Source organism: Lolium perenne, chromosome 4 (assembly GCF_019359855.2).
Source record: "Lolium perenne isolate Kyuss_39 chromosome 4, Kyuss_2.0, whole genome shotgun sequence".
Lineage (NCBI taxonomy): Eukaryota > Viridiplantae > Streptophyta > Magnoliopsida > Poales > Poaceae > Lolium > Lolium perenne.
Genome location: NC_067247.2, coordinates 368,639,041 through 368,711,129, shown reverse-complemented (window position 1 = coordinate 368,711,129; position 72,089 = coordinate 368,639,041). Strand labels below are relative to the sequence as shown.

The 72,089-nt window shown below is 45.0% G+C and overlaps 3 protein-coding genes and 1 pseudogene across 7 annotated transcripts; 3 read left to right on the top strand and 1 right to left on the bottom strand.

The window, feature by feature from the left end:
* The first annotated feature begins 20,921 nt into the window (after window positions 1–20,921).
* On the top strand, window positions 20,922–22,663 carry LOC127296648 (AAA-ATPase At3g28580-like; annotated as a pseudogene).
* A 517-nt stretch (window positions 22,664–23,180) lies between these two features.
* Window positions 23,181–52,891, top strand: LOC127349134 (uncharacterized). Its single transcript, XM_071818320.1, has 6 exons — window positions 23,181–23,213; window positions 23,669–24,013; window positions 51,659–51,728; window positions 51,922–52,278; window positions 52,374–52,589; window positions 52,671–52,891. Exons 1-6 carry the CDS (start codon window positions 23,181–23,183, stop codon window positions 52,718–52,720), a joined length of 1,071 nt encoding a protein of 356 aa, XP_071674421.1. The 3' UTR covers window positions 52,721–52,891.
* A 5,208-nt stretch (window positions 52,892–58,099) lies between these two features.
* On the bottom strand, window positions 58,100–64,259 carry LOC127296649 (heat shock 70 kDa protein BIP1). Of its 5 annotated transcripts, XM_051326821.2 has the most exons (6): window positions 64,108–64,259; window positions 63,834–63,898; window positions 59,721–61,024; window positions 59,334–59,649; window positions 58,755–59,218; window positions 58,100–58,671 (listed from the first exon to the last, which is right to left on the bottom strand). In XM_051326821.2, exons 3-6 carry the CDS (start codon window positions 59,770–59,772, stop codon window positions 58,142–58,144), a joined length of 1,362 nt encoding a protein of 453 aa, XP_051182781.1. In that variant the 5' UTR covers window positions 59,773–61,024; window positions 63,834–63,898; window positions 64,108–64,259; the 3' UTR covers window positions 58,100–58,141. The 5 variants fall into 5 exon arrangements, with proteins under 5 accessions (XP_051182781.1, XP_071675587.1, XP_071675589.1 ...); XM_071819486.1 differs by lacking the exon at window positions 59,721–61,024; XM_071819488.1 differs by lacking the exon at window positions 59,721–61,024 and having other exon boundaries at window positions 63,834–63,895.
* LOC127347923 (aspartyl protease family protein At5g10770-like) lies at window positions 60,271–62,698 on the top strand. The gene is made up of 3 exons (XM_051374058.1): window positions 60,271–60,376; window positions 60,799–60,975; window positions 61,479–62,698. The coding sequence occupies exons 1-3, from the start codon at window positions 60,271–60,273 to the stop codon at window positions 62,696–62,698; spliced, it is 1,503 nt and encodes a 500-aa protein (XP_051230018.1).
* Window positions 64,260–72,089: the final 7,830 nt, after the last annotated feature.

Below are 72,089 nucleotides of genomic sequence, written 5' to 3'. Positions count from 1 at the left end.
AACGGGCCTCTTGTATGTTGCCTGGAAATTGGCAACGAAGGCATCTACTAGGTCGTCCCATGATTTAACGGAACCTTTCGGCAGCCCCCTTAGCCAGGCTCGCGCTGAATCCTTCAAGTAGAGCTGTAAGCATTGCATTGCTGCTATCTGGTTTCCTTTGTGCAGGATCACAGTCTGCAGGTAGTCGTCTATCCAGGATCTTGGTTCTTGCTGCCCATCGTACTTGGCAGCGTCGGTAGGGGTAGGCTTGAACTTTTTGGGCGGCATCGTTTCACGGATTTTGTAACTTAGACAGTCGGCTCCCCTGAGCTCGCCGTCGTACTCCTGATCTTCATCCGAAGAATCGCTATCGTTGTCCTTCCTAGCGGCGCGTCGTCGCCTTGCTTTGTCGATCTTGCTCTGGGTAATTTCGTCCCGAGCATCTCTCGCATGATGTTTCGAACCACTGCCTTGTACCGTGGTCTTTTCCTTTTGCGGGACTAGGTTGTTCCCCAATATCGCGAGACTCTCCAGGGCACCTCGATGAGCTTGAGCCATGGATCCTTCGGGGCGCTGGTTGATGAGGTATGCGGCGAGGTTGGCCATTGCTCCTGCAACGGTTTTCGGCCGTGGCATGCCGGCGGTATCCATAGTCATAAAGGATTTAGTCAGATTCGACGTTATTTCTCTGGCGTCATCTTCCGAAAGCCTGGATAGTCTCGACCAGTGCTTGCCTGTTCCCTGAGTGTTTCGGGAGGCACTCCCTTGCGAGCCCCTTCGCCGTTCACTGGATCGATCTGCCGCAGATAGGCGTCTCTCGAGGGTGGCTTGCTCTTTCGAAAGGTGCTCCCGGTTTTTCTCTAGTATAGAGCGATAAGCATTGAGGGTTCCAACCGAAGTTCCTGCGGGGAGCGGTGTGTTGTTGAGTACTGCTGCCCTTGCTGCTGCCCACTCCTCATCTGCGATGGTGTAATCGCTATCGCGGTTGCTGGCACTGTTTTCAAAACTTGCCCTTCTACTGGAACGGGGAGTATGGTCCTCGTCTCCTCTGCGCCTTGTGTTTCCCGTGTTATTGGTGACATAAACCTGATGGTGTGCCATTCTTCGGGTGGTTCCCTGAATGATGTTGTCGATATTGTCCTCTCCCGATGAATACTGGGCGTTGCAGATGAACGGCGTGTCGCTCGATCCTAGCCCGTGCCTGGTGTCGCAGTTCAGGTAGTACGAAGTTAATTCCGAAGATGTGGGATCGTCAGACCCTACTGACATGGAGGACACCGAGCGGGGAGTCGAGGGCACGGGTGAGCACGTCGATCCTGTCAGACCAGCCGATAGGTCGTGTGACGATGACGCGCTTGAACTCGTCGATCCGGAAGTGGGAGATTCCAGCAATCGAAGGATTCCTTCTGCGTTGACGTTGTAGTGGACTCTGCCGAAGGTCATCTCCATGTTTCCTTGTAGATCTGAAAAGTTCGAGCGGGAGGAATCGCTGTGTGGAGTAAACTCGTAGGAGCCGAATCGAATCGGGCTTCCCAGGATTGGTGATAATGGTGTCGATGAAGTCGCTGATGAAGTCGCTGGCGAAGCCGCTGGTGTCATGATTGGATCTGCCGATGACCGATCTTGTGCCGACAGGGTTCCCACAGACGGCGCCAATTGTCGAGGGTGCTCCTCGGCAATGCCCTCCGATAGGGGCTTAGGGTTGATGGAATCCTACAAGCTGACACGAGACATCGGTTCACAGACAAGCGGGGAGAGCGATTTACCCAGGTTCGGGGCCCTCGATGAGGTAAAACCCTTACGTCATGCCTGTCTGTTCTTGATTATGATGAAAACAGGTTACAATGGGGTGCCGATGTAATATCCCAGGTATTGGGGTTACAAAAATAGAGGAAACAGATGTGTGCATTGCATTCATGCATAGAAAATCTGGGGAATTTTCGTGCTTTAAAGTAAAACAGTCACAGTAACTGAAGTTTCACTTGACCTTGGTGGAATTGAAATAGCTCATCAAGTCAAGCGCTATAAACCTCAATGTGACTCTGTTAAAACTTTGTTTTGGGTAGAGATGATTTGATCTAAGGGGTTAGATCAAATGGAAATACAATCAACACAAGAACTTATTAATCAAGGATCAACTACTTGATCTTATTAAAGATCACAACATGATATTCCTTGCCATACCATATGAACATCCATTTAATTGGAAATCAAGTAACAATAATTGGAGAAACTATTCTTCACTTATCTTTTCCATGTCTTAAACAAATCCATGATCCTACCATGTACCTCATGGTATTCATTATATTTCAATCTTGGAAACAAGACAAGGAGATCAACTCTAGAAATATATATCCTTCTCTATTCCATATTATTATACATCAAACCTAGAGAGGTGAGAGTCCTATTTCATTTAAGGAAGCAATGACAAACCTAGAGGCAAACCTTGGATATACATATCCATATGATCACAACATCATCCTCAAGAGGAATCCTAGGATGTTATTGAAGTCTTTCCCCAAGTGAGAGAGAGCACTCATACCAATCTTAGCTTTACCTATTTAAGAATAAAGGACAACCATTGAACTAGAGTATTAGGAGTACACCATAACCTAGAATAATCCATTCTTATATAAGAGAGATAAATTATGGTGTTACACTCAAGAAAGTTAAACCAACAATTGAATGTGAGGAAGAGAACTATCCATATAACCATATAATAATATCAACATTGTTTAAATAGAACCCTAACAGAATATCTCAGGCATTCTCCTGCTGGGATATAAAAATATTGAGACAACCATGATCATGTCAACCCTAGAAAATAAACTAGAAGTGCTATACCTTGATTGATCAAGACAATACTTGATCATGGAAGAGAGACCTCATTTAATGAGAGATCCCTAGGAATCCAAACCTTGATCATTATAAATTGAGTGATAATCATAAACCCTAAGAACTTGAGGTAGAGATATTAATAACAGGTGGATCATGCCTAATCCATGACCATGCTTTGGAGAAATAGGAGAATAATTCAAATGCTAACACTTATATGATTAGTAGATATTATTCCCCACATGAAATCATAGGGAGGTAACTAGTAAACAAACCTAGACTTAGATCCCAACCTTAACTTGTGAACCACTTGGTGATCACAAGTAGAATTCTACCACATATACATTCCACTTATTCTTCATTTAAGAAACATAAGAAAAACCTTAGAGTAAAACTCCATACTTAAATGGTGAGAAATCATCCATTCATATGACCAAAGTTAACTATAAAAAGAACTATAACCAATATAGTTACCTTAATAATTAATTGAGGATAATAATAGAAATTAAGTGGTAGAAGATAAAACCAATTCCCAAATCCTAAGTAATTAGAGAGGCACATGACATATTAAGCAAGTAATCACTTTATCATGGTTAGGGGAGATTAAACCCTAGCACATGTAATATGGAGTCATCTCATCTCTATAACCTAGAAATAGAACTCAAACCAAAACCTGTGCATCACTTGGGTGATCACAACTAAAACCTAAGTCATAATTAAGATTCAAACCATGTGTCATTAGGTAATATCATTGGAACCCTAATGGCTCATTAATTAAATCCAATGTTTCAATTATAAAACATAAGAGCCACCTAATGCTAAGTTCTATAATTAAACCATATGTGTAGTGATCAACCATTTATCTTTGTAAACAAGATAAACCATGATGGAAACAATCCCTGCTGAGATACTTTCAAATGTAGTGATAGTATTAACCTTAACAAGGGGGTTATACTAGAAATGATAAAACCTTAATAAATATGTGCTCACATAAAATCATATGCAAGTGATTAATTCCCTAAATAGAAAATAAGACATAACCAAAACTTCTGAAATACTTTGAGAAGAAAGTAGTAACTTTTAGATTTCTAAATTGAATGGAATTAATAACAAAAAGGAAAATGAAGTGAAAATATCAATTCATGTCTAATTGCTATTTTGAATAAGACACCAATATGCAATATAATCTAATACCAAATAATTATTTCAAATGAAATAGTGGTGAGATAGTCATTGCATTACATCTTGATTGAATCAACATAATTGAAATATTTGCAAACAGTATTGAATTCAAATATGAATTCAAATAGGAAGTATAAAACAGAAAATAAAAACAGAAAAAAAAAGAAAAGCAGAGAAAAAAACCACCTGGACCTTACCTGGTCGTGTCAACCCACCAGCAGCCCAGCAACAAAGCCCCACCAGCAGCCCAGCAAGCACGGGCCAGCACAGCCCAGGATCGGCCCGAGATACCCCTTCGTCAAAAACAGAGGTGAGGAGCTCGTCCTCATCCTCTCCACCGTGCATGAGCGCCAGCACGACGGCGTGCTCGCCTTCGTCTCTCGCTGGCGGCTCCTCCTCGACCGAAGGCGTGACGAGGCGCGTCCGGGCGCCATATAAATCCCCACGGCAAACCCTAGCCTCAACTCTTTCCCCTCTGCTCGATTTTTCCCCTTCATACCGAAACCCTAGTCTCACAGACGTCGACCATTGCCGCCATTCGGAGCATCCCCGAGCTTTGCCGTGGATGCCATCGCGTTCGCCGTCCTCGACTTGCCCAACCTGCCCAAGGAATTGAGCCATCACGCTCGAAATCGACGCCGTTGAGCTCATCTTCCCCAACGCCGGGAATGACGAATTCCGGCGATGCCGACCTCCCCTCGCCTCGCCGACAAGCGCGTTGTGCTCCTGGTGAGCCACTGATCCCCCTCGTATGCGTATCTCGCTCGATTATGCCCCGTAACTTGCGTAGCATCATTGCTCCGGGATATCTGCCGCTCGGTCTCGCCGGCGTGCGAGCTCCGGCGACCATTAGATGGCGGCGCTGCCACCACTAGCCTCGCCTCGGCGTCCTCTTTCCAGTAAGCACCAGCACACCCTCGCGGGACCACGGGAACGCCGGTGATCGCCGTCACTGGTCGCCGGTGACACACAGGGTGGCCACCTAGACGCCACCGTGGCTGCCAGCGTGGCACTGGCCCACTTGTCTGTGTCTGTGGGTAGCACAGACACGTGTGCGTTTAGTATTTTCTGTTTAAATTTAAATCCAGTAAATTACTGCAACTTCAAATAAATTTAGAAAATCCAAATTAAGTCAGAAAAATATAAATGAGATATTAAAATTCCTAGAAAAGAAAACTCTATCCAATAAAAATATAAAAGGAAATTTTTATTTTTAATAAAAATTTACTTATTTAATACTTGTTAATTAAGCCTTTAATTTTAATTCCAAATCCAATTAAAATTCAATAATTAGTAAAAATCTCATAAAATAAATAAAAACCAGTAAGTAAATAAGGAAAACATTAAAATTAGTTTTCCTTTTCTATTAACTTATTAAATCCTTATTAGGAGGATTTAAAACCATGATTAATAAATACCTTAATTATTAATTATTTAAAAATAATAAAATATCAAATCTAATATTATTTTTATTTCAAATTTATTAATAACTTCAACTTTATCAATGAAGTTATTAATCCAATAATTATAGGGTAATTAGCAAACCCTAATTCCATATGGAATAATATTACAACCCTATCATTTCATGTTGAACTCTAAAACCCTAAATTAATTAGGAAACCCTAGTTCCATTAGAAACAAAGTGATAACCTCATCATTTCATGTGTAATCCTAAACCCTAAGTTCATTTAGAAACCTAGCTTTATTATTACATGAGAACCTTAATTTGCCTCCAACCTAAAACCTAGGTTGGAACTTATGATCACAATACTTATTTTGTATCCAGAGATACATAGTAGCAACTAAATACTTGCCTTGCCACATAAAATGTCGAAGACCTAACACTAATATATGGGTATCCCATGTGTTCATCAGACCTAAATAATCAAATAGGGTTAACCAAGTGAAAACCCTAGATCCTGTTACCAAAGCCATCATCATCATTTATCCCTATTTATCATCACATCCTTGTGATGAACCATAATAGCAACTATACCTGCTATTTTGTATTACATACCATATTCCACTAAACCCTACTAGTGTTGGATACTTATCCACCATCCTATTTAGGAGCCAATTATTCTTTACTTAATAGAACCAACAGTAAAACCTAGACCACCTCAACCCAAATTGAAATACTTCTTATTCCTTAAGAAGTATGTTCTTCAAAAGTTATTCTTTTGAAGCAAATAAGGAATCATTATCAACCCTGCTTATAAAGACCTATAAACCCTAGCTAGCAATCACCAGCAAGATGAATCAACCTTGATGGCAACCATGTATAATTAATTGCTTAGGATGCCAGGCTTAACTCAACCTTACAAGCCCTTGGTGTTGATGAATCCAACTAGATTGTAATCCATCTACTACTTACTCCAGAAACCAATTAGAACCAAAGAAAGCCATAGAACTCCACAAACCTAATTATCATACTTGTTCTTCATTAAAGAACATGTTCTTCAAAAGTTATTCTTTTGAAGTATATGATAATCAATCATTAACCATGACATATAGTACTAAAACCAACCACTATTAATTCATTACATGTTAGGATTACACCAAATCTTATCGTTGTGTGCTATTAATGCTATTGTTATGATATATTGCAGCACATGTTTATAATACCAAGTAATCACACCTGAATAAGAACCTTGTATGTGAATCACTCTAAAAGTGCAACACACCCTAAACCAATCATTACCACCCACTAATCCTAAATCATCGGGGTTAGGACACGCTTAGAGCGATTGCATCTCATACTTATGCATTATTGCATCTTTGCCAATCTTTTAAACATCGTCCTTACCGGACGATGATGCTATTTCAGAATTTGGAGTTATTACGCATCGAAGACCTTGTCTGCATAATCTTGCAGCCAAGAAAGGCAAGTTCATCGCTTGCTCATGTCATTTGAGTATTTTTACCAAATTACTTGCAAAGTACTATATTTATCACTACTGCATAAAAAGCAAAACCACTATTTTCATAACTATGAATATGACTATGTGGTGGGCAATGGAACCATGGATTGTGTTGATATGGTGGAGGTTCCATTGCACGGGCTTATATCCATCTAGGATTAACAACAAATGTCGTCCAGTGATTCTTGTGCCGTAATACCCGTGTTAACCATAAGATCTGGAGTGGGACGGAATAGTCAATTGTATTTCCACCTCTTGTACATCAACGGATGCGCTTACCGTAGCAGTTGTATCTTGCGGAGCAACTTGTGGGTGGGGAACCCATTCTAAGTCCCCACGGTTATGCTGTGCATACCGTAGCGGTTGCGGCTTGCGGAACAACTTGTGGGTGGGGAACCCATTCTAAGTCCCCATGGTAATGTGGTCTATGATGGGTTGCAGCTACCGGCGAAGGAGTTTGGTTCAATCCCAGACTGTTGTCGTGGTCGGGGTCCGTCCTTAAATGGTGTAAGTGGACCGACGAGGACCCAGGGTCGGGGTTTGCAACAAAGGGTGGGTGTGCGAGGTAGCGGAGGAATATGGTTGGCTATGACCTTATACCGGGCCTCACACCATAGGAAGTGTGGACGGGGAAATTGCCCGGTTGGCACCAAGGTTAAGATCTCTTATGGGTAAAGCAACACACCTCTGCAGAGTGTAAAGAACCGTGACCTGTCACTCCCTGTTCCGGGATATGGAACTGCGAACGCGGCCGGAAAGGAGCTCCATGAAGTTCTAGTAAACCGGTGAAGGCTGACGGACATAGTTCTTCTGAATAAAAGCAACCTTTTGAAGAAATGGTTATGAAAACTTGCATTGGTATTAGACTTTCTGGTCTAATGCCGTAGCTAGTGCATTAAACACCTCTTTCCTATAATGAACTTGTTGAGTACGCTCGTACTCATCCCACTATTAAATCCCCTGCTTAGATATGGAGGCATCGAAGGAGGATCTACAGTGCAACTCGAAGACCGAGGAGTCAACAACTACTTCAAGAGACAGGACCCTGTCAGAGGAGTCAGATACACATCCAACAAGGAGAAAACCTAGTTTAGCCATAGAAGGGAACTAGCTTCCGATACCTAGCTCCTACTTAGCTAGAATCTATTCATAGCCTCTATAGCTAGTCAAATACTCTACAAATAGAGTTCGTGATAAGATTAGACTACGAGTCGTTCTTCTGGAGTTTATTTGCAGATTTACCTCATTGTAAAGTAGGAGGCTGTGATGATCTTATGTAAAAGAGTCAATGTTGTAATTCTATAGACATACCTTGGACCCGCATATGTTTCTGTTGTACCACTCTGAGCGATATAATACTAGTGGAACGGTGTTTCATTGGTGTTATATCAGACTTGCATACTACACCATGCAGTGGTATGCCGGGTCACCACAGTTGGTATCAGAGCAAATGCTTTGACCCCAGGATTAAAACCCTTTAAAGGAGACCTGTAGGATTGGTAGTGTCTATAGGAAGTTGTCTTAGTCAAACCAAATAATTTTATGACTTGAGATGGGTATTCACTTGAGAATAATCCTGACACACTTAAGTCAACATTTCTTCCTTATCTTTCCTAAGTTAGTTAGCTAATCCCAAACATATAGCACACAATTAAGTTCCTAAACAATAGATGGGTAGATCACAGTTGGTATACAATACCTGGTAGTCCAAAGAGAGGATACAACCATAAGGAAGATATCCTATTGGAAGATGTGTACCAACACATGTTATGGTTAAGTAAGAGTTATCCAGACCTGTAATAGAAGTAATATCAAGTGATATGAGGTAGTATAGACCATGATGAGCCAATCATGGGAAATAAGGAAGAGTGATAGGAATAATATATGCCTACTTACATGGTAGAGATAGAAATCATATATGATTCACTTGAGAATCGTTATGTGATGGACTAGAATATCATAAAAATTTAGGAGGAGAACAATAAGAAGTTAGGTTTTCAACAACAAAGCAAGATTTGTGTTCCAAAACCATAGGAACTGTGTCAAGTACATCAGAACCCTAGTTATTTGGTAAGAACATATGGAAGTATATGAGCTATATTTCCATAGTTAGGTGTTTAGAGTAGCAATGTTAGAACCTAAACATATCATGTGAGATAGTCTTCAATAAAATGAAAGTTAAGTAGTACATCCAAAGAAAATTAGGTTAACCTTAACCATCCCAAGCCACTTTGTTTCAAGTTTATCTCATTGCAATTGTGCAATTAAGGTAAAAGTTGAGACAAATAGCAGAATTCCAAATATTCGTGCTAAGTATCACAATATAAACCTATCTTACGTGGTGTTATATACTACACATCAGAGCCTGATGTTTCGAGATGTCTTACTCAACAAGTATATTCAGGCTTATGATGGTGTGTATTATATGCACAAACCTGAATCTTCTTGGATTTTATTGGATTTTCATTGTTTGTCTAGATCCATACATGAAGTCTGACTTTGATATGCAAATGCATGTTGCAATATCAAGTCTTTACTTGATGCTATAGATCTAGAGGGTAATAGTATTCGTGTGAGGAAGCGACGAACTCTGGAAGATTCCGAAGAAAAAGATGAAGGTTCATCAGAGAAAGGAAGCAAAGTTGTGGGAAGTAACCACAATACTCTGAAGATAGTACCAATCAGAAACTCATGCTTACCTCATCAGAGGAGTACTTTAGTACGGAAGAAGCATGAAGGTGAGAAATCTTGTGATTATGGTGAAGCTCAAGCAGATCCATAGTCAACATAGGAGAGGGAATGCATGGGAAATCACTTAGGATACTATAATCATAGTGTCACCTAGTGGTTTTCTAGCAACAATAAACCTCGAAGAAAGGAAAATGACCGATGAAACCATAGCAGAAATAAGAAGACCATAGTTGATATCAAAATGCCACAATTGGTATAGGATCAACACTGCGAGATAGTGTAGAAGAGGTCTCGTCTAGTTGATCAGAACCTATAAAAGAATCCATTTTTTAGATAACATATAGCCACGATTGGTATCAAGTAGTCCACCATTGGATTATTTGTACCAAGAAGTGGTGAGCAAATAAAATTTTGTTAGCCAAATAACAATGACCTATAATCATTTAGTCGAAGGATTCACATTGGATGTCCACAATTGAGTGGATACACCACAGATATTCTTCGCGAGAACTTAGAAGAATATAAACCATAAGCTACACCTATACCAATATTTTAACCATAAGTTCTATGGTTGGAAGAAAAGGAGTTGAAGACCATAAGAAAACTCAAAGGGGTAGAGTAAAGATTGAGTTGGATGTACAAAGACTCAATATTTTGAGCAAGATAGATGAAGAAGGTCTGAACTGAGAGAAGTTCGATCTTATTTTCATAAGATTATCGAACACTACCTTCAGAAGTATGTCAGACCAGAAGCCGAGGTTTATACCTCGAGGAAGTAAGAAGTGGTCTATCACTTGAGAAAGTGAGTAGTATTTACTCAGAAGTATGAAAGCTCAAGTAAGTTAAGCATAAAGAAGTTGGACGAAGAAAATACCATAGACCAAATACATCTCAAGAAAGCCAAAGGCCGAAGGAAATTGACCATACCAGAAACACAGATTAATAGAATGATTCCTTTCATGGAACCTAAATAACCCAAAATAGTTATAGGTATAAATTATAAACCATGATTGGATAGGCTAAATGAGTCTAACATTCTTAGTAAAGAAACTGTCAAAATCATTTCCATGGTAAGTACCTTACTAAGTACCATTATTGCACTTTTGGTAGTAAGGGAAAACAAAGACCTATGTAGCAATTAGGAGTTTATTATCAAATTAACCTTCAAATCAGACCAGCAGCACCAGAAGAAGTCTCAATCAGTGAATCTTCAATGAGAAAGGAAACAAGCTTATAAAGTTGGAAGAAATCAAAGAATCAAAGTAAGAACCATGGTTCAGAGACAAACCCTAATGGATTCCAGGAAGAATCTGGACAAGGGATATATTCAATTATATCCAGTAAAATCACCATGGAGTTTGAGAAAAGATTTAGTCTATACAAGTCAGATCCACACTCCGAAATGTGAGAGATATCAAACTTCGAGGACGAAGTTTAGTTTAAGGGGTAGAGACTGTAATATCCCAGGTATTGGGGTTACAAAAATAGAGGAAACGGATGTGTGCATTGCATTCATGCATAGAAAATCTGGGGAATTTTCGCGCTTTAAAGTAAAACAGTCACAGTAACTGAAGTTTCACTTGACCTTGGTGGAATTGAAATAGCTCATCAAGTCAAGCGCTATAAACCTCAATGTGACTCTGTTAAAACTTTGTTTTGGGTAGAGATGATTTGATCTAAGGGGTTAGATCAAATGGAAATACAATCAACACAAGAACTTATTAATCAAGGATCAACTACTTGATCTTATTAAAGATCGCAACATGATATTCCTTGCCATACCATATGAACATCCATTTAATTGGAAATCAAGTAACAATAATTGGAGAAACTATTCTTCACTTATCTTTTCCATGTCTTAAACAAATCCATGATCCTACCATGTACCTCATGGTATTCATTATATTTCAATCTTGGAAACAAGACAAGGAGATCAACTCTAGAAATATATATCCTTCTCTATTCCATATTATTATACATCAAACCTAGAGAGGTGAGAGTCCTATTTCATTTAAGGAAGCAATGACAAACCTAGAGGCAAACCTTGGATATACATATCCATATGATCACAACATCATCCTCAAGAGGAATCCTAGGATGTTATTGAAGTCTTTCCCCAAGTGAGAGAGAGCACTCATACCAATCTTAGCTTTACCTATTTAAGAATAAAGGACAACCATTGAACTAGAGTATTAGGAGTACACCATAACCTAGAATAATCCATTCTTATATAAGAGAGATAAATTATGGTGTTACACTCAAGAAATTTAAACCAACAATTGAATGTGAGGAAGAGAACTATCCATATAACCAGATAATAATATCAACATTGTTTAAATAGAACCCTAACAGAATATCTCAGGCATTCTCCTGCTGGGATATAAAAATATTGAGACAACCATGATCATGTCAACCCTAGAAAATAAGCTAGAAGTGCTATACCTTGATTGATCAAGACAATACTTGATCATGGAAGAGAGACCTCATTTAATGAGAGATCCCTAGGAATCCAAACCTTGATCATTATAAATTGAGTGATGATCATAAACCCTAAGAACTTGAGGTAGAGATATTAATAACAGGTGGATCATGCCTAATCCATGACCATGCTTTGGAGAAATAGGAGAATAATTCAAATGCTAACACTTATATGATTAGTAGATATTATTCCCCACATGAAATCATAGGGAGGTAACTAGTAAACAAACCTAGACTTAGATCCCAACCTTAACTTGTGAACCACTTGGTGATCACAAGTAGAATTCTACCACATATACATTCCACTTATTCTTCATTTAAGAAACATAAGAAAAACCTTAGAGTAAATCTCCATACTTAAATGGTGAGAAATCATCCATTCATATGACCAAAGTTAACTATAAAAAGAACTATAACCAATATAGTTACCTTAATAATTAATTGAGGATAATAATAGAAATTAAGTGGTAGAAGATAAAACCAATTCCCAAATCCTAAGTAATTAGAGAGGCACATGACATATTAAGCAAGTAATCAATTTATCATGGTTAGGGGAGATTAAACCCTAGCACATGCAATATGGAGTCATCTCATCTCTATAACCTAGAAATAGAACTCAAACCAAAACCTGTGCATCACTTGGGTGATCACAACTAAAACCTAAGTCATAATTAAGATTCAAACCATGTGTCATTAGGTAATATCATTGGAACCCTAATGGCTCATTAATTAAATCCAATGTTTCAATTATAAAACATAAGAGCCACCTAATGCTAAGTTCTATAATTAAACCATATGTGTAGTGATCAACCATTTATCTTTGTAAACAAGATAAACCATGATGGAAACAATCCCTGCTGAGATACTTTCAAATGTAGTGATAGTATTAACCTTAACAAGGGGGTTATACTAGAAATGATAAAACCTTAATAAATATGTGCTCACATAAAATCATATGCAAGTGATTAATTCCCTAAATAGAAAATAAGACATAACCAAAACTTCTGAAATACTTTGAGAAGAAAGTAGTAACTTTTAGATTTCTAAATTGAATGGAATTAATAACAAAAAGGAAAATGAAGTGAAAATATCAATTCATGTCTAATTGCTATTTTGAATAAGACACCAATATGCAATATAATCTAATACCAAATAATTATTTCAAATGAAATAGTGGTGAGATAGTCATTGCATTACATCTTGATTGAATCAACATAATTGAAATATTTGCAAACAGTATTGAATTCAAATATGAATTCAAATAGGAAGTATAAAACAGAAAATAAAAACAGAAAAAAAGAAAAGCAGAGAAAAAAACCACCTGGACCTTACCTGGTCGTGTCAACCCACCAGCAGCCCAGCAACAAAGCCCCACCAGCAGCCCAGCAAGCACGGGCCAGCACAGCCCAGGATCGGCCCGAGATACCCCTTCGTCAAAAACAGAGGTGAGGAGCTCGTCCTCATCCTCTCCACCGTGCATGAGCGCCAGCACGACGGCGTGCTCGCCTTCGTCTCTCGCTGGCGGCTCCTCCTCGACCGAAGGCGTGACGAGGCGCGTCCGGGCGCCATATAAATCCCCACGACAAACCCTAGCCTCAACTCTTTCCCCTCTGCTCGATTTTTCCCCTTCATATCGAAACCCTAGTCTCACAGACGTCGACCATTGCCGCCATTCGGAGCATCCCCGAGCTTTGCCGTGGATGCCATCGCGTTCGCCGTCCTCGACTTGCCCAACCTGCCCAAGGAATTGAGCCATCACGCTCGAAATCGACGCCGTTGAGCTCATCTTCCCCAACGCCGGGAATGACGAATTCCGGCGATGCCGACCTCCCCTCGCCTCGCCGACAAGCGCGTTGTGCTCCTGGTGAGCCACTGATCCCCCTCGTATGTGTATCTCGCTCGATTACGCCCCGTAACTTGCGTAGCATCGTTGCTCCGGGATATCTGCCGCTCGGCCTCGCCGGGGTGCGAGCTCCGGCGACCAATAGATGGCGGCGCTGCCACCACTAGCCTCGCCTCGGCGTCCTCTTTCCAGTAAGCACCAGCACACCCTCGCGGGACCACGGGAACGCCGGCGATCGCCGTCACTGGTCGCCGGTGACACACAGGGTGGCCACCTAGACGCCAGCGTGGCTGCCAGCGTGGCACTGGCCCACTTGTCTGTGTCTGTAGGTAGCACAGACACGTGTGCGTTTAGTATTTTCTGTTTAAATTTAAATCCAGTAAATTACTGCAACTTCAAATAAATTTAGAAAATCCAAATTAAGTCAGAAAAATATAAATGAGATATTAAAATTCCTAGAAAAGAAAACTCTATCCAATAAAAATATAAAAGGAAATTTTTATTTTTAATAAAAATTTACTTATTTAATACTTGTTAATTAAGCCTTTAATTTTAATTCCAAATCCAATTAAAATTCAATAATTAGTAAAAATCTCATAAAATAAATAAAAACCAGTAAGTAAATAAGGAAAACATTAAAATTAGTTTTCCTTTTCTATTAACTTATTAAATCCTTATTAGGAGGATTTAAAACCATGATTAATAAATACCTTAATTATTAATTATTTAAAAATAATAAAATATCAAATCTAATATTATTTTTATTTCAAATTTATTAATAACTTCAACTTTATCAATGAAGTTATTAATCCAATAATTATAGGGTAATTAGCAAACCCTAATTCCATATGGAATAATATTACAACCCTATCATTTCATGTTGAACTCTAAAACCCTAAATTAATTAGGAAACCCTAGTTCCATTAGAAACAAAGTGATAACCTCATCATTTCATGTGTAATCCTAAACCCTAAGTTCATTTAGAAACCTAGCTTTATTATTACATGAGAACCTTAATTTGCCTCCAACCTAAAACCTAGGTTGGAACTTATGATCACAATACTTATTTTGTATCCAGAGATACATAGTAGCAACTAAATACTTGCCTTGCCACATAAAATGTCGAAGACCTAACACTAATATATGGGTATCCCATGTGTTCATCAGACCTAAATAATCAAATAGGGTTAACCAAGTGAAAACCCTAGATCCTGTTACCAAAGCCATCATCATCATTTATCCCTATTTATCATCACATCCTTGTGATGAACCATAATAGCAACTATACCTGCTATTTTGTATTACATACCATATTCCACTAAACCCTACTAGTGTTGGATACTTATCCACCATCCTATTTAGGAGCCAATTATTCTTTACTTAATAGAACCAACAGTAAAACCTAGACCACCTCAACCCAAATTGAAATACTTCTTATTCCTTAAGAAGTATGTTCTTCAAGAGTTATTCTTTTGAAGCAAATAAGGAATCATTATCAACCCTGCTTATAAGGACCTATAAACCCTAGCTAGCAATCACCAGCAAGATGAATCAACCTTGATGGCAACCATGTATAATTAATTGCTTAGGATGCCAGGCTTAACTCAACCTTACAAGCCCTTGGTGTTGAGAATCCAACTAGATTGTAATCCATCTACTACTTACTCCAGAAACCAATTAGAACCAAAGAAAGCCATAAAACTCCACAAACCTAATTATCATACTTGTTCTTCATTAAAGAACATGTTCTTCAAAAGTTATTCTTTTGAAGTATATGATAATCAATCATTAACCATGACATATAGTACTAAAACCAACCACTATTAATTCATTACATGTTAGGATTACACCAAATCTTATCGTTGTGTGCTATTAATGCTATTGTTATGATATATTGCAGCACATGTTTATAATACCAAGTAATCACACCTGAATAAGAACCTTGTATGTGAATCACTCTAAAAGTGCAACACACCCTAAACCAATCATTACCACCCACTAATCCTAAATCATCGGGGTTAGGACACGCTTAGAGCGATTGCATCTCATACATATGCATTATTGCATCTTTGCCAATCTTTTAAACATCGTCCTTATCGGACGATGATGCTATTTCAGAATTTGGAGTTATTACGCATCGAAGACCTTGTCTGCATAATCTTGCAGCCAAGAAAGGCAAGTTCATCGCTTGCTCATGTCATTTGAGTATTTTTACCAAATTACTTGCAAAGTACTATATTTATCACTACTGCATAAAAAGCAAAACCACTATTTTCATAACTATGAATATGACTATGTGGTGGGCAATGGAACCATGGATTGTGTTGATATGGTGGAGGTTCCATTGCACGGGCTTATATCCATCTAGGATTAACAACAAATGTCGTCCAGTGATTCTTGTGCCGTAATACCCGTGTTAACCATAAGATCTGGAGTGGGACGGAATAGTCAATTGTATTTCCACCTCTTGTACATCAACGGATGCGCTTACCATAGCAGTTGTATCTTGCGGAGCAACTTGTGGGTGGGGAACCCATTCTAAGTCCCCACGGTTATGCTGTGCATACCGTAGCGGTTGCGGCTTGCGGAACAACTTGTGGGTGGGGAACCCATTCTAAGTCCCCACGGTAATGTGGTATATGATGGGTTGCAGCTACCGGCGAAGGAGTTTGGTTCGATCCCAGACTGTTGTCGTGGTCGGGGTCCGTCCTTAAATGGTGTAAGTGGACCGACGAGGACCCAGGGTCGGGGTTTGCAACAAAGGGTGATTGGCTATGACCTTATACCGGGCCTCACACCATAGGAAGTGTGGACGGGGAAATTGCCCGGTTGGCACCAAGGTTAAGATCTCTTATGGGTAAAGCAACACACCTCTGCAGAGTGTAAAGAACCGTGACCTGTCACTCCCTGTTCCGGGATATGGAACTGCGAACGCGGCCGGAAAGGAGCTCCATGAAGTTCTAGTAAACCGGTGAAGGCTGACGGACATAGTTCTTCTGAATAAAAGCAACCTTTTGAAGAAATGGTTATGAAAACTTGCATTGGTATTAGACTTTCTGGTCTAATGCCGTAGCTAGTGCATTAAACACCTCTTTCCTATAATGAACTTGTTGAGTACGCTCGTACTCATCCCACTCTTAAATCTCCTGCTTAGATATGGAGGCATCGAAGGAGGATCTACAGTGCAACTCGAAGACCGAGGAGTCAACAACTACTTCAAGAGACAGGACCCTGTCAGAGGAGTCAGATACACATCCAACAAGGAGAAAACCTAGTTTAGCCATAGAAGGGAACTAGCTTCCGATACCTAGCTCCTACTTAGCTAGAATCTATTCATAGCCTCTATAGCTAGTCAAATACTCTACAAATAGAGTTCGTGATAAGATTAGACTACGAGTCGTTCTTCTGGAGTTTATTTGCAGATTTACCTCATTGTAAAGTAGGAGGCTGTGATGATCTTATGTAAAAGAGTCAATGTTGTAATTCTATAGACATACCTTGGACCCTCATATGTTTCTGTTGTACCACTCTGAGCGATATAATACTAGTGGAACGGTGTTTCATTGGTGTTATATCAGACTTGCATACTACACCATGCAGTGGTATGCCGGGTCACCACAGCCGAATAGTTCGGTTGTGATCTCTTCGAGATGCTAGTTGCTAGGGTAACCTAGTTCTAAGCTTCTGTTGGTTAATATTGCTAAGATTGATTGTGTCCCTCGATAGCCCCTCTCCTGGTCTTTATATAGGTGGCCAGGTCTCGAGAGGTCTAGTCGAGTACGAGTAGGTTTACAGTAGATCTATCTCTAAACTTTCCTTGTTCGGCTTCTTCTGTTTCTTGTACTTCAAGTAATCTTCTGCCGCACCGTCCTAGTGGCCCATCTTGCCATCGAGTTCCTTCATGGGCCTCCAGCTGGACCGCATAGGGTAGAGCAACATTGGTTACCCGAAGGGTAATGCCCACGTCACTTGTCCTGACACTCCTCCGCGAGTGGAAAATACCACATATGGATCCAATGCGAAACCATAACCTGCAGGAATGATGGAATAGTTCTCTTGTTAAAGATAAAATCATTGAACATAGTCCATACATCCCATACTAAAGTGCGCACACCAGCTAATGTGTCCTATATCTTTCTTTGTCACACTATTTGACCAATTCTCAAACAAGTTTGTGATGTTACCCGAAGGAGGTAATTAAAAAGGATTTTCCATTTTACCACGCTTGCGCGTACTTACTCTGCTTGTTTCACCAGGATCCTAGAAATAAGAAGGTTACAAATAAATTAAAGAGATCTAATATGGTGATTGGAAGCAATAATTACCTTCCATATATGCACCCACACACCTGGGGTCAAGCCAAGGAGAGAAATTGCGAACAAACGTCAAGAGAAGACTTAGTGACCACTGGTACAATCATGCCATCCTGTGAGGAATGACCGTATGATATCTCGGTGGCTCCATCTCTTCAAATATGTTTACTCTGTGCAATCAGATCAGAGACCCAAGACTGAGAGACACATAAGAAACCATGAAACCTCACCTTCGGAAGGGATCTAGAGGGGGACTCGCAGAGGAAATCCACCGCCACCGCTGCTTGTATCACTAGAGACTTGGGCATCGATCTTTGTCATCACAAATATCTTCACTATCTCCATTCATCTCGTTGTCATTTAAAATCCTAGTGAGGATACACACTTGTATTCATTCGATCCCTCATACTCCATTCATATAAATCATGATGATGTTATTATCCTCCATGTATGAGTAGTTCCATCTATTATTCGGGTGATTGAGGAACCATAGAAATACCATGAACTGAAATAAATATTTGTGTTGTTTTCATTTGTAATATGTGTGTAGAGTTCTTCTTCAATGATGTTGTGTGTTATGCACCACACAGTATTTGCCTTCGTGACATTGGAGGAAATCATCTTTGTATGTACTTGGAGGAACATCAGCTTTAATTATGTGACAACATCTACCACCTCCACTGCATATGTGTTAACGAGGGGGGATCCAAGAGGTGATGCCCATAACCATGGAAACCCTTAATTACTTAGGAATCCAACCACTGGCTTGAGGGACTTGTGGTGTTTATGAGGGGTGTATGTTAGTACTAATAAGTGCACCTTTATGTGGGTTCCCGCCATACGCACATACCTCAAAGACTTCATAATATCCTAATCAAATAATAATTACTCTAGTGGTGAATCATCAACTCCTTGAGAACTCTTTATCTCATTGAGTTTCAAGTACCTTACATCGCTTACTTTGTCTCTTTCCTCTTTTCGCTTTGTTTAGAACCTCTTTATTTGCAAGTAAATCAATCACACTCATTTCAATTTTCTTTGGATAAATAATAACTCGCAGATAGATTTAAGTACAAGTGGCAAGAGGCAATTAAACCTTTACCAAATAACTCCACTGTGGTTCGATACTTTTACTTTTCGAAAGTAGCTACATATGTCTTGTGCACTTGCACACATGAAGCTATTTTCTTGTACCGTTAGGGAGCTAAGAGCTTTTTATTTTTTGTTTCAAGTTATTATATTTACTATTTATACCAAGTTGTTTGCGGGTTATGGGTAGACACCATGGATTCATATGATCACATTTACAAGCTAGCCTCTCTCTCAAGGCACCTTGAGGACGTTTCTCTGATGCTTTTAGAAAGATATATCTTGCATGAGATGATGATACGGAAGATCCATATTCACACATCGATTTCTTTGAAGATGGATGTGGAACTTTTAAGTTGAATGATTTTGTCCGTGAAGAAGTGAAATGAAAAAACCAGCCAATTTCTTACCAGAAATGCACTCTACTAAATGGCTGTGTGCATCCTAGTTATGCAGAGGCTGGGTGTAATGCGTAAAACCATTTTGAGTAATAAAGCGCCCCTTATCGAAAAAATCAAGGATTCCCACCATGGTTAGTATTACAAACTTTTTACGGAGGTCTTATTGATATGGTAATAAAAAGGAAAGAGATATGATTTATCAAGGGGCTATGATGGAACTTCCCCTTAAAGTTGCTTGGGAATTATTAGATGAAGTCCGTCGTAATAGTGAAACTTGGGTAGTAGAGATGGATAGTGAATAAAGAATAGAAGCAGACTCTGAATGCATAAAACCTTTCTTAGAAATTGGTAGGCTAGAAGATTTAGTTGGAAACTTCCAAGTTAATTCAGCTGTTGTTGCGCGAAATACATGAAAATAATAATAATAATAATAATAATAATAATAATAATAATAATAATAATAATAATAATAATAAGAGGAGGAGGAGGACGAGGAGGGGGAAGAGGAAGAAGAAGAGGAGAAGGAGGAAGATGAAGAAGAAGAGGAAGAGGAGGAGGAGGAGGACGAGGAGGAGGAGGATGAGGACGAGGAGAATGAGGAAGACGAAGAGGAGGAAGACGAGGAGGAGGAGGAGGAGGAGGAGATTCGAGGAGACCAATGAGATGAGGCGACGAGCTGCAGGCAACGAGGCATGCAGTTTGGCCAACGGTTTATGCAAGCTCATATTGGATCTCGATGGCGGCGGTCTCCCCCCTCCTCCTCTTCTTCTTCCTCTTCCATGTTTCGATAGACCTGGTCGGAATTGACCGTAGGCATGGGTGCCCGTAAGCTATCACCCCTTCGCCCCTCGTCGCTGCGTGCTCCTTTGATTTTTCATGATCAATTTATCACATGTTATTTCTGGATTGTGAGGGAACTTGGCAGGCAATTTCTTATGTTGCTTCATTCCTAATCACCGGTCTAGCTAGTCAAAAAGTTTTACCAATTTCTTCACGATGGATGGTTCTGGGCAACAACATTTGTTATAAATTATTGGCTAATTTTACACTTTACACGAGTAATTCAAAAGCTGGCAACAACGTGTGTGTTGTTTATTTTTTTTGAGAGAAAGCGGGAAATTTATTGCTGCTATAAATCAAGTCATCAGAAAGACGCCTGAGCTATGTTTAGTGAAATGCAGAACAGCCTAACGGTACCGGATACGGACTTACACGGCACCGCGCGTATATATGGAGACGATCGGCGGCGACGCTCACGTCCACGGCTACGGCTGGGCCGGGTTGTGGTCGGCGGTGGCCAGCCTCATCTTCCTCTGGTCCATGGTGAAGCAGTACGTCCCCGCTCAGCTCCAGGACTACCTAACCACCCTCGCCCGCCGTTTGCACACGGCTATGTCGCCCTATGTCACCATCTCCATCGATGAGCACATCCCCGATTCCTTCAGCCGCAGCGAGGCCTACATCTCCACGGAGGCAATACCTCAGCGCCACCTGCGCCTCCAGCGCCCGCCGCCTCCGAGCAGACCACGCTCCTGGCAGCGATCGCTTGCGCGTGGCCGTCGACGACCACGAGGAGGTGGTCGACCAGTTCCGCGGCGCCAAGCTCTGGTGGCGCAAGACCAAGATGCTCCCCCGCAGCAACATCATCAGCTGGTCCGCCAGGGAAGAGGCTCGCCGCATGTACTGCCTCACCTTCCACCACCGCCACCGCGGTCTCGTCGACGCTCTCTACCTACCGCACGTCCTCGCCGAGGGCCGAGCCGCCATCATGCGGAACCGCCAGCGCCGCCTCTTCACCAACAACCCCAGCAGCCTCTGGTCCGGCTACTATGGCCGCACGTGGAGCCACGTCAAGCTCGAGCATCCCTCCACCTTCGCAACGCTCGGCATGGACCCCGGCAAAAAGCAGAGCATAATCGACGACCTCGAGATGTTCCGCGACGGGAAGGACTACTACGCCTCCATCGGCAAGGCGTGGAAGCGCGGCTACCTGCTGTTCGGGCCACCCGGCACGGGCAAGTCCACCATGATCGCCGCCATGGCCAACTATCTCGATTACGATATCTACGACCTCGAGCTGACGGCGGTGAAGAACAACACCGAGCTACGCAGGATCTTCATAGAGACGACAGGAAAGTCCATCATCGTGGTCGAGGACATCGACTGCTCCATCGATCTCACCGGCAAACGCAAAACCAAGGAGAAGAAGGACAAGGGCAGGAAGAAAAAGAAGACGACCCTGCCGACGCCAGCAGGCGGCCGTGAGGATGAAGATAGCAAGGTGACGCTGTCGGGGCTGCTCAACTTCATCGATGGGCTTTGGTCCACCTGCGGCGGCGAGCGGATCATCGTGTTCACAACCAACCACAAGGACAAGCTTGACCCAGCGCTCATTCGACGGGGCAGGATGGATTCACACATCGAGATGTCATACGCTTGCTTCGAGTCCTTCAAAGTGCTCGCCAAGAACTACCTGCACATCGCCGACCACGAGCTTTTCCACGAAATCCGGCAGCTTCTTGGGGAGGTCGACATGTCACCTGCCGACGTGGCCGAGAACCTCATGCCCAAGTCGAAAAACAGAGATGTAGACGCCTGCCTACGTAAGCTGATCAAGGCACTCAAACAAGCAAAGGAGGAAGCTTTGGCCAAAGCACTTGTTGGGACGGACGACAAAGCGGAAACACAAGACGACGATAACAGCAATGCGTCTGCGTTTGTACTGCGTTTCTCAAAAAAAAAAAACTCCAGCGAAGAGGAGGGAAATAAAAACAAATAAAAAGGACTAGATTGATATGCGCGCTCTACTACGTCGGTTATTGCTGTGATGATCTATCAACTACTCTGCTGAATTCTATTTATAAAACTTTTAAATGGTTCAATATAGTGAACCGGCAACAGTGTTGGCTTAAAACCCTGTCTCTCTCTTGATCTCCGTAGTTTTTTTCTGAATTTTCACCAAGTGTCACATGTTTTCGACACTTTTCGTCCGTTTTCGGTTGGAATTTTTAGCTCGTTGGAGGTTACCACTTGTTCCCCGCAGACTTAGAGTATCTCCAGTCGCGTCCCCCAAACGGCGCCGGATTAAGCGTTTGGGGACGTGTTTTGTTCGTGCCGTGTTTGGGGACGTCTCTCCCCATTCGCGTCCCCCAAATAAAATTTTGGAAATTTTAAACTTGAGCGAGATTCGATTAAATTCGTCCAAACTTGCTATATATTACGTAGGTTCGAACGAAATTCGATTAAATTTAAACTAAACCTAATCTAGAAGTACTTGTGGCCGGAGGCGTCGTAGTACTGGTGGAAGTTGTACATGTCGTCGGTGACGACCTCCTGCTTGACGCGCTCGTCGGGCTCGTCGACGGACTCGTCCTTCACCAGGCCGCTTGGTCCTGCCTCGCCGTCGTCGGTGAGGTCCACGAGTGGCTTTCCGGTGTTGCGGATGGACATGGCGACCGCCGTGTCGAGGTCACCCCTCCAGGCGTCCTTGTCGTTCAACGACGCCAAGAACGCCGCTCGCAGCCCTGGGCAGTCCTCGGGGTCGTCGCTGCTGGGGATGAGCCGCTGCTGCCGCTCGTACTCCGCCAGCCGCGCCGCCTTCGCCGCTTCCTCGTCGTCCTGATCCTCCTTCACCTCCGGCTTTGGGATGAGGAGGGCGCCGCCGCGCCTCTCTTGCTGCCACCGGCTGCCGCTGCCGCCGCGCCTCGGATTGACGGGCGTCGCCGGCTCCTCCTTCACCACGCGATTGGGGACGTTGTAGGGCGCGGAGCGGTACGACGAGGACGGCGTCGATCGGGCCGGTCCTGAGGAGGACGAGTTGGAGGAGGACGATTACGTCCTCCTCGGCTGCCATTGCGCTGCGTGAGACGGTGGCGGTGAGGACGGCGCCTCCAACCTTGGAGCGCCATTCTGGATGCCGTGGATGACGTTCTGCAGGGTGCGCCCCGGAACGCCCCAGAACAGGGCGCGGCCGTCCCTGTTCCAGCTGTTCGGCCTACCGACGAGGCCGGTGGTGCTGCACATTTCCATGTCGTATTGCGCCTTGAAGTAGGCGCCCCACCAGGCGTCGTTGTCTTTGGCCGCCCGGGTCGGATCGACCCGCTCCTCAGCGTCGAGTGCAGCCCGCCGGGCCTGATGGCGTCCTTCCAGCGCTCCGTGCCCGGCGTCGGCGGCGGGACGCCAATGCCGTTCACAGCCATCTTCCAGCCACCGCTGCTTGGCAGGCGCATGTCCGCCGGGACGGGATATCCCGTGCGGTACAACGCCCACGCCTCCTTCACGGTGAGGCTGCCGCGGCCGAAGCCGTTCGTCGCGGCGATCTTGCGGGAGGACGACGATATTGCTTGGAACGGTGAGGAGAAGATCTGGGGGCGGCGAGGAGAAGATTTGGGAGCGGCGAGAGAGTGGTATGTACCACAGGGCCTCTTAATGTACAGCGGCGACAGGCGAAGCGGCAGCGGTTGGTTGCACGCAATAACGCCTGCGCGGATGGCCACACGGCCATGCACAACGTCCCCGCGTCTGGGAAAACTGGGACGCCATTAACATCGCTTGACCAAAGGTAGGCGACGGGGTCTTAGGCTTCCGAGCCGCTGACGTGTCGGTCCCGTCACGCCTCGCCTCGCTTTTCGTTGTGTTCGGCGTGCCCGGAGTGTCCCATGTGTAGCGGGGACGGGCTCGGGGCGCCGGACACCGTTTCGAGCCGCGCCAGACAAAAAACGGGTTTGGGGGACGGGGCTGGTGAATGGATCGTAGCGAACAAGAGGGGGGGGGGGGTGAATGGGCGCTACGTCAAGTTTTAGCCTTTTTCAATTTTTAGTGCAACGGAAGATAAAGGTGATAGCTTTAGCAATGGGGGTGATCCTACAATGATCCTAGACAAGTACAACAAGCAAAGGAACAACACAAGATAGTAAGAGTAAGGAGCGGGACAACCGGAGGGCGCGGAGACGAGGCGAGGTTTGTTTTCGCAGTTCCTCCCACAAAAGGGAGTACGTCTGCATTGAGGAGGTGCTAGCCTCACACAAGAGGCTAGACGGCCACACCACGAAGGAAGGCCTCACCTTCTTCCTCGAGAGAGCTCCACAAAGGTGCTCCCCCTTCTCCACTAAGGCACCGGTCGAGGCGGTGATTCCTTCACAAGGTTGGGGCGAGCTCCACACCACAAGGAGGCTCCCAACAACCCATGGGGTTAGTACAACACCAAGCTAGCCTTCATGGATGCACTTCTTCCAAGATTCCACTATAGGAACTCTACCACCAAGATCCACTAAGGAGTACCACGAATTGGTGAAATTTCTCTCGGTAGAACGATAGATCGGGGTCTCCTCCACCACTCCTCAAAGTATGGGCAAGATTTATTGGGTAGGGAGGGAGATCCACTAAGTTTGAGCTCAGCAACAATGGAGGAGAGGGAGAGAGAAGAGCTGAAAACGAGCTGGGGAAGAAGGGGCCTTTATATAGGTCCCTCCAAAATCCAACCGTTATGTGCTGTTTTTGCCTAAGCGGTACTACCGCTTCCGGGAAGCGGTACTACCGCTCTGAGTTCGAATCCCCACAGAACTTGTCCACGTGGACACATTGCGGTACTACCGCTCGCGGTACCGCAATAGGGTCCAGACCTTACTGGATCCAAAGCGGTACCGAAGCGGTACCAGGAGCGGTACTGCCGTAACATGTTACGGTACTTGAGCGGTACCGTGGGCGGTACTACCGCTGGCAAGCGGTACTACCGCTCATGGTACCGTAAAGGTACCGTAACTTGTTCTGTGCGACAATCTCGTGTGCAATCCTCAGAGCGGTAGCTCAAAGCGGCACCAGTAGGGTAGCGCTACTACCGCTCCTGGTACCGGTAGTACCGCTATGGCTAAAACAGCTTTTTCCTCTTTTCCTCTCCTACCATGTTACCTCATGACATAGGCATACCCAATGGGCCTGCCGAATATGGTACCCGGGGTTTACTGAAGGCCCATGACCCGAAGAATAAGAAGATTCGGAAGCCCAAGATACTATTAAGGAAAGCTAGAGTTGTAATAGGAGTCATCGTTTGTAATCTTGCGGGATGGGTTAGAAACCCTCCCGGACTCTGTAAACTTGTATATCACGAATCCCTCGGCTCCGCCTCCTATATAAGGGGGAGTCGAGGGATAAAGAAAGGATCGAATCATTGTCTCACAAACCCTAGTTTTTACATCGTCGAGTACTTTTCGGCTGAAACCTTCGAGATCTACTTGCCCTCTACATCCAACGAAACCCTAGTCTACTATTTGTAGGCATTGAAAAGTTAATACCTTGTCAATTGGCGCCGTCTGTGGGATCTAGAGGCGACAAGGAGCTGATCTCGATGGCACGTTCAAGATCGTCGACTTCATCGGTGGCAAGCAACATCATGGATAGAGGTAAACAGATCGAAACTGGTCTAGTTGATTTTATACCTCACCCGCCCTCCCGTTTGGATGCATATGCATATCTGGAGGAGCCCATGGAGATGACGTTTGGAAAGTTCCACTTCCGTGTCGAGAAAGAAGGAGCGTATCGTCTCGAAGTTCCGATCTCATCAGGATTATCGGCGGTTGATCCTGACTTCTCAAGCTCAGCATCATCCATCGAGTCAAGCGACGAGGAGATTTCATCGCCACGCTTCATTGGCACCAAGGCAAGCGAAAAAATCGCCAAGATATTCAGCGACATGTCCTTCGAGTCATCCGCGGACTCCTATATAAGCGATGATTCGAGCGACACCGACAGCTTCGACTTCATCGACAAGTCCATCTCTATTGGAAAGGTCTTCACCAATCTTTATGATGGTGTCACCAAACCAAGCGAAGTTCAGAACTCAAAATATCATCAGATCTATGCCATCGGAGAAACAAGTCGCAATCAGGAGGAGACATCAGAGGCTTTCGACGAATTGGGAAATCCATATGTCGATCCCTCTGACCTAAGGCGTGGTTTGGGCACTAAATATGTCGGGCCTACACCACGCGTTAGGATTCAACTTCCACAAGCAGCGTGGGATAGAGCAGCAAGAGCTATGGATGGTTCTGAACCAATGGAGACAACTGCTACGGTCGAAGAATTGCAGGCTTACCAATATAGGCTTGCTCGAGCTGGAAGAGAATTGGAAAAAGAGACAGCTGCTCTGAATAGAAGAAGGGAGGCAGCTTCCGCGTCAAGCAGGCGAAGAGCGGAGTTAAGTCGACAGTCAGGAACTTCGGGAGATAGTCACAGAGAATCTCGGAGGAGAGCAAGATCTCGGCTCCAAAATATACCGGAGGCTGAAAGAGAGACTCTAATCCAAAACCTAGACATGTCCTTCATGTCAATCGACACGAGGGGGAATATCATCCCAAAAACACCGGAAGCAGTGTACATGGCGACACAAGCTTTCATCCTGGCGTCCAGACCACCTCCCGGAGATCCAAGAGAAGCGTTGTATAACATGGCCATGGCAGGATGTGGCGCCATGGGAGCAGCGTTCGCAGCTACACCTCCCGAAGGAACTGCAAGGCAAAATAGTCCGAGTGTTGGAGATATGCCCAAGAGGCAATAATAAAAGTGGTTATTATATATCTTTATGTTTATGATAAATGTTTATATACCATGCTATAATTGTATTAACCGAAACATTGATACATGTGTGTTATGTAAACAACAAAGAATCCCTAGTAAGCCTCTTAACTAGCTTGTTGATTAATACATGATTAGTTTCATAATCATGAACATTGGATGTTATTAATAACAAGGTTATATCATTATATGAATGATGTAATGGACACACCCAATTAAGCGTAGCATAAGATCACGTCATTAAGTTATTTGCTATAAGCTTTCGATACATAGTTACCTAGTCCTTTCGACCATGAGATCATGTAAATCACTTATACCGGAAAGGTACTTTGATTACATCAAACGCCACTGCGTAAATGGGTGGTTATAAAGGTGGGATTAAGTATCCAGAAAGTATGAGTTGAGGCATATGGATCAACAGTGGGATTTGTCCATCCCGATGACAGATAGATATACTCTGGGCCCTCTCGGTGGAATGTCGTCTAAATGTCTTGCAAGCATATGAATAAGTTCATAAGAGACCACATACCACGGTACGAGTAAAGAGTACTTGTCAGGAGACGAGGTTGAACAAGGTATAGAGTGATACCGATGATCAAACCTCGGACAAGTAAAATATCGCGTGACAAAGGGAATTGGTATCGTATGTGAATGGTTCATTCGATCACTAAGTCATCGTTGAATATGTGGGAGCCATTATGGATCTCCAGATCCCGCTATTGGTTATTGGTCGGAGAGAGATCTCAACCATGTCTACATAGTTCACGAACCGTAGGGTGACACACTTAAGGTTTGATGTTGTAATAGTAGAACTTGAATATGGAATGGAGTTCGAATATTTGTTCGAAGTCCCGGATGAGATCCCGGACATCACGAGGAGTTCCGGAATGGTCCGGAGAATAAGATTCATATATAGGAAGTCATTTTATGTGTTTGAAAATGGTCCGATGCATTTATGGAAGGTTCTAGAAGGTTCTAGAATATTCCGAAAGAAAGTCACTTTGGAAGGCGGAGTCCCGAAGGGACTCCACCACCATGGCCGGCCAACCCTAAGGGGTGGAGTCCCAGGTGGACTCCACCTAAGGTGGCCGGCCACCCCCTCCCAAGGGAAGGTGGGAATCCCACCTCTAGTGGGAGTCCTAGCTTGGGTAGGTTTCATGTCATATGGAAGGTTTTGGTTTGGGGTCTTATTCGAAGACTTGTAGACCAACTCTTGGGTGTTCCACCTATATAATGAGGGCCAAGGGGAGGGGGCCGGCCACCCCAACACTACAAGGTGGCCGCACCCCATAGATGGCCGGCGCCCCCCTCTCCCCAAACCCTAGCCGCCCCACTCCTCCTTCTTCCCCGCACGCTTAGCGAAGCTCCGCCGGGATTCTCCACCGCCACCGACACCACGCCGTCATGCTGTCGGATTCAAGAGGAGCTACTACTTCCGCTGCCCGCTGGAACGGGGAGGTGGACGTCGTCTTCATCAACAACTGAACGTGTGACCGAGTACGGAGGTGCTGCCCGTTCGTGGCGCCGTGATCAAGATCTTCTACGCGCTTTTGCAAGCGGCAAGTGAACGTCTACCGCAGCAACAAGAGCCTCATCTTGTAGGCTTTGGAAATCTTCAAGGGTGAGTCTCGACCATCCCCTCGTTGCTACCGTCTTCTAGATTGCATCTTGGCTTGGATTGCGTGTTCGCGGTAGGAAATTTTTTGTTTTCTATGCAACGTTATCCTTCAGTGGTATCAGAGCCGTGTCTATGCATAGATGGTTGCACGAGTAGAACACAATGGTTTTGTGGGGGTTGATGCTTTTGTTATCTTTAGTTTGAGTACTTTGCATCTTTGTGGCATAGTGGGATGAAGCGGCTCGGGCTAACTTTACATGACCGCGTTCATGAGATTTGCTCCACGCTCGACATGCAACTTGTATTGCATAAGTGGCTTTGCGGGTGTCTGTCTCTCCTACTATAGTGAAGATTCAATTTACTCTTCTATTGACAACACTAGTATCACCGTTGTGGTTCATGTTCGTAGGTAGATTAGATCTTACTCGAAAACCCTAAACCACGTAAAATATGCAAACCAAATTAGAGAACGTCTAACTTGTTTTTGCAGGGTTTGGTGATGTGATATGGCCATAATGTGATGATGACTATGTATGAGATGATCATTATTGTATTGTGGCAACCGGCAGGAGCCTTATGGTTGTTTTTAAATTTCATGTTGAGTAGTATTTCAAAGTAGTTGTAATAGTTGCTACATGGAGGACAATCATGAAGACGGCGCCATTGACCTTGGTGCTTCGCCGACGATGATGGAGATCATGCCCGTTGATGATGGAGATCATGTCCGTGCTTTGGAGATGAAGATCAAAGGCGCAAAGACAAAAGGGCCATATCATATCACATATGAACTGCATGTGATGTTAATCCTTTATGCATCTTATTTTGCTTAGATCGCGACGGTAGCATTATAAGATGATCCCTCTCACTAAAATATCAAGATAATAAAGTGTTCATCCTTAGTAGCACCGTTGCCAAGACTTGTCGTTTCGAAGCATCTCGTGATGATCGGGTGTGATAGACTCAACAAGTGCATACAACGGGTGCAAGACAGTTTTGCACATGCGGATACTAAGGTGACCTTGACGAGCCTAGCATGTACAGACATGGTCTCGGAACACGTGATACCGAAAGGTAGAGCATGAATCATATGATTAATATGATGAACACTTTGAGTGTTCGCCATTGAAGTTACATCTTGACTCGTGATGATCGGACTTGGTGTGGTGGATTTGGTTCGTGTGATCACTAAAACAATGCGAAGGATATTGTTTTGAGTGGGAGTTCACCTAGTTTTTAATTATGTTGAATTAAAATTTGAACTCAATTTGTCATAAACATTAGTCTAAACTATTGCAAATATATGTTGTAGATATGGCGTCCCCAATCAATTTTAACCAGTTCCTAGAGAAAGAAAAGCTTAAGAGCAACGGTAGCAACTTCACCGACTGGTTCCGTCATGTGAGGATCTTCCTCAATGGCGGAAATCTGCAATATGTGCTTGATGCACCGCTAGGTGACCCTCCTGCAGAAACTGAACCCGATGAAGTAAAGAATGTTTACGCTACTCGGAAAACTCGGTACTCTCAAATTCAGTGTGCCATCCTGTGCAGTCTGGAAGCCGATCTTCAAAAACGTTTTGAGCACCACGATCCACATGAGTTAGTCAATGAGTTGAAAACTATCTTTGAAACTCATGCGGCCGTGGAATGCTATGAAGCATCGAAACACTTCTTCAGTTGGATGATGGAAGAAGGCAGCTCTGTTAGTGAGCACATGCTCGCCATGACCGGGCATGCGAAGAAACTCAGTGATTTGGGAATAGTGATTCCTAATCGACTGGGGATTAATCGTGTCCTTCAATCACTGCCACCTAGTTACAAGAACTTTGTGATGAACTACAATATGCAGAACATGAACAAAGAGTTACCTGAACTCTTCTCCATGCTGAAATCTGCTGAGATTGAGATCAAGAAAGAGCACCAAGTGTTGATGGTCAACAAGACCACCAGTTTCAAGAAACAGGGCAAGTCTAAAGGAAAATTCAAGAAGGTGGCAAGAAAGCTGCCACGTCTCCTGTGAAACCTAAGACTGGCCCTAAGCCTGATGCTGAGTGTTATTACTGCAAGGAGAAGGGACACTGGAAGCGTAATTGCTCCAAGTATTTGGCGGATCTGAAGAGCGGCCTTGTTAAGAAGAAGAAAGAAGGTATATCTGATATACATGTTATAGATGTTTATCTTACTGGTTCTCGCACTAGTACCTGGGTATTTGATACTGGTTCGGTTGCTCATATTTGTAACTCGAAACAGGAACTAAAGAATAAACGAAGACTACTAAAGGATGAAGTGACGATGCGCATTGGAAATGGATCCAAAGTCGATGTGATCGCTGTCGGCACACTTCCTCTACATCTACCTTCGGGATTAGTTTTAAGCCTCAATAATTGTTATTTTGTACCCGCGTTGAGCATGAACATTATATCTGGATCTTGTTTAATGCAAGACGGTTATTCATTCAAGTCTGAGAATAATGGTTGTTCTATTTTTATGAATAATATCTTTTATGGTCGAGCACCTGAAAAGAATGGCTTATTTCTATTAAATCTCGATAGTAGTGATACACATATACATAACATTGATGCTAAGCGAATTAAATTAAATGATAATTATACTTATATGTGGCACTGTCGTCTTGGTCATATTGGAGTGAAACGCATGAAGAAACTCCATAACGATGGATTACTTGAATCACTTGACTTTGAGTCACTTGATAGATGTGAAGCATGTCTAATGGGAAAAATGACTAAGACTCCATTTTCTGGTATTATGGAGCGAGCTACTAACTTATTGGAAATCATACATACCGATGTGTGCGGACCAATGAGTGTAGCATCGCGTGGTGGTTATCGTTATGTTCTAACCTTCACAGATGATCTGAGTAGATATGGGTATATCTATTTCATGAAACATAAATCCGAAACTTTTGAGAAGTTTAAGGAATTCCAAAGTGAAGTAGAAAATCAACGTAACAAGAAGATTAAATTTCTACGATCTGATCGCGGAGGTGAATATCTGAGTTATGAGTTTGGCATGCATTTAAAGAAATGCGGAATACTTTCACAATTGACACCGCCGGGAACACCTCAATGAAACGGTGTGTCCGAACGTCGTAATCGAACTCTCTTAGATATGGTTCGTTCTATGATGTCTCTTACTGATTTGCCGTTATCATTTTGGAGTTATGCATTAGAGACAGCCGCATTCACTTCAAATAGAGCACCCTCAAAATCCGTTGAAACGACGCCGTATGAATTATGGTTTAATAAGAAACCTAAGCTGTCGTTCCTAAAAGTTTGGGGTTGCGAAGCCTATGTAAAAAAGTTACAACCGGACAAGCTAGAACCCAAAGCGGAGAAATGCGTCTTCATAGGATACCCTAAGGAAACTATAGGGTATACTTTCTATCACAGATCCGAAGGCAAGATCTTTGTTGCTAAGAACGGAACCTTTCTTGAGAAAGAATTTCTCACTAAAGAAGTGACTGGAAGAAAAGTAGAACTCGATGAGATTGAAGAATCTTTGCTCGTTGATCAGAGTAGCGCAGTACCGGAAGAAGTTCCTGTGCCGCCTACACCGGCAACAGAGGAAGCTAATGATAATGATCATGAAACTTCAAATGAGATAGCTACTGAACCTCGCAGATCGACAAGGGAACGTGTCACTCCTGATTGGTATGATCCTTGTCTAAATGTCATGATTGTGGACAACAATGATGAAGACCCTGCGACGTATGAAGAAGCGATGATGAGCCCAGATTCCAACAAATGGCAAGAAGCCATGAAATCCGAAATGGGATCCATATATGATAACAAAGTGTGGACTTTGGTAGACTTACCTGATAGCCTAAAGGCTGTCGAGAATAAATGGATCTTCAAGAGAAAAACAGATGCTGATGGTAATATTACTGTCTATAAAGCTCGACTTGTCGCAAAGGGTTTCCGACAAATTCAAGGTGTTGACTACGATGAGACTTTCTCACCTGTAGCGAAGCTAAAATCTGTGAGGATTTTGTTAGCAATAGCTACATTTTTCGATTATGAGATTTGGCAGATGGATGTCAAAACGGCGTTCCTTAATGGAGACATTGAGGAAAAGTTGTATATGGTACAACCCAAAGGTTTTGTCGATCCTAAAAATGCTGACAAAGTATGCAAACTTCAGCGTTCAATTTATGGACTGAAGCAAGCATCAAGAAGTTGGAACCGACGTTTTGATAAGGTGATCAAAGACTTCGGGTTTATACAGTGTCATGGAGAGGCCTATATTTACAAGAAAGTGAGTGGGAGCTCTGTAGCATTCCTGATATTATATGTAGATGACATATTATTGATTGGGAATGATATAGAACTATTAAGCAGTGTAAAAGGTTATTTGAATAATAGTTTTTCAATGAAAGACCTTGGTGAAGCATCGTATATATTAGGCATCAAGATTTATAGAGATAGATCAAGACGTCTAATAGGGCTATCACAAAGTACATACCTGGACAAGATTCTAAAGAAGTTTAGAATGGACGAAAGTAAGAAAGGATTCTTACCTATGTTACTGTGCAAGGTCTTGAGTAAGACTCAAGGTCCGGCTACTACAGAAGAAAGAGAAAGGATGAGTCGATCCCCTATGCCTCGGCAGTAGGCTCTATCATGTATGCCATGCTATGTACAAGACCGGATATAGCACATGCTGTTAGTTTGACTAGCAGATATCAAAGTGATCCAGGAATGGAACACTGGACAACGGTCAAGAATATCCTGAAGTACTTAAAAAGAACTAAGGATATGTTTCTTTGTTATGGAGGTGACCAAGAGCTCGTTGTAACAAGTTACACCGATGCAAGTTGGAACACTGATACTGATGACTCTAAGTCACAGTCTGGGTACGTGTTTATATTGAATGGTGCTGCAGTAAGCTGGGCAAGCTCGAAGCAGTGCACGGTGGCGAAGTCATCAACAGAATCGGAGTACATAGCGGCTTCAGAGGCTTCATCAGAAGCGGTATGGATGAAGAGGTTCATTATAGAGCTCGGTGTGTTTCCTAGTGCATTGGACCCATTAGTCATCTATTGTGACAACATGGGTGCCATCGCCAATGCACAAGAACCAAGGTCACACAAGAGGCTGAAGCATATCAAGCTGCGTTATCATTCGATTCGCGAGTACATCGAAGATGGAGAAGTAAAGATTTGCAAAGTACACACTGATCTGAATGTAGCAGATCCGTTGACTAAAGCTCTCCCTAGGGCAAAGCATGACCAACACCAGAATGCCATGGGTGTTAGGTACCTTATAATGTAATCTAGATTATTGACTCTAGTGCAAGTGGGAGACAGTTGGAGATATGCCCAAGAGGCAATAATAAAAGTGGTTATTATATATCTTTATGTTTATGATAAATGTTTATATACCATGCTATAATTGTATTAACCGAAACATTGATACATGTGTGTTATGTAAACAACAAAGAATCCCTAGTAAGTCTCTTAACTAGCTTGTTGATTAATAGATGATTAGTTTCATAATCATGAACATTGGATGTTATTAATAACAAGGTTATATCATTATATGAATGATGTAATGGACACACCCAATTAAGCGTAGCATAAGATCACGTCATTAAGTTATTTGCTATAAGCTTTCGATACATAGTTACCTAGTCCTTTCGACCATGAGATCATGTAAATCACTTATACCGGAAAGGTACTTTGATTACATCAAACGCCACTGCGTAAATGGGTGGTTATAAAGGTGGGATTAAGTATCCAGAAAGTATGAGTTAAGGCATATGGATCAACAGTGGGATTTGTCCATCCCGATGACAGATAGATATACTCTGGGCCCTCTCGGTGGAATGTCGTCTAAATGTCTTGCAAGCATATGAATAACTTCATAAGAGACCACATACCACGGTACGAGTAAAGAGTACTTGTCAGGAGACGAGGTTGAACAAGGTATAGAGTGATACCGATGATCAAACCTCGGACAAGTAAAATATCGCGTGACAAAGGGAATTGGTATCGTATGTGAATGGTTCATTCGATCACTAAGTCATCGTTGAATATGTGGGAGCCATTATGGATCTCCAGATCCCGCTATTGGTTATTGGTCGGAGAGAGATCTCAACCATGTCTACATAGTTCACAAACCGTAGGGTGACACACTTAAGGTTTGATGTTGTAATAGTAGAACTTGAATATGGAATGGAGTTCGAATATTTGTTCGAAGTCCCGAATGAGATCCCGGACATCACGAGGAGTTCCGGAATGGTCCGGAGAATAAGATTCATATATAGGAAGTCATTTTATGTGTTTGAAAATGATCCGGTGCATTTATGGAAGGTTCTAGAAGGTTCTAGAAGGTTCTAGAATATTCCGGAAGAAAGTCACTTTGGAAGGCGGAGTCCCGAAGGGACTCCACCACCATGGCCGGCCAACCCTAAGGGGTGGAGTCCCAGGTGGACTCCACCTAAGGTGGCCGGCCACCCCCTCCCAAGGGAAGGTGGGAATCCCACCTCTAGTGGGAGTCCTAGCTTGGGTAGGTTTCATGTCATATGGAAGGTTTTGGTTTGGGGTCTTATTCGAAGACTTGTAGACCAACTCTTGGGTGTTCCACCTATATAATGAGGGCCAAGGGGAGGGGCCGGCCACCCCAACACTACAAGGTGGCCGCACCCCATAGATGGCCGGCGCCCCCCTCTCCCCAAACCCTAGCCGCCCCACTCCTCCTTCTTCCCCGCACGCTTAGCGAAGCTCCGCCGGGATTCTCCACCGCCACCGACACCACGCCGTCGTGCTGTCGGATTCAAGAGGAGCTACTACTTCCGCTGCCCGCTGGAACGGGGAGGTGGACGTCGTCTTCATCAACAACCGAACGTGTGACCGAGTACGGAGGTGCTGCCCGTTCGTGGCGCCGTGATCAAGATCTTCTACGCGCTTTTGCAAGCGGCAAGTAAACGTCTACCGCAGCAACAAGAGCCTCATCTTGTAGGCTTTGGAAATCTTCAAGGGTGAGTCTCGACCATCCCCTCATTGCTACCGTCTTCTAGATTGCATCTTGGCTTGGATTGCGTGTTCGCGGTAGGAAATTTTTTGTTTTCTATGCAACGTTATCCTTCACCGAGACCTACCGCAGCAGTGCAAGATCCACTGAGAGCGAGTGGAGCCAGAGACACAATGACTCAGGCCAGAGTGGATAGAGCGCGACAAGAAAGAAGGGAACGTCAGCATTCACCAGAACTTGCTGAAGAAGATATGTGTGGACTCCCGTGTTTCACACGACGGGTCCAAAAAACTCGAGTTCCATCAGGATTCAAGCTACTCGATAGTTTCAAGAAATTCGATGGCCTGCAAGATCCCGAGGATTGGCTAGTCGATTACCTCGAGACAGTAAAATTGATAGGCGGAACAAGAGCAACAGCCATGCAGAGCATTCAAATACATCTGAGCGGAGCCGCCAGATCGTGGATCAAGAAGCTTCCCCCAGGCTCCATCGACAGCTGGGAAAGTTTTGAGGATGTGTTTATCAAGAATTTCCGATCAACCTGCAAGAAACCTGCGACACTAGAGGAGCTGAGGTCATGTCGACAAAAGCATGATGAATCAATGAGGAAATACATCCAAAGGTGGAACATCATCAAAAACTCGGCAGAAAACATATCTGACGAGAGAGCGATAGATGCGTTTGTAGCAGGAGTTCGACGAGGAGATTTTGTGGAGGACTTGGGAAGGACAAACCCAAGGACAGTATCAGCATTAATGGAAATAGCAAACAGATGGGCAGATGGTGAAGATGCGGTACATAACAAACGACATAGGTCCCCAGAGGAGGACCGCAGTCGAAATTTTCAAAATAGACGCCGATTTCCTCGACAGTTCTCAAGTTACGACGCACCTGGCCAAATATCGGCTGGTTTTCGAGGAAACAATGGAGGAAACAATAGAGATGATTACCAAAGAAGTAATGCACAGCAAGGCGACAATAGAGATAACAGGCAAAATAGCGGATCAAGGTTTCAGAGATCTTTCGTAACTCCCGAAGATATGATGAACGGGCCGTGCCAGATGCATTTTTATCTCGACAGCAATGGGAAAAGGCAATCAGGACATCTGCAGAAAGACTGCCGCAATTTCCAAGCAATGCTGCGGGTCGCAGGGATGGCTAATGCTCACGCAGCAAATAGAAACCCCCAAGGGCCCAGGAGTGAAATCCACTTGCCACCTCCTCCCGCGATCACGGACGAAAATCGACATCAGCTCAGAATAGCGGCAGCACCACAACCACCTCCATATGTTGATCCGAACAATAATGGTGCGGTCTCGATGATTCAAAAAGCTAGGCCATCTAATAGGGCTCAGAAGGTAATCTTGCGGCAAGTGTTTATGGCAGAGAAGATGCCTCCACCAACGGTTGAGTACCTAAATTGGTCAGGGTAAGACATTGGCTTCACAATAGCGGATCACCCGCAGCAAGTTCCTCGACCAGGGAAATCAACACTTATCTTACCAGCAGTAATTGCAGGATTCGACGTATCTCGAGTGTTTATAGATGGCGGCAGCAGTTTAAACCTTATGTACGCAGATACACTAAGGAAGATGAACATCTCCTTAGCAAATTTGAAACCAACCGACACACGTTTCCACGGCATCACACCAGAAAAGCCAAGTTACCCATTGGGCGAGAAAATTACGTAGAGGATCAATCTCTACGTTCAGTTTGGGAAGATGAACGTAGAGGATCAATCTCTACGTTCAGTTTGGGACCCGAGAAAATTACAGGATAGAAAGGTTGGAATTCGAAGTTGTCGATTTCCCGTCGCAGTATCACGCTTTGTTGGGACGCCCAGCGTATGCCAGGTTTATGGCGGTGCCACACTACACATACCTGCTTTGGAGGTTGCCTGGGCCCAAGGGGCCAATCACAGTCAAAGGAAGCTTCGCGCTAGCCGATAAATGTGACAAGGATTTTCATCGACTATCAGAAACCTTCGGGATGCAAGCGGAGTATGCAGCGTCAAGGCTCATGACTGATTATGATGTGCTGCCAGATGTAGGGAGACCCAACAAGGAATCAACTTTCAATACCGCAAAAGATTCTAAGGAAGTGCAGATTCACCCGACAGATCCGAAGAAAACGACGTCCATCGCGACAAACATGGACCTCGCATAGGAAAGCGCGCTCGTCGAGTTCCTCCGTGAGCACAGGAAAATCTTCGCATGGTGTCCAACTGACATGCCAGGAGTACCCAGGGAACTTGCCGAGCACCACCTAAACTTGGATCCAATAGCGAGACCAATCAAACAACCTTTGCGGCGTTTTTCGGAACCAAACCGCAAAGCCATGCTGTCAGAAATTGATCAACTCAGAGAAGCTGGTTTCATTAAAGAGATATCCACAGAGGCCACCTGGGTAGCTAACCCAGTGATGGTGCCAAAGAAAAACACGAAAGTCCTTCGCATGTGTGTCGACTTTACGTGCCTCAATAAACATTGTCCAAAGGATCACTTTCCCCTCCCAAGGATCGATCAAATTATCGACTCGACGGTAGGATGTGAACGTCTTTCCTTCTTGGACGCATATTCTGGTTATAACCAGATCAGATTAAAAGAAGATGATGAAGCCAAGACAGCGTTCATTACACCGTATGGCGTATTTTGTTACAGGACAATGCCTTTCGGGTTGAAAAACGCGGGAGCAACATATCAACGGATGATGCAGAAGTGCTTAGCAACACAGATTGGGAAAAATGTACAAGTGTACATCGACGATGTCGTCATAACGTCAAAAAAGGGGGCAACGTTAATCGAGGACTTGAAGGAAACCTTCGACAACCTCGACAAGTTTTGTCTCAAACTGAATCCAACGAAGTGTTCTTTCGGCGTCCCTGCGGGAGAACTCCTTGGGTTCCTAGTCTCAGCAAGAGTGATCGAAGCTAATCCCGAAAAAATCCAAGCTATCGTAACAATGAGGAAGCCAACAAAGTTGAAAGAAATACAACAGCTAACTGGGCGAGTCGCAGCTTTAAGCAGATTCGTCGCCAGACTGGGAGAAAAGGCGTTACCGTTCTACGCCCTAATCAAGCAAGGAGACAAGTTCCAATGGAACGAAGAGGCAGATAGAGCTTTCGAGGATCTTAAACGCGCAATCTCGACACCCCCAATATTGGTGGCGCCAAAAGAGAAGGAACCCCTCCTGCTATACATTGCGGCTACACCTCAGGTGGTCAGCACGGCGCTAGTGCTCGAAAGAGAAGAAGAAGGAAAAATTCATGGAGTGCAGAGGCCAGTATATTTCATTAGTGAAGTATTATCGCCTTCAAAACAGAGGTACCCGCAGTATCAAAAACTAGCATATGGAGTATTCACAACCGCAAGAAAATTGCGGCACTATTTTTTGGCACATCCGATAATAGTGGTCAACGAGGCGCCTTTATCCAATATACTCAACAATCCAGAAGCTACGGGCCGTGTCTCCCTTTGGGGAATAGAACTTTCTCCTCGGGACATCACATATGAAAAAAGAAAGGCAATAAAGTCGCAAATTCTACCAGACTTCGTCGCAGAGTGGATGGAGTTGCAAAACACAGGGCCTCCGGATTTATCGAGAACCTGGACTATGAACTTTGACGGGTCCAAAAGGTTAGAAGGAGCTGGAGCAGGCGTGATACTCATATCACCTGAAGGCGACAAATTAAAATATGTCTTACGGATGACGTTCCCAAACGCATCTAACAATGAGGCAGAATACGAAGCTCTTATACATGGGATGAAGATGGCGAAAGCCTGCGGCGCAACTCGACTAAAAATATTTGGCGACTCACAATTGGTGGCTCAGCAAGTCATGAACCAATGTGATGCAGTCAATGATAGCATGGTGGCGTACAAGGAAATGTATAATGAGCTGGAGAAGCTGTTTGATGGATGCGAGGTAAACCACATCAGCAGGCTGAGTAATGACGAAGTCGACGTTCTTGCAAACATCAGGTCGCAGTGCCTCGCAATCCCTCCAGCGTGTTCTGGGAAGAGATAACAGAGAGATCCACAAAGCCGAAAAAACCAACAAAGAAGGAAAAGAACGAGAAACCCTCGGGGGCTGCAAAAGAAACATTGGAGGAAGAAGAAGAGGAACAGGATCTAGTACTGATGGTGCAAATCCCATGGATGCAGGTGTACATATCATACATCCTAAGGAAAACAATACCCGACGATCCAGTTGCGCGACGTGTCAAACTGGTGCGAAAATTTGGCCCACAAGCCAGAGAGAGAGAGGTTCTCGCGTTTTCCCGATACAGTAATCGTGGCTATCATCAGCAGTGATGTCACCTTGGTAAAGGAAAATCTCGACTATGAAGCTTTGCAAGAACGGCGACAGCAGAAGATTGTTTCGAGAGCTTTTGAACAAATACAAGTTTTTGCCCAAATGCTCGGGGGCTACTTTGGAAAAAATGAAAAAGTTGAGAAAGTCAAAATAGAAATGGCAAGAGTCTATGATCAAATACAAGTATTTGCTCATAGCCTCGGGGGCTACTCCCATCGGGAGCGCTGTTCGCGCACCCGATAGATTTGAAAAATTATGAGACATGACAACAATATAGCGACATAAGGCGTGGAGCCTACACTCAAGTACAAGTTCTTGACTGTAGCCTCGGGGGCTACTCCCATCGGGAACGCTGTTCGCGTGCCCGATGAAATTATAAAAAAAAGAGGAGAGAGAAAAAAGAAAAAGAAAGAGGAAGTGAGTATATTTCGAGTTATACAAATAACTCTGCATATACTCCCATCGGGAGAGCAGTATAAGTCATCCGTTGACTCAATAAAATGTGCTATTCCAACAGCCGAATAAGCACTCGACAATATATTCTCAGAGCACCAAAGTTGCGAATAAATCTCTGAATGCTGCAAAATTTGCGAAGGTAAGACCCCAGATCCGTTCTGTGCGGCGTGGCGCCGTCTCTGACGTCGGTTTGCTACCTTTTTCCGTATCAACAGATACGAAGAAAAATCCTAACGGACGCGTTAGGTACCCGATAAATATGACTGGGACTCGACAGAATGGTAAGACCTTAAGCGGCACCTGTCGAAGTTTACACCAGTATCCCGAGATCATGTCCAGGGACGTGATCTTGAAGTAGGTTTTTGCGGATTGCCACTAGAGCAGTTAACTAGTACCTGATCCGTCAGATGAACTAGCCCCAACTACCATTATCCCTGTACAATATAGAAATTCGTATGCAGAGATATGTGCGAAAATTCAGAGTTGTCGAATAAATATAAAGGTGGAGATTTTCCCTGACTCTGCGATTCAAGCAAAATCTCGGGGGCTACTGACATAGGCATACCCAATGGGCCTGCCGAATATGGTACCCGGGGTTTACTGAAGGCCCATGACCCGAAGAATAAGAAGATTCGGAAGCCCAAGATACTATTAAGGAAAGCTAGAGTTGTAATAGGAGTCATCGTTTGTAATCTTGCGGGATGGGTTAGAAACCCTCCCGGACTCTGTAAACTTGTATATCACGAATCCCTCGGCTCCGCCTCCTATATAAGGGGGAGTCGAGGGACAAAGAAAGGATCGAATCATTGTCTCACAAACCCTAGTTTTTACATCGTCGAGTACTTTTCGGCTGAAACCTTCGAGATCTACTTGCCCTCTGCATCCAACGAAACCCTAGTCTACTATTTGTAGGCATTGACAAGTTAATACCTTGTCACCTCACGACACACACACAAAACCAGAAAACCTAAGATCTACGCTTCAGTCTTCCGATCATAGTGTGTTCAGCGAGGGCACCGTACACCTACAAATCCATCAAAGATAATCTTTGTGCACGGTTAGAATTGTTCGAGTGTTGTTATCAAACACACAAAACAAGGGTTATAGATCTTGCTCTTACAATCTCCCCCTTTTTGGTGTTTGATGACAACACACGAATTTGCAATAATTCATAGGATATTATGATAAGGTATTTGGTTTGCAAGAGTAGACGAAGCTCCCCCTAGATGTGTGCATATTTAGAATATGCATTTGTATACAAATGCACACATCCTAGAGAGAAACTCCCCCTAGATTCTACAAACCAAGCACAAGTGCTAAGAAGAACATATGACAAGATCATATAGCACAAACACACTATGGAGGCAAGTATAAGTGCATATAGGAGAGTTTGGGTGAAACTTTTCATACCTTTGCCTTGAGAAAACCCAAACTCATAATAATAAGAGCCTCCATAGGATTGATGCAGCCAATCAAGGATAAATAGTGAAGACCATTAAGCTACGAACGATTAAGTCTTAATACAAACCGGGGGATCGGGAGATCCATAAATAGAGTAGCGAGCACACATACGAATAAAGTTCCAAATAACTAGGGGAAGATTTGATGCCAAGGCCGAAAGAACCAAAACGAAGCACCAAGCCCTTGGCATCCCCATGCAAATTCCCGTCCCTAATAGATCAACTTCTCCCCCTTTGGCACCGAGACACCAAAAAGGGAGAAGGAGCATACTAACGCCCCAAGGGTATCACTCGTCATCATCATCCTCGTCGTTGTCATCTTCATCCTCGTCGTTGTCATCTTCATCCTCAACGTCCTCCTCCTCTTCATCTTCGCCTTCATCATCATCGTCTTCCTCTTGAGCATGGCCCTTGCCATGAGGTGGCTCGGGGATGGAGTCCTCGGAACTTGACCAAACGAGCTTCGACTTCCACTCACCGGGAGGAGTGATGTTGTCCTCGGAGCCCTCGGAGACATGAAGCTGCATGTGCCTCATCATTGCTTTTTGGCGTTGGCGGATCTTCTTGTTGTCGTGATGAGCTTGATACATTCTATCTTCAAGATCCCTCTTGAAGCAAAAAGACTTCTAGAGGCGAGCGGTGAGCTTGGCGAAGAGGCCCTTGGTCTTGACGGAGTTGGGCACATAGTCGGAGTCATCACTGTCGGCTTCGTCTTCATCCTTGTCCTTGGGAGCTCCCTTGCCGAACCTTGGTGGATCATGTTTCTTGACAAGAGGACTCTTCTCCTTATGGATAGTGATGGGGTGACATTGGTCAAGAAAATCTCCACGTCCATCTCGATCCCACTTGAGACAAATGACCCTCATGATGAAGGGCGCATATTGAGGGAGCTTGCAGAGGAAGGCACAATCCCGCATCTCATGCCAGATGAAGTCCATGATATCCAATTGTTTGCCCCTACCCCTCATCTCATCGGTGCGCACGAGAAGGTTTACAAGGAAGCCATGCACCTCATCATGGTTGGTGTCTTTGGGGTTGAGGGTGCTGCGATAGATGCGGTTCATGATGTCGTAGACGGGAAGGAGGTTGTAAGCACTTCCACATAACATCCTCCCGGGAATGTAGAGGTTGGCCATCTTCTCTTTGGCCATAGGCTTGGCCTGGAGATGAATCTTGAAGAAGTTGTTTTCAAACTCGGGAAGTTCATATCCAATGCCTCTAGCAAACTCTTCCCATGTGGCTTCCATCACATGCTCCCTAGTCATCCACTTCAAAGAGCGGAAACCACCATCATCCTCAAGGAACACGACAGTGGCATAGAACTGTCATATTATCTCTTTGGAGTAGTTGTGAGAGAAGGTCATCAAAGGAATAAGACCTTGTTCTTCGCATATCTCGAGTGCTTCCCCAAAGTACTCGGGCTTGGCTTGGAGCTTGTCCATGTTGATGGAGAATTGAGGGCAACACCGGAACTCCTTTGACCCATAGACATCATTGTAAATCCTCTCTTGATCGGCATGGTAGAAGAAGGTGTTGGGGCAGAGACGAGAGTTCTTTGGCACAATGTAGGGATTGGCCCCTCGGACTTGCATGAATTGGGCTTTCTTGAGATCTTTCATAGATATCTCAGGACCCCGAACGGTCCTTTTGCCCGCTGCCGCTGCTGCTGCATCCCTTTGACGCTTGGTGGTCCTTGCTGGTAAGATCTCATCTTGCTCTTCGTCTTCTCGATAACGACGAGAGGAGGGCTTGACCTTGCCTCCACCATGGGGCCTAGATGATCCTGTGAAAAGCAAAGTTTTGGGAGGGAATAGGGGATAAGTGCACAAGTCATGGAGTTAGAGATCAAGGAAGACACTAACAAGCAACATTGGTGAAACCATTCAAAGCGGTAGTACCGCAACCAGACCCGGTAGTACCGCTTAGACCGGTAGTACCGCCTGCGAACAAGCGGTACTACCGCTCAAGCTCTGCACATCTAGATCTAGGTTGGGAACATGGCAAAGAGGTTCATAGTGTCACACATTGTTGCAAGCTAGTATCTCCGCACATGTAGAACTTCCAAGAGGGCTTCTCTACCGCAAACCTCCATCAAACCCTAGCCTATGCATCTAGGGAGTTCAACACACCCTAGAGAGAGAGATTAGGGTTCATACCGGAGGACATGGCGGAGAAGAGGGTGGGGAAGCTTCTCCACGGAGGAGATTTGGCCGATGGCGGCTGGAAGAGGAGATCGGGGCCGATCTCCTCGAGTTCTTGAGCTTGGGGACGCTGTTGACTTGAGGAGGAAGGGGATTTGTGGTGGTTTGGGACGAATCCCGACCCAACCGGTACCTCTAGTCAAAAGCGCAAGCGGTAGTACCGCTCGTAAAAGCGGTAGTGCCGCTTACCGGTACTTACCCGGTACCTCGGGCGGTAGTACCGCTCTGGGGACAAAAGTAAAGTTTCGTCAGATTACTGCCCAGAGCGGTAGTACCGGTCTGAGATCCGGTAGTACCGGCCCCCAAACTCAAAGATACTCAGATTTTGGTGTAGACTTGTGCTTTTAGACTGAGTTGGCTTGAGGGATAGATCATGGCTTAGGATTAGATGATGGAACTGTTTAGGTACTACTCAACCAAGCTTGCAAGAACCAAAATGAAAAGCCAAGCTTAGGTGAATCTCCCATGAAGAAAATGAAGAAAAGAGAACCGAAGGCAAATGAAGAAACCAAAAAGAAAAAGAAAAGCTCCTCAAAGAGGAGATTGGTGGACGAAGCCACCGTGTAAGAGTTTAGTAGTGTGAGGTCGCGTAGATGTATCTAGGATTCACGGCTACAACTCAACATGAAGCTCATTAGTCACTTAGTTGACGAATAGCATATGTTTCGGATTTCTTTATGCATTATGGGGGGAGGGATAGCTCAATAAGTTTAAACCGCACTCCCCCTATATCCATGCGTGCTATCCATCTAGACATGTAGCATGAAGGTGGTATGATGGCCACACTCGATGCAATGTCCGGATGAAGCGCACAAAGTTAGAGAAGCAAACCTTGACGACTATCGGTAGAGAGTGAGACCATCGTCTTGTTGGACTCATTTGGGAAGAATTGTGACTTGGGGTTGCTATACCGTTGGACCCCCTCATATCTTGCTCTTGAGGATGTCTTGTACTTTGCTTGAATTATGAAAGAGTCTTGACGCATTAGCACCCCGACGAGAATGGACCAAAGGATAGATTCTTGTGAGGTCACTTGATCTTCATCATGGTTTAGGTCCTCGCCTTGACCCCATTGTTGTTGATGTCGAACTTGAGGTTGTGGTAGAGATGATCTAGCACTTGGTTGTCCAATGGAAGAGTCTTGGCCTTGTGGTGTAGATGGCTCCACATGGGTGGAACTTCGTCCTTCCCCGGTACTCATAGAAGGTAGCTTTTGAGATTGGCGAGTGCCAACACCCATCCTTCCTATGGTAATCGGGGGAATTGCATCTCCTTTCTCACAAGAAGCACTTCGCTTCCTCCAAAGAACTTCCATATTCATCGAATGAGTCTCATCACACAATACCACAAACCACACAAATAGACTCATACTCTATCATCATGTTTGAGTGTCTTCTTAGGTTTGTTTCTCACTTCCGGCAACCCCATGTGGTGAGGGTAAGAGTATGGCTAGGAGTATATAGAGGGTTCCTCCTTTGCCAATGGAGACATCCAAGATCTTGAGTGTAAAACTCCATTCCATTGTCACTTCTTCTTGCAATGATTATGTTCTAGAATTTGTATTGAGATTGTTTGAGAAACTTCATCATGGTTCATTTCCTTCAACACAAACCCTATAAAACACAATCTCTACACAAAGAAGCAAAATCCATTAGTCCTAGGCCGTGGCCTCTTGAAGAGACTAGCTCCACAAGAGAACCACTACATGTTCATAATAGTAGGTACAAAGACCCAAGAGTGTAACGCAATGAACCAAGAAAACATATGCAAGAGTCTTGACAAGATATGACTTGGTCACCACCTTGTCAAGGCTCCAATACCTTTTTGCTTGTGTTGTCATCATGAGAAAGATAGAGATAAGTGACTTGATGACGACAACAAATTCCTTGCTTCCGGACATAAGACTTGTGGCTCCAAGGTTAACCACCCAATAAGCATCTCCGAAAGCAAGGTTCTTCATGGATCAAGAGTTGGAGATAGGAGCCCATTTTTCAATGGGCCCTATCTTCACATTCTTCTTTTCATTGATCCTTCTTTCTCTCTCGATCTTCCTTGGCATGATTGCCACTTCTCCTTCATTGCATAAGTCCCCATAGGCTTCAATGACTCCTTCCAAGAATTGGACTTGGACTTGGAGACTCTCAATCTCGGACTTCAAGTGGTTAACTTCATCTTCGTGGTCCGATAGAGCTTCCTCAAGAAGAGAATTTCTTCTCAAGAGTAAACATTTGTGTCTCTCCAAAGAGGCAATGTCTTTGCTCAAACGGTTCCATTCCAACAAGGATTCATTTTGCCTCTCATTCACTTCAAATAGCTTGGCCTTGTGTTTCTTTAGAGTGGCAATCTCTTCTTCGTGATCACAACATTGCACCTTCTCTTTACTCAAGTGATAGTATTCATTCAAGGCCTTCTCTTGAGTTGAGATGACTTCCAAGAATTTTGCATTGTGTCTTCTCAAGAGGCAAACTTCGTCAAGGAGCTTGTCACAACATGAATTAGGACCTTCATCTCCTTTCTTCTTGGCAAAGGTTGCAACATCCTCAAGTGACCTTTCATGATTTTCTTCAAGATAACACTTCTTTGCCTTGAGCTTGTCCACCAAATGGTCTTGATCTCCTAGCTTGTTCGTTCTAGACTTCTCGGTGGAGGAGATCTTGATGACGTCGTTGTTGGAGGAAAGCTTGGAGAGCCCTTTGGAGAGAGATCTAAACCCGCTCTTGCGAACGAGCATTCCATCATTTTCGTCCCTTCTCTCATAGATACATTCCGCAACAAGGTGCCTTTTGTCACCACAATTGTAGCAAGATGATCTCTTTCTTATCTCATAGATACACTCCGCAACAAGGTCCCTTGTGTCGCCACAATTGTAGCAAAATTGTATGGAGCTTCGTCTCTTGTATCCATTCCAAAAACTCTTGACCGCAAGAGCCATGTGTTCATGATATTCGGCCTTGAGATCATCCGGACTCCACTCAATGGGATCCACATTGCTTTCACTAGCTCCATAGTCCTTCATCTTCAATGCAAAGTTGAGCTTGTGAGTATTGTGGGTGCGAGCAACACGGTCTTCCACATTTTTCTTAGATATGGCCATGTTGTTCACTTCATTGAAACGAGAGCTTTGGATGCTCTCATTCCCGAGGAAGAGCTTGTCAAGTTTATCCCATGCTTCCTTGGCGGTCTTGAGCGAGCGGATATGAGCGCGATCCTTGGGCGTGACGGCCATGTGAATCATGTTGATGGCGGCGGTGTTGAGTTGACCATCCACGACCTCTCTTCTTGTCAAGTTCTTTGGGTCTCTTGGTGAATAGCCTTCCTCAATGATGCGCCAAAGCTCGGTAGACGCGCTGCGCACATGAGATTTCATCAAGAATTGCCAATTTTCAAAGCTATTTGATTCAAGTAGCGGTGGTGAGCCATGAGTCAAGATGCGAGGCATGGGTATTGGGACATTTAGGGAGTAATCACTTGGTGGAGGCACTGCATGATAACCTCCTAATTGTCCCTCAACCGGTGATTCATCCTTCCCTTTTGATGAAGTGCCAATGTCCTCAAGTTCCCCTTCTCGAGGTGGTTTTGTCGATTGCGCGACAAAATCAACAAGAGGAAGGGTGTTGACTTGTGGTGGAGGAACATCGACACTTGCCTCGGGGGTTGATTTGGGAGCAATCAACTCCATCATCATAGCCTTCATTTGAGATACAATGGATGACTCCAATTTCTTGAGGTCATCCAAAGTAGCCGGAGTGCTATCGACAATTGATGGTGGAGGTGATTGCTCACCGGGAAGGAACCCATTCTCTCCATTCTCTTGTTCGGCCATTTCTTAGGCGGTAAAGCCCAAGCAAGAAAACCTTGCTCTGATACCAATTGAATGGATCGTAGCGAACAAGAGGGGGGTGAATGGGCGCTACGTCAAGTTTTAGCCTTTTTCAATTTTTAGTGCAACGGAAGATAAAGGTGATAGCTTTAGCGATGGGGGTGATCCTACAATGATCCTAGACAAGTACAACAAGCAAAGGAACAACACGAGATAGTAAGAGTAAGGAGCGGGACAACCGGAGGGCGCGGAGACGAGGCGAGGTTTGTTTTCGCAGTTCCTCCCACAAAAGGGAGTACGTCTGCGTTGAGGAGGTGCTAGCCTCACACAAGAGGCTAGACGGCCACACCACGAAGGAAGGCCTCACCTTCTTCCTCGAGAGAGCTCCACAAAGGTGCTCCCCCTTCTCCACTAAGGCACCGGTCGAGGCGGTGATTCCTTCACAAGGTTGGGGCGAGCTCCACACCACAAGGAGGCTCCCAACAACCCATGGGGCTAGTACAACACCAAGCTAGCCTCCATGGATGCACTTCTTCCAAGATTCCACTATAGGAACTCTACCACCAAGATCCACTAAGGAGTACCATGAATTGGTGAAATTTCTCTCGGTAGAACGATAGATCAGGGTCTCCTCCACCACTCCTCAAAGTATGGGCAAGATTGATTGGGTAGGGAGGGAGATCCACTAAGTTTGAGCTCAGCAACAATGGAGGAGAGGGAGAGAGAAGAGCTGAAAATGAGCTGGGGAAGAAGGGGCCTTTATATAGGTCCCTCCAAAATCCAACCGTTATGTGTTGTTTTTGCCTAAGCGGTACTACCGCTTCCGGGAAGCGGTACTACCGCTCTGAGTTCGAATCCCCATAGAACTTGTCCACGTGGACACATTACGGTACTACCGCTCGCGGTACCGCTTGAGGTACCGCAATAGGGTCCAGACCTTACTGGATCCAAAGCGGTACCGAAGCGGTACCAGGAGCGGTACTGTCGTAACATGTTACGGTACTTGAGCGGTACCGTGGGCGGTACTACCGCTGGCAAGCGGTACTACCGCTCATGGTACCGTAAAGGTACCGTAACTTGTTCTGTGGGACAATCTCGTGTGCAATCCTCGGTAGCTCAAAGCGGTACCAGTAGGGTAGCGGTACTACCGCTCCTGGTACCGGTAGTACCGCTATGGCTAAAACAACTTTTTCCTCTTTTCCTCTCCTACCATGTTATCTCACGACACACACACAAAACCAGAAAACCTAAGATCTACGCTTCAGTCTTCCGATCATAGTGTGTTCAGCGAGGGCACCGTACACCTACAAATCCATCAAAGATAATCTTTGTGCACGGTTAGAATTGTTCGAGTGTTGTTATCAAACACACAAAACAAGGGTTATAGATCTTGCTCTTACAGCTGGGAACATTTTTTTCTCCGACGCGTGCTAAATCCCTTTGGGGGACTTAACTGGAGATGCTCTTAGTTGTAGATTGTCTAGCACGAAGCTCGGATCATGGAATGACACGGTCATGTTTTCCCATTTCGTATGAATAAAAGGAAGATCAAGAAAAAAAGCTAAAGTTCAGGGCAGCACAAAAAAACCTCTCATGTGTTCATCCCCTGTCTCCCTCGCCCCATGGCTTCCGCTACCGGCACGAAGTGGAAGCGGGTCATCTGTAGTCTTAAAGCTAACTAAGTATCTAAGAAATATAATGTCCATATTTTGGTTGACATGGGTACTAAAAAGGATTTTGTACGTGCATGAAAGTAGTTAACCTGCCATTTGTGTGTATTAGTGTTCAATCATATGTGCCTAGTATTTTGTTTTGTGGGTTTGTAACTAAATATGTTTGTGGTTCGCTCCCAAACTCCCCCCCCCCCCCCCGGGCTGCTCGCGCTAGGGCGGTTCTGGAGGCCCCCCACAGACCCTAGCGACCAAGGCCTTCTCCTCCTCGCCGGCTACTACCGCTGCCAGCGGTGGCGGCCACGCATGGCTGTCGAAGATGAAGAACGGGGATGGCGCATCCATCAATCTTCCTTGGCGCGGGAGGGTGGACAAGGTTGCGCAGGTGGAGTCCAGGTCGTGGGGCAGTGGCGCTCGTCCAGTGCGGCGCCCACCGACGCACGGTAGAGAGGCGCAACGGAGGCTGAGGCGGCGCGCGATGTGGTGTCTGCGGAAGCTCGATCCCCCATGGCGTCATCCTAAGGTTAGATCCCATTTGGATGTCGGTGCGAGAGCCGATCTAGGGGTCACCTTTGGGCTCGTCTGGGCCTTGAGGTCGGCCTGCTCCTTCTGCTCGCCGGTAACTGGCCAGTGGTGAGGGGACTGCTGGTTCGAATGAATAAAGGTGGCGGCCCTAGGGCCCCTCTTGTGCGAAGATGGAGACCTTCCTGCTGTCGGCATTTCTTGATCTGGCATTCCACCTCAAGATTATACAGACAAACAGGAGTAGGGGATTTTACCTTTTTACGAGGGCCCTAAACCTGGGTAGATCGTTGTGTTCTTCTGTGTGCGCTTCTTAGTGCATCTTCCCTCCCCGGATTGGATCCTTCGGTGGCCATCGACCCCTATCTTCAACCTACCCATGGCATCTGCCGTGACGCCCCTACGACAATGTTCTTGTTGAAGGCATTGTTTTATGAGTGCGAACTTTCTCCAGGGTGAAAACCTATGATCTATAATCAGGACGATGATGGTGCTCGTGCACTGTTCTTTTCATGGAAGCGTCTCTTTTGGAGAAGATGGATTTGTGGTTCCGTCTTGGTGGTGTTTGGTCCGCTGCTACAAAAAATAGATCATTGTAGCGGAACTTTTCTTTTATGTAATTCTTTTTTGTTGTGTGCATCTTTATTACCATTAGGGCACTGTGTTGGGTGTAATTGATATTTTCACGGTATTAATATATTCCTTCTATCGAAAAATATGCTATGACAATCTTGACTTGCACTTTATATGGAAAGAACGGCTTTGCACGAAAGAATTTTGAAGCGATTCTTGGAGGTTGCAAATGCTCTCTCGAGTCTCGACCGTTGTGCGGAGGGACGAATGGCGATGATTGAACAACTCTAGTGGTGTTTTTGGCTCTCTCCTCGCCTTCATGCTCGCTGTACGAAGAGGAGCCTCTCTCCGGCGTGGATCGTCATAGTGCTGCGCTGACGTGCCGGAATGCCTGCCAGAGGAAGCGTGATGGAGTGAGCAACAATGAGCCTGCAGCTCGCAGGACGAAGAAGTCACTTCATTTAGCACCCACCCCTTGTCCACCGAAAGATCTACGTTATTCATTGCATCCTATTGTATTTACTGTGTCTGCTGCTCACCCCGCTGTATAAAAGACGAGCACGAGAGCAATGCAAGAACAGCCACAAGCAGTAAACAACGCAAGAGCTTGTGAGTGTGAGCTCCCCTGCTCTGTATTTCCTATTTTCACTTTGATGTACTCCCTCCGTCCTAGTAGTACTAGTTTTTCTGAATGTTTATCTTATCCTTCAATCTCTTGTAACTCCAGTGCAGGTTGCGTCTGAAGCAAAGCCAGGGGAAAAGCTTGGACGTTGGAACAAGAGTCCCAATCAAAGAGTACAAGGTAAGGCCGCAAGAGCACAAAACAAGTTGCAAGTTGATCTTGGATTTTCTTCATAATTTGTTGTTCGATCAAGCCAAGTTGCAAGTTGAATCTAATGAACTGGATTCTTTGTGCTAGTAGATTTCTTTTACATGGGTGAACGTTGGTCGCTGAAACTTTCTACTCTTGCTGACTTTACTCATACCCTCTTCAGAGAACATGGCTCGTCTTCTCCTGCCCGTGTTCCTTTGCCTTGTGTCGGCGCCATTTTTGGCAACCTCGCCGACGGCGTCGACGCACACGTGCCAGCTTGACCTTATCAGCCTCGCGGTGGTCTCGTGCCAAGACTCGCCGCAGTCCCCTACTCCGTCGTGCTGCGACGCGCTCCTGTACGCGGTCGACTTGTTCCCTTCCTTTGAGCTAGACAGAGGCATCTGCTGTCTATGCAAGTTCATGATGACACGGGCTATCCCGTTCGATCTCCCTTCCGTCTACCGGTCTTGCCACGGCAAGGATGCGTCCATGGTCGGGGCATGGCCTATGCCCACACCGTCACTAGGTGACTGCAGCGGTATGCTTATCTGTCTTCTTGACTTCTTCTACGTACTACGTAAACTTTACATTCTTCTTCCCCTCCATCCTGTGCTAATATGAAAGATTCTCCAGGTCCTTGCTACGAGGATGTACCTGCTCCCCCTGTGCCCCCCGGTAGAAGCGACGGCAGCAAGAAGCCGGTGAACACGCTAGGCTCAGGGGCCATCATCGCCATAGCGGTCGGGGCCGTTGTGGTCGGCCTATTGATCGTCTACTGTTTGTGCAAGAAGCATCGGGGAGGCAAGGCACGCGAGTCCCCTCGTCCTAGGGACGTTGATTCTTCTCAAGGTACGTATTACCTAGCTAAGACACTAAGAAGCAACATACAATAACCATGTTGCTAATGATCTGCTCATATGTACTATACAGGTACTGGTTTGGAGATGGGGCGAATCTCATCGTCGAGAAACCTACTGTAGACGCGGCATGCATGATAGTATATGGCATACGTTTATGATGACGAGGGAGACAGTATGCATGTGTTTGTATCCTGTGCTTTTATTTCTAGTGGAGTTTATATCCTGACTGTGTACCGTAGATTGTATGGAGTTTTTATCCCTGTTTGTGTGCCGACACATGAGCAGCCCCAACTTTGATTCGTATCTTTGGCAGCGGCTCAGAGTAATTAGGTCCGAGTTCTCGTTGCTGCTTACTCCTATTATGGTAATCATAAGTGCAAACTTTTCATGTGATATATGAAATGTGCAGCGGAATAACTATGGGAGAGAGAAACTATGTGATCCGAGCTGAGAAACTATGGTCAAACTAGGGTTCTAGGGTCTTTAAGGGCATCGACACTTTTGCAACTTTGAAACATGGCAAATATATATGTACGCTTGCATCAGCAGAGAGCATTCACGGTTCATCAGACAAAGCAGAGTATTCAATGGGGGGAAGTAGCACATGGTACCACCCTTTAAGTGATACCACGATACCACTTGTCAAAATTCAAATTTATAAGTTTCTAAATATTTCAAAATCAATTGGCATGTTCACAAAACGTGTGTTTACCATCTCTGAAATTTTCATGACCAAACTCGAAATAAACATAAATAAACAAAGAAGACAGGTCCAACATAAATTGTGTCACAAAAAGAAAAAAGCATAAATAATACTACCTCCATCCCAAAGTTTAAGGCTTATATTATTTTTAGAAAGTCAAACTATGTCAATTTTAACTAAGCTTTTACCAAAAATCATTAACATGCAAAATGCAAAACTAATATCATTAAATAGATAATGAAATATATTTTCGTATGGTATCTAAATATTATATTTATTGATAGATTGTTCTAAAAGTTTAGTCAAACTTTACTTGGTTTGACTTTTCAAAAAAAAATAAGCCTTAAGCTTTGAGATAGATGTAGTACTATTCACGTATCGATTTGTCTTTATAATTGTTCTAACAATGTTAGAAATGATGATACTTTTCACTGTACATTTTACCAAATTTTATAAAGCTTATGACTTTTTGACCAACTGGTGGTCAACAATCAAGTAATCAGCCTGCTTAGCCCCCTGCCATGGAAGTAATCTTCTATGATTGCTCCATAATCAGCAGGATGTCGGTTTCTCCTATATGTCTCCTCTATGTCATCAGCAGAAATCTTCTATAATTGCTCCATCCTGGCATCGGGTTTACAAAGGTGGAGTTCATACATTGCCTTAGGGAAGCTAATTCGGTCGCTCGCGAGATCAATTTATTTTCAAACGATCCAAGAGGGGATCGAATTTCATTATCGGCGAGATAACGAAACCATGTTCATGTAGTTTTTACAGGAAACATAAAAACAGAAGGGAACGCGCCGCCCTACTACTAACGTTCAAACAAACAGCAACCAGAACTAACACTAAGAAGTCTTATTACAGGACGCGTGGAACTGAAATTCCACCGAGATCAAGCCATCAGCAAAAGAATCACCAGGCAACATGGCACATCTAAACAGATCCCAAAAGCACTTTCTCCCAACGCATTTTCTTCGGGCAATATCTCCAGCATCTTTGTCATCCTCAGGCTTGCTTCTTATCTTCCAGGCGAAGATTAGGACCTGGGCCAGAATTCCCAGTTTCAGCATCTCCTCCCGTCGACGCTAGCCGTATGAGATTATCTGCATCAGCCCAGATATCTACATTGTCCTTCTCCCCGTGAAGCCCTACCCAATATTTCATAAACACGATGACATAACTAATTAGCTTGCATAGGGAATTAATCAGCTTATTTTTGAAGCAGGCTCTATTTCTTAGTTTCCATATAGCCTAGCAAATTGCTGCCAGGCCAGCAATCTGCGTGTTGCGGCTGGCAGGAAAAAACTACGGGAACCACCAGAAAAATTGTGAGACACTACCAGGACGCGTAGGAGAGCCGATGGCAGTTGCAACGGGGTTCCAGACGAATTTGGCAGCAGAACAACCAAAGAAAAGGTGACTGGTAGTTTCATGCTCTCTACTGAACTGACAGAGAGGACTTCCAATCCAATTGCGTCTAATCAAATTATCCTTGGTAGCAATGGCATTATGCCAGATCAGCCAAAGCCATATCTTGATTTTTAAGGAAATTTTACTTTTCCATAAGTGTCGAAAGTGTCGAAAGGATCTATCAATCCCATTGCTGCAAAGATGCTTGTAAACTGACTTAACAGAAAATTTGCCTCCTTTAGTCCATTTCTAGAAAGGAACATCTTTTTACTACTCAAGTTTATCTGATTCAAGAAAGCCAGTAAACCATCTCTCTACATGATCAAATCAGGTGTTAACCACCTCCTGAAGGAGAACATCCAACCCATAGCAGCAACTGCAGCAACTGTCACAAGTTGTTCATTGCAAATACATTAAAGCTCAGGGAATATATCTTTCAAAGGGCTTATACTGCACTAGGAATCTCCCCAAAAACTAGTCAGAGCTCCATTTCCCACATACATCCTTCTACCACACAGATACATATTCTTTACCTGTAGCATATCTGATGGGATTCGTAGCATAGAAAACAAAAAATTTCCTACCGCAAGAACGAAAACCAAGCCAAGATGCAATCTAGAAGATGGTAGCAACGAGGGGATCACGAGACTAACCCTTGAAGATTTTCAAAGCCTACGAGATTAGATCTCGTTGTTGCAGAAGATGATCACTTGCCGCTTTCAAAAGCGCGTAGAAGATCTTGACGGTGCCACAATCGGGCAGCACCTCCGTACTCGGTCACACGTTCGGTGTTGATGACGAAGTCCTTCTCCCCGTTCCAGCGGGCAGCGAAAGTAGTAGATCCTCCTCGGAATCCCGGCAGCACGACGGCGTGGTGACGGTGGTGGTGGAGATCTCCGGCAGGGCTTCGCCAAAGCGTATGCGGGAGAGGTGGAGGAGAAGAGGCAGCTAGAGTTTGGGGAGAGAGGGCTTTGGGCGCCGGGCAAGGTGGTGGCTTGAAGTGGCCAGCCCCCCTCCCCTTGCTCCTCATTATATAGGTGGAAATCCCCAAGAGCTTGACTCAAAGTCTTCGAATAAGACCCCAACTCAAAACTTGCCATAAGGACGAAACCTACCCAAGGTGGGACTCCTATTCAAGGTGGGACTCCCACCCCTTCCTTGGGGGGGTTGGCCGGCCACCTTTGGTGGAGTCCACTTGGGACTCCTCCACCCCTTGGTTGGCCGGCCATGCTAGGTGGAGTCCCGGGGACTCCACCTTTCATGGTGATTTCTTCCGGACTTTTCTAGAACCTTCTAGAACCTTCCATAAATGCACCGGATCATTTTCAAACTTAGAAAATGACTTCCTATATATGAATCTTATTCTCCGGACCATTCCGGAACTCCTCGTGATGTCCTAGATCCCATCCGAGACTCCGAACAAAACTTCGAACTCCATTTCATATTCCATATCTACTTAAACGACATCAAACCTTAAGTGTGTCACCCTACGGTTCGTGAACTATGCAGACATGGTTGAGACTTCTCTCCGGCCAGTAAGCAATAGCGGGATCTGGAGATCCATAATGGCTCCCACATATTCAACGATGACTTAGTGATCGATTGAACCATTTACATACGATACCGATTCCTTTTGTCACGCGATATTTTACTTGCCCGAGGTTTGATCATCGGTATCTCTATACCTCAGTCAACCTCGTCTCCGACAAGTACTCTTTACTCGTGCCGTGGTATGTCATCTCTTATGAACCATTCATATGCTTGCAAGCTAATTAGACGACATTCCACCGAGAGGGCCCAGAGTATATCTATCTGTCATCGGGATGGACAATATCCCACTCTTGATCCATATGCCTCAACTCATACTTTCCGAATACTTAATCCCACCTTTATAACCACCCATTTACGTAGTGGCGTTTGATGTAATCAAAGTACCCTTCCGGTATAAGTGATTTACATGATCTCATGGTCGAAGGACTAGGTAACTATGTATTGAAAGCTTATAGCAAATAAACTTAATGACGTGATCTTATGCTACGCTTAACTGGGTGTGTCCATTACATTATTCATCAATGACATAACCTTGTTATTAATAACATCCAATGTTCATGATCACGAAACCATGATCATCTATTAATCAACAAGCTAGTTATACAAGAGGCTTACTAGGGACTCCTTGTTGTTTACATAACACACATGTATCAATGTTTCAGTTAATACAATTATAGCATGGTATGCAAACATTTATCATAAACACAAAGATATATTATAATAACCATTTTATTATTGCCTCTTGGGCATATCTCCAACAATATCTGCCCATAAGGGGGAATCTGCAGGAGCCTTTGAGATACTTCAAGCCCATAAAATCTTGCCAAGGGCTAGAGTCATGCTCCAATTTCTACCACCATTTGCACATCAGACTGATGTTAAATTTGACCAAGTCTTTTACACCCAGGCCCCCTTTTTCTTTGGTTTACATATCCATTTCCATCTCACAAAATGATATTTTCTTTTATCAGCACTACCAGTCCAGAAAAAATGATCTGATAGGTTTGTCCATTTGTTCTATATTTGTTTTGTGCAACAATCTCATCGACATCTGATACACTGCTGAACAAGCAATCATCTATTTTCACCAGTCTTCCACCAATAGACATGGTATTACCGATCCAGCCACTCATTTTCTTCTTGGTTTTATCACCAAGGAAGCCCATCTCAGCTACAGTAGTTCTTCTAGCACAAACAAAAGTCCCCAGGTATTAGATGGGCCAACTTCCTCTTTGGCAGTTGAATATGTCAGCAAAGTAGTTTAGTTTGGTATCATCCTCCAAAATCAACACCGCCTCACTTTTCTCAAAGTTGATTTTCAAGCCAGACATAGACTCAAAGATATACAACAGAAGTTTCAAGTTAATAGCTTGTAAATCCTCTTGAATCAACAAAATGGTATCATCAGCATATTGCAACATAGCAACTCCATGGTGTATCAAGTTACTAGCCAAACCAGTAAGCAAACCATTTTACTGTGTTAGTTGAACCATCTTAGCCAAGTTGTTTGCTGCCATATTGAACAGAAAAGGAGCAAAAGGCTCGTGAGATCAATAGGAATAGTTTTATCAATTCTATTTCTTGCACCTGGAACGATGATCCTTAGCTTTATTTTACCTCTTTTGATAGACGATGTAATTGTGTTTAATTATCAATAAAGCTAGCTAATGGCATTCCCTAAAAAAACTGGTGGTCTGCAGTCAAGTAAGCATCTCACGTTGACGGATTTGCTCCTAAAACAAGGCAAAGTGACGTTCCTCGATAATTTTTGTGACCAGCCATATGATTCCCTCGTTTCCCTTCATGTACACCAACACAAAGTTTTTTTTAAAAAAAAAATTGCTTTCTGATCCTATTTTTGATTTCCCTAATTCCTAACTCGCCAACCAAAGAGGCCCTGACACTCCTCCATTGTAGCATTCCTCCACATATCTAGCAGACTCGGGGCGGGACAAAAGAGCGGCGCCTCGGATCACCGCCTCCTCATCCCTGATTAGCCCCCTGCCATGGAAGTAATCCTCAATGAGCTGCGCAACCATGGGGATCCTCACACTTCCACCGACGAGAATGATCTCATCAATGGCATCCTGGTGGCTGCGCAATTGGGAAGCGGGGGCACCTCCCAGCACTACCATCTCAACCATCTCAATGACTCTCGCCATGAGGTCACCGTTGAGTTCCTCGAACTTGGCCCGTGTGAAGTCTTCGTAGAAACTTGAGCCTTCGTCAAGAACCGACCCGACATTCACAAGTGCACCTTCTCGGTTGCTCAGTGCCTTCTTGGCCATCTCGCAATATGCCCTCAGCTTTCGTAGAGCGCCCTCGTCCCTGCGGACGTCCCGATGATGCTTCTCCTTGATGAGCTCCACAAAGTAGTCCACAACCCTGTTAGTGAAGTCATCACCTGCATGGAAGAAGTGAAGATTTTAGCCTCTTCCCGCGGAGACTGAAACAAAATCTGTAGCTGTGTATGCGGTGCACACGTACCTCCTAGATAGGCATCATGGCGTTCTTGGAGGAGACGACCGGAACCATCCTTGAACTTGAACTTGGTGGCATGTGTCGTGCGGCCCCCGAGATGGATAACGAGTACGACCTTGCCGTCGCCCCTCTTCTCGTGAAGACGGTATGCCGCGGCTGCCGCGACCTGCTCGTCGACGACGTTGACAGCACTTAAGCCACCGTGCAACCGCGCAGCTTCGTTCCTGAACCAATTCCGAGCATCGTTGAAGTGCCCGGGAACGGTGACAACGGCATACCCGATCTTGTGGCCAAGGCGTGCCTCCGCCATCTTCTTCAGCTCAGCGATGAGGATGCCCGCCACACGCTCGGGAAGGAAATTCATCACGTGGCCTTCCTCGGTCTCCACCTGGATGCCGCATCTCCCAATCTGCTCGGTGAACTTGTACGGAACTAGCTCTGCCTCTCTCTTCACCATCTCGTTGTTAATCCTATAAAAACAACGGAATTGCAGGAAGCTAAGAATCCAGCCAGTCTCAATCAATTGCGCAGCAAAGTTTAAAATAACTGAAAGTGTGTAATTAAGTAAGAAATTGAACTACTTACCTGATGCCGAAGAGGCGCTTGAAGCCTGAGACGGCCGTGCCAGGGCTGATGGCGGCGTGTTGTAGAGCAGCCTCTCCGACGAGGGTGCCGTTGTCTGTGAAGGCGACCCAGGATGGGATGCAGAACTGGTACGCGGTGTAGGGATCCCAGCGGCCTCCATAGCCAGCGATGCAGGATTTGGTGTTGCCGAGGTGGATGGCCGCCTCGCCCGGACTGGACAGCGGGATTGTTGCGTACTGCTGCAATTTGTAGGCGCAGTCCGCAGACGACACGCCTCGCGGGAGGCCAAATGCCTCCGCCCCAGACGTTGACGCCGCTGCATGTCAAGAAAATCAAATTAGGCTAGGAAGATCGGGTAGGATGATAAAAGGAGAGCCGGCCACCCACCCATGGTCAGGAACAGTAGAGCGCCCAGGTAGAGAAGACGAGTCGCCGCCATTGGAGGTAGAGAAGACGAGTCTTTTGCGAGACAACTAGTTTCTTGATCGGTGCTGCTAGCTAGGCAGCGGTTTGTGCGTGCGGCCTGTATATATCAGGAAGGATCTTGCAGGCAGTGTCGTAGTCCAACACCAATACGTACGTATACGTCTCGATTTCCAGAGGTCCGGCAGAAAGAACCAGTGATCAGATCGAACTCCTGTAAAAGCACCCGTACAGATGTGTGCCTGCTGTAGTGCTGTCCGTGAGAGACTCTGAAACTCTGGCTGGAAAATGGGACCTTGATGTGCAGGACGATCACGATATTTTCCCCAAGCATAGAGGAGCAGTGAGGAAGCAACACAGTGGACGCATGCCTCAACTGCTCGATCGCACCTCTTGCTTCAAACTTGATCTCCTAATCTCCAATACATACAGAGACCCACACTCCCCCCTGTGTACAAACAAGATGATCTGTCTGGCTTCCACTGCACCAATATCCACTCGTTTTTACGCTCCAATGCCGCGGCCCAGTGGTGGCGTTAGGCCGGTGGCCTTCCTAGCCGGCGGCGTCCTCATCTCGATCACTACCTTTTGGCTTGTCAGGGTTGGTACTCTAGCATTTGGTATTTTGGAAGCTGTATGTACTAGTTCTTGCATATGCATGCAAGTTTAGACCAATCCAGCGCTAGCTTTTACTAACTTTGTCCCATTTCAGTTTCTCTCCAATTGGTTGGATGAACCAGCACGATGCAAAATCTGCACTTGGTTGGATGACCCAACGTGCTATTTAATTTTAGCCCTTCAACATCTAACGTAGGACTACTTGTAAATACTACTCCGCTAATTTTCCTTTGTTGATTGCTTACATGTTTTGATGTATTCCTCCGGCCTCGTTATCGTTCTTGCTTACAGTACTACTACTCCTCTTGACGGCCTAGTCGCCGGCGGCACTGTGCACGCTGGACTGCCATTGGGTGCAGGAGCTATTCTATCTCTATGGTATACTACTCTATCAAGGGAATAAAATTGTTTACCTTCTTTTGAGGAATAATAAGCTCTATTTGGATCATCTTAGGACCAATACTACAATTATTTGATCGGTGCAGGTTGGTGCACTCTCTAAGGAATATGCCATACAGCATCGGGTATCTCAGGGTGATGCTCCTCTTAATTCTTGTATCGATGATGTCTTCTTGCACCGGCTGCCCCTCTTCCAGCTTCGGTATTTCTTCTTCCTCTTTTTCGTGCTAATTAGTTACACTTTCATTTATCTACGCAAGAAAAATACCGTGGAATATGATTTTAGAAAGAATTACTAGGTATGTCATAAAATATACGGCATATACATATCTATGTGCGAGACAAAATACACTATGTTTCGTAAAGAACATATATTGTAATAGTACTTTAGTTTAGTTCAGGCTTGATATATACATTCCTCTCTGAAAATGGTGTTAGCATTTATGCACCCATGATCTTACTGTAGTTCATATACATTTGTGTGCATATAGTCTGGTTCATACACACACATACACACAAGTGCAAGTTGTGAAAACCGACTGAGCAACTAGTAGCGCAAATCCAATATCCATGGGGTGTCATATTTTAAAAGTAATAATAGCAGAAAATATTGCTTTCTTCTAAAATGTTTCTACTGTGTTGCAAAAGGAAAATTAATAATCAGGCACTTACATTTTTTATATTGGGCACATTAATTCATTACAGACCATATTGTCAACTACGAAGGCGCACTGGAGTTCCCCTTGTATCACACGGACCACCTATGTGTCCAACAACATTTTGGTCGTCCATTGTCAACTGAAAGCTTAGTTGAGACGGACCTTCCTATTGATTTGATACGAAATGACAGTATAAACGACTTTGCCTTTCTAATGCCCATTGAGCTGGGTACTCCACCGGTCTGGAACCTTGTCTCCATTGATACTGGATCGCCACTCTGCTTTGTTCAGTGTGAACCTTGCACTCTCAAGTGCAACGACCAAGAGGGCAGTGGATCAAAATTCAACCCCAACAAATCTGAGAGTTTAAGGCGTGTTGGGTGCTCGGAACGAATTTGTCGCACGGTCCAGTCGGCCCTCCGTATTAGATCCAAAGCTTGTATGGAGAAAGAGGATAGTTGTCTTTACAGTGTCTCTTACGGAAGATCATCAGCTTATTCCGTCGGCAAGTTGGTGACAGACAGAATCGCCATTGGGCAGTATGAGAAGGGCTATAGTCTCCCTGGTTTCGTCTTCGGATGCAGCCTGGACATCAAGTACGACCAGCATGAGGCTGGCATATTCGGTTTTGGTGTCGCGCCATTTTCTTTCTTTGCACAAGTAGCACGGATGGTAAGCTACAAGGCTTTCAGCTATTGCTTTCCCAGCGACAAAAAGAAGACAGGATACTTGTCCATCGGGGATTACAGCCGTGTGGGTTCACCATCTTATACCCCCTTGTTTCTGGCTCGCGACCATCCCGTGTATGCACTGCAGCTGGATAAGGTGGTGGCCAATGGGATCCCATTGGTCATGGAACCCTCGGAAATGATTGTTGACACCGGATCAAGATGGACAGTGTTGCAGTCTGCTACCTTCAGCCAACTTGAGACGGTAATCACCGAGGCTTTGGTACCCCTCGGATATGCACGTACTGCTGCCATGGGACCGGGCTATATGTGCTTTGACGACGCCTGGTTACGCCCATTCAAGAACTGGTCTGCTCTGCCGGTGGTGGAGCTTTCATTCGATATGGGTGCTACGTTGAGATTGGCACCCCAGAGCTCATTTTATTTCACTACCAACTATGGACTATGCACATATTTCATGAAGGGTTCCGCTCTAGGAACTGCTGTACAGGTATTGGGGAACTCGGCGACACGGTCTATCGGCGTCACCTTTGACATCCAAGGCGGCAAATTTGCATTTCGGAACGATGACTGCTGATTAGTCCCGCGTGGTACGAACATCAGTTTTCCTTGTATGCTTAACTACTATGTTAATCCATTTATATTTCTTAATTGGCTCATGGGTGTTCGATGCCGGTGTCCGCAGCTACATCTTGGCCGACGCGTTCCTCTGGGAGACAGGACAACTGACACTGGTCTTGAAGATGGTGGCGGCACGACCCTGAGCTACACGGCTTTTGCTGCTGCTCCTACTTCGCAGTCACTAGTTCATGGCTTTGTGTGTTCTCGTTTCAGTGCTGGATTTTAAAATCCAAATAATTGTAGCAGCTTATAATTGTCTAGTGTAGTCCAGCCTGTATGTACTGCTTTGCTACTAGGAAAGATCTCAACAAACTTACAAACCTCAATTCGCATGGAGTGTTGCATTCCTTCAGAGTGTCATGACACTGTTCAGAAGTGTTTTGAATACAATTTTGTATACTAATTAGTAGACCACCGCAAATGGTACAATCAGCTGATAGCATCAAGCAAGCTGGCACGGTAGTACACCAGACTCTATGCAAACTCTAAAATGGGCCTTGCCTCACTAGAAAAATTGAACTAATTAATAATTATAATGTGTGTCAATATTATGTCTGTGCCCCTTGATGGGCTATAACCCCCTTTAATCACTGTCCAATCAATCATACATATTCACGCACACCCTTTATAAACCATAAACCAACCATGCAACACTCTGCTACTCACTTGGGACACCATCCAGATTCACCTACCCCTTGGACCTTTTTTTGGGAGAGCAGCTGGTTACGTTAGGGACCAGGTGGGATTATAGTCAAACTTTGAAGTCTGGCCCAACTGGTGTGTGTACAGTTCATTAGAATTTTAACAGTATATGTATTTCGATGTATTCAATACTCCAATGCTCATTATCTAACCTTTAGTCATTTTCTACTGCATTAGCTTCTTCCATTTTCCCTCTCACGTACTACACTATTTTATAATCAGATATCAGATCAAGCCAAGGTGGGTGTTGGATATATGAAGTTGTTATGTTTCAGCTTGCTGTGATCATGGCTAATGCAAATTCACATTTTATAAGAGCAGTGTAATAAGCTAATCGGCATTCGTCCAGGCAACAGAAAGAGTGTAATATATGTATTTATGATACGCACCATCGGCATTTTTGGATGAGCAGTCCCCACATGTACTGTCCCCCAGAGGACTAGGCAGTCCCCTCCTTATGACCAGGATATAGAAAACAATTAGCACATCCATTCATACATGATACATGCATACAAATATGGATCTACAACTACGTGAGGACAACTATCAAATACATCCTAGAATCCATGGATTTTCAACCATAGAGCATGAACTAGGGTTTCCGAAATTGGCCCTATAAGGAAAAATTAACCTGTAAAACTGAGAGGTGTGGGGGAGATTTACCTTTGGGGAGGATTAGAATCCAAATCCCCCTCAAAATTCATGGATTTGATGCAGATTTTGGTGGGATTTCGTGGGTAGGAGGGAGAGTCGACGCCGCTGTTCGTTCTCCTTCTGCGCGGTAAATCCTTCGCTAGGTTAGCAATTTGGGCCTTGCGTCGCTACTCTAGCTGCCCAGCTTAGGCCGGCCCAACTCCTATAAAATGCTGATGGGCTGTGCAGCCGCACTCATGTGGGCCCGGCTACAGAGTGGTGTGTCTTCAGTTCGCCGGCGTAACTGAAGATCAACGAGGAAGTAGCAATCCAAGTCGAAAATTCATCATCTCAAAAAAAAGTCGAAAATTCATGACACTTGCTTTTCCTGACACTAATATAACTCAAGATTGTTAAGCTTCATGCACTAGCCACTTGAACCAAAAGTCCGAAGTGATGGAAAGGGGAAGACAATCTACTTATACATTTCACAACGCTCCCACTCGCGTGTGACGGGAGAAGAGAAAGTCAACACGTGAAAAAAGAAGAGCACACCTAATTGCGAAAACCATGTGAAAGGCAGAATTTGAACTCGAGATCTAGAGCTCTAATACCATGTTAAGCTTCATGCACTAGCCACTTGAACCAAAAGTCCGAACTGATGGAAAGGGCTAGGCAATTTACTTTATACACGTCAACACCCCCTCTCACGTGTGACGGGAAGACGAGAAGACAAGTCAACACGTGTAGAGAGGCAAAGAGGCAGCGGAAGGCCGGATACACACGGCAGGAGGCTGCGGGGAGAGGAGATAATTTTTAGAATAAATTGAGAAAGCCAGGATTTGAACTCGAGACCTGGGGCTCTGATACCATGTTAAGCTTCATGCACTAGCCACTTGAACCAAAAGTCCGAACTGATGTAAAGGAGAAGGCAATCTACTTTACACATTTCACAACAAAGATATCAGCCATGTAACAGGGAGTAAAAGTCTGCGATACCTAAAACCAAGTTCAGTACAACAATATTTCACTTCTCAAGCAAACCTCTTCACATGAAGGCATTGCAGTTGCAATTTGAAAAGGTTCAGCACTATGTTTTTGTTACAAATATACAGAACATGCAAGCTGGATTAACTTGATTACGAAAATGGGAGAATGGGAGATGCTTAGTGGGATGCTTAGAAAAATAACCCATTTCTTGTCTAACCACCGATGCTTATTTGTACTAGGCATGAGTAGCTAGGCACCTCTCATGGACAAATAAGCACCAGTCCTTAGCACAAAGTTTGGTCTATTTGCCATCCATTGTACATGGCCTAAGAACATAGCAGCAGAGACGCGAGAAACATCGTCCCTCCTTGCTTTCAGGTCAAATAAAACTAGATAGCTAGTTTATTTTATGTAAAAGCAGTTTATTTACAATCCATTTAGATGCAATAGAGTTTACCTAGTTTATAAAAGGACGACGCTGACAATCCTCCGGAGGCACGGAACGATTCCAGCCTCCGGCTTCCCCAGCTGCCACGTGTCCATTTTCACCTCAAAACCGGATATTGCTTGGTCGCAGCACAAAAAGCTCCACTTTTGCTTCATTGAAGCACAAAAACGGTTCGAATAAAAAAGAAAGAAAATGACCTGTTGGACACAGGGCTCGCCGGAGACCTCACCGGAGACCTCGCCGGAGACCCGCCGGAGACTCGCCGGAGACCTCACCGGAGACCTCGCCGGAGACCCGCCGGAGACTCGCCGGAGCAAAAACTTTGTGCTATTAACCAACCTCGCCGGAGACCTCGCCGGAGTGTTTGAAGCAACAATTTTGTACTAAAGTAGCAAAACAAACAGAACATTTGCAGCACAAAAAATATACTACTGTAGCATCGTACACTACTCGCCGGAGACCTCCCCGGAGACCTCGCCGAAGACCTCGCCGGAGATACAAAATTGTCTTGCTGCAATGCAGCCCAAATTTCATAGTAATGAAGCTAAAAAAATGTAGTAATGCAGCACAAAATAAAACTAAGGAAGCACAGTCACAAAAAGGATGCAGCCCAACAAATGAAGTAATGCAGCCCAAATTATACTAAATTAGCAAAACCGGAGAACAATAGAAGCCACAAAATTACATTATTGCCTACTTCGTACTTTGCAGCAAGAACTCCTGTCGTTGGTAGTATCGCACCACCATCACCACCACCTGCTCCTTGCAGCAACACCATCGTACACCCATGGTAGCACCGGCACCCACCTATGGAACCATCTCCGCTAGACCATAGCAGCACTGCCGGCCATGGCTGGTAGCACCACCGCTCACCGGTGGATGCGTCGTCGTCCGCCTATGGCAGCACCGTCGGCCATGGCTGGTAGCACCGCCGCGTGCCGGTAGAAGCACCGTCATCCACCTATGGCAGCACCGCTTCACCGGAAGCATCGTCGCCTCCGCCAGCAGCAGTCACGAGTGGCCTTTGCAGCAGCTGATACCGGCCTTTGCAGCTCTGGCGGCCAGCCTTTGCAGCTTTCCCCATCGCGCCGTTGCACCGATGACTGGCGCTTGACGCAACGTCATCCTGCTATCGCCGCACCGGCGGCCAGGCCTCGCAGCAACACGCACGAAGCTCACAGCGCGACGGCGCCAACTAGCAACAACCGGTAGCACAATGGCGCCGGCTTGCATCACACACCTTGGAACCCGTCCAGCCAGGGGTGAAGCATTGCGGATGTCGGGCGGCGCGCGTGGATTTCGAGCGGCCGGCGAGGTGGAAGTGGAGGTCTCCGGCGCGGGTGGATTTCGAGCGTCGTCCGGCGAGGTGGAAGTGGAGGTCGCCGGCGCTAGAGGGTGCCCCTGGCGAGAGGCGGCCGGCGTTGAGGTGAAGGCGGAGGTCGGCGCTCTCGCGAGGTGGAAGAGGAGGTCGTGCGACGACGGCGCTACGTGGAGCACGTCGGCGGCGCGGTTACCCATCCGTCGAGGCCGGCCATCTCGGGGGGTGGGGGGGGGAGGCGGAGGCGGCGGCGCACCGTCGAGGCCGGCCGACGGGCTCCCAGCGCTGGGGCGTGCGATTTGGATTCGTCAAGGATAACCGGATTGCTGGGCCCCACACGCAGGAAAGGGAACGTGCGCGTCCACACGATCCGCGCCCATCTGACGATGCTCCGCTCAGAGGTTGCTCGAGCCGCAGCCTCCGGAGGATCTAAAGCATTTTCCTTTATAAAAAGAACAGGCTCCAAAAACCATATAATGCCTTCTTTATGAGGAAACCCGAGCTGAAAAGCCGGACGAGCGTGGAGACTCATCGCCTATATGATGCTAGTCCCCGAAACGCAACGTACACACAACTCTAGCTTCGGGCGATCGAATCGGCTTACACCACTCAGATCAAAACCGCACACAGACCACAACGATACACGATCCAGCTACAGCTGGGCATGGGCAGCCCCGCCCGGCCCAAAAATCCTGGGCCAGGCCAGGCCGGGCTTGCATGTTGGGTCGGATTTGGATCTGATTTTGGAGCCCGAACGTCGGGCCAGGTCAGGTTGGGCTCGGGCTTGCAGAAAACTGGATGTAAGCCTAGTTTGGGCCAGGCTTATCGGGCCGAGCCAGGCTTTTCTATTCGGGCTAGGCTCAAGCCTGATTTGTAATCCCAAAGTTTGGGCCAGGCCGGGTTCAGGCTTTGGAATTTACGGTCGGGCTTTTTTAAGCCCAGCCTGGCCCGAGATATGCCAAGGTGTAGATCCAGCCATCCTGTGGCTCTTGCTACCTAGATGACTGCCCGCAGACCTCGAACATGGCAAATGAACCACGGTTTTCCAACTTTGCATGGTCCAAAAGTCTAATCTTGGTTCAAACTATTATTCCAAGTTCCAGGGTATGTATACACCACCAATATGGGACTGCTGCCTCGGCTTCCTGGCCGCATGCACACGTATAGCCATTGGACACGAGAGCGCAAGCGAGGGATGCCACCACCCGCGTTCCCGCACGTTCTCCCGCACGTTATTGATGTCCCTAGCATCCAATTTTCCCCCACAAGGTTGTCGGCCATAAAAGACGCTACGCGTGGCCTCGTAGAGCTCACAGCAGTCTCCATCGCCTCATTTTCCTTCTACCTTCTCTGGTGCCCTCTCCTCTTCCATCACCATGTCGCGCAGTCTGCAGACCATGTGGGTGAAGCTCTTCCTCGCCGCCCACGCTAGGTTTCCACGGACGCCACAGGAGGAGGGGCAGGACGCGTGATGGGGCACCGACAACGAGGCGATCCGCGTTGCGATCGAGGGGGCGGCGAAGGAGGCAGAGGACACGGAGAAGATGGAGGCGGACGGGGGTGGTTGGTACGAGGCCGTGGAGGAGGCGCCAGCGCCCGACCCCGGGAGGAACGCGACGTGGCTCGTGTTCCACCACGCCGCCGAGGAGGAGGCGGACGTCGTCCACCACCGCGAGATGGCGGAGCTCAACACCGCCATCGAGGAGAGTCTCGCTGAAATGACACGAGAGAGCATGGAGCACGAGGCCTCCGTCCGGTTTGGTCACCGCCGTTTGGGCGACCTTATTGGGTGAAAAAAGAGCTCATCACTGATACGTCTCCAACGTATCTGTAATTTCTTATGGTCCATGCTAGTTTTATGATAATACCTACATGTTTTATTCACACTTTATAATGTTTTTATGCATTTTCTGGGACTAACCTATTAACAAGATGCCACAGTGCCAGTTCCTGTTTTCTGTTGTTTTTTTTTCAGAAAAGTTGTTTTACAAATATTCTCGGAATTGGACGAAACAAAAGCCCACGGCCCTATTTTTCACGGAGTGTTCCAGAAGACCGAAGAGGAGTCGAGAAAGGCCAGCAGGGGGCCCTCCCCATATGGCGGCGCGGGGGGCCACACTGCCGCGCCGTGACGTGGGGAGGGAGCCCCCTGGCTCCCCCGACGCTGCCCCTTCGCCTATTTATTCCTTCGTCCCCGAAAACCCTAGTACCGAGAGCAAAAATACCAGAACAGTTCCAGAGACGCCGCCGCCGTCAACCCTAGCACGGGGGGTTCAGAAGATCTCCTCTAGCACCCTGCCGGAGAGGGGAATCATCACCGGAGGGCTCTACATCACCATGCCCGCCTCTGGACTGATGCGTGAGTAGTTCATCCTTGGACTACGGGTCCATAGCAGTAGCTAGATGGTTGTCTTCTCCTATTGTGCCATCATGTTTAGATCTTGTGAGCTGCCTATCATGATCAAGATCATCTATTTGTAATGCTACATGTTGTGTTTGTTGGGATCCGATGAATATGGAATACTATGTCAAGTTGATTATTGATCTATCATATATGTGTTGTTTATGATCTTGCATGCTCTCCGTTGCTAGTAGATGCTCTGGCCAAGTTGATACTTGTAACTCCAAGAGGGGGTATTTATGCTAGATAGAGGGTTCATGTCTCCATCGAATCTGGGGGAGTGACAGCAACCCCTAAGGTTGTGGATGTGCTGTTGCCACTAGGGATAAAACATCAATGCTTTGTCTAAGGATATTTGTATTGTTTACATTACGCACAGTACTTAATGCAATTGTCTGTTGCTTGCAACTTAATACTGGAAGGGGTGCGGATGCTAACCCGAAGGTGGACTTTTTAGGCATAGATGAATGCCGGATGGCGGTCTATGTTCTTTGTCGTAATGCCCTAAGTAAATCTCATAGTAGTCATCATGATATGTATGTGCATTGTTATGCCCTCTCTATTTGTCAATTGCCCAACTGTAATTTGTTTACCCAACATGTTATTTATCTTATTGGAGAGAAACCACTAGTGAACTGTGGACCCCGGTCCATTCTTTTACATCTGAAATACAACCTACTGCAATCATTGTTCTCTTTTGTTTTCTGCAAGCAAACACCATTTTCCACACCATATGTTTAATCCTTTGTTTTCAACAAGCCGGTGAGATTGACAACCTCACTGTTAAGTTGGGGCAAAGTAGTTTGATTGTAGTGTGCAGGTTCCACGTTGGCACCGGAATCCCTGGTGTTGCGCCGCACTACACTCCTTCAGCAACAACCTTCACGTGATCTTCATCTCCTACTGGTTCGATAACCTTGGTTTCTTACTGAGGGAAAACTCGTTGCTGTACTCATCATACCTTCCTCTTGGGGTTCCCAACGGACGTGTGCTTTACCGTCACAAGCAGCTACTTTTCTGGCGCCGTTGCGAGGGAGATCAAGACACGCTGCAAGGGGAGTCTCTCACACCCAATCTCTTTACTTTATTTATTGTCTTGCTTTATTTTATTTTTTGTCTTGTTTGCTTTCTTTATATCAAAAACACACAAAAATTAGTTACTCGCATTTACTTTATTTATCGGTTTACCTTTGTTTATTTCATCATGCTTCTCCCTAAGTTCACTTTGAAATATATATCGGTAGGGAGTGGGTCTATCATTGGAAGAGATAATATAGAAGAATTTTCAATCATGTTAGTAAGGTTAAAAATTTTGAAGATAGATCCTTGGTGGAACTTGCTCCTAATTATGAAATTGCTACTGCCTCTTTAGTGCACATGTTGGAAGCTAGATTTGTTAATCTTAATCCTATAATGCAACATATGTTTCTTACACTCCGTGATATGGAAGAAGGAGAGAAGAAATTTTTTGTTTTAGAAACCCTTCTTAAAGAATTTGGTGATGTAGCTAGTGAAGCTAGGAAAGTCTTTATTCAACATAAGATGCTTGGCTTTTATATCAATGTTGCAAATACCCTTGAAAGGATGGAAAAAGATAGGCTAAAGTACACTAATGAAGCCAATTGTGAGGGGGAGACTAAAGTACCAATACCTTATAAGCTCATAGGAATGCATGAGGCACTAGAAAAGAATTTTGATTGGATTATTCCTGAAAATTTATTTGAGGAGGATAGTGAGCCTAAAAGTAATGAAAGAGGAGCTTCTGAAACTTACATAGATAAGATACAATGCATCGTTGAGAAAACTCCCAACTCCTCTGTTGATGCTTCTTCTCTTGATGTTACTCGATTTTCACTTTCTGCGCCTAGCTAAAAGGCGTTAAAGAAGAGCGCTTATGGGAGACAACCCATTATTTTATTTCTGCAATTTTTGTATTATATTTGAATCAAGGTGCTTGTTACTACTGTAGCAATGCCTTTGTATCTTTATTTTCTTGCATTGTTGTGCCAAGTAAAGTCTTTGATAGAAAGTTGATACTAGATTTAGATTTCTGCACAGAAACAGATTTTGAGCTTTTCTCTCTGCAGAAAAATCTAAAAATTCTGAAACAATTCATGAGTAATCCTCAGATATGTACGCAACTTTCATTCAACTGGAGCTTTTCCATCTGAGCATGTTAAGTGCCTCGAAAAAATTCGTCTTTACGGACTGTTCTGTTTTTGACAGATTCTGCCTTTCATTTCGCATTGCCTCTTTTACTGTGTTTGAGTGGATTTCTTTGCTCCATTAAATTTCAGTAGCCTTGGGTAATGTCCAGAAGTGTTGGGAATGATTGTGTCCTTGCTAAACATGTGAATTTTTGATTATGCACTGTTGTGACCCAGCGTACCACTGCATGGTGTAGTACACAAGTCGTTGACATAACACAAGTGAAACACCGTTCCACCCATATTACATCTCTCAGAGTGGTACAACAGAAACATATGCGAGTCCAAGGTATGTCTATAGAAGTACACACGAACTGTTTACATAAGATCAACATAGCCTCCTACTTTACATTGAGGTAAAAGTTCAAATAAAGCTCCAGAAGAACGACTCGTAGTCTAATTTATTGCTAAATCTAGCTAAAGAACTACTAGGCTTGCTATAGACATCTTGTAAGGGTATTTCACCCTTATCCATTATTTTGGTAACGATGACACCGTGCTAAAGTATTTGGCCTAATATGTTCTCAAGGTTAATCTCAGGTATTAGGCAATGAGGCATAAATGGTGTATCAAAGGAACAAGAAGGCTAAAGGAGACCCCCCACTTCAACAACAATCAAAAAGGGGTCTACAGCAGAAATCCGGTCTG

Excerpts from the sequence above, each read along its gene's own strand:
- LOC127349134 (XM_071818320.1), top strand. The coding sequence starts at position 23,181 with ATGGCGACCGCCGTGTCGAGGTCACCCCTCCAG. Across the intron at positions 23,214-23,668 it reads TGTCGAGGTCACCCCTCCAG|GGTGCGCCCCGGAACGCCCC; the intron begins GCGTCCTTGTCG and ends GACGTTCTGCAG. Across the intron at positions 51,729-51,921 it reads TCCCAATCAAAGAGTACAAG|AGAACATGGCTCGTCTTCTC; the intron begins GTAAGGCCGCAA and ends TACCCTCTTCAG.
- LOC127347923 (XM_051374058.1), top strand. The coding sequence starts at position 60,271 with ATGCCGCGGCCCAGTGGTGGCGTTAGGCCGGTGGCCTTCCTAGCCGGC. Across the intron at positions 60,377-60,798 it reads GGTTGGTACTCTAGCATTTG|GAATAATAAGCTCTATTTGG; the intron begins GTATTTTGGAAG and ends CCTTCTTTTGAG. Across the intron at positions 60,976-61,478 it reads CTGCCCCTCTTCCAGCTTCG|ACCATATTGTCAACTACGAA; the intron begins GTATTTCTTCTT and ends AATTCATTACAG.
- LOC127296649 (XM_071819486.1), bottom strand. The coding sequence starts at position 64,148 with ATGAATTTTGAGGGGGATTTGGATTCTAATCCTCCCCAAAG. Across the intron at positions 63,899-64,107 it reads GATTCTAATCCTCCCCAAAG|GAGGGGACTGCCTAGTCCTC; the intron begins GTAAATCTCCCC and ends CCTGGTCATAAG. Across the intron at positions 58,672-58,754 it reads CCATGATGCCTATCTAGGAG|GTGATGACTTCACTAACAGG; the intron begins GTACGTGTGCAC and ends TCTTCCATGCAG.